The 54,165-nt window shown below is 43.5% G+C and overlaps 1 protein-coding gene across 9 annotated transcripts; it reads right to left on the reverse strand.

Moving 5' to 3' along the window:
* Positions 1-24,530: 24,530 nt before the first annotated feature.
* MYB (MYB proto-oncogene, transcription factor) lies at positions 24,531-53,867 on the reverse strand. 9 transcript variants are annotated; one of them, XM_051616014.1, is made up of 16 exons: positions 53,712-53,734; positions 50,029-50,146; positions 48,342-48,413; positions 47,598-47,690; positions 46,972-47,192; positions 45,031-45,265; positions 44,018-44,098; positions 43,522-43,617; positions 41,928-42,188; positions 40,506-40,871; positions 38,765-38,907; positions 38,264-38,378; positions 38,052-38,177; positions 37,274-37,384; positions 36,541-36,648; positions 25,852-25,983 (listed from the first exon to the last, which is right to left on the reverse strand). In XM_051616014.1, the coding sequence occupies exons 1-16, from the start codon at positions 53,732-53,734 to the stop codon at positions 25,867-25,869; spliced, it is 2,286 nt and encodes a 761-aa protein (XP_051471974.1). In that variant the 3' UTR covers positions 25,852-25,866. The 9 variants fall into 9 exon arrangements, with proteins under 9 accessions (XP_051471977.1, XP_051471979.1, XP_051471981.1 ...); XM_051616016.1 differs by having other exon boundaries at positions 41,976-42,188; positions 43,513-43,617; XM_051616013.1 differs by having other exon boundaries at positions 43,513-43,617.
* Between the last annotated feature and the right edge of the window lie 298 nt (positions 53,868-54,165).

The following is a 54,165-nucleotide window of genomic DNA, read 5'->3' on the forward strand; positions in this document are numbered from 1 at the left end:
TGTCAGGATCATTTAGGGTTAACAATGGCCTGTTACAAGCAAAAGCAGACAGCTAGGAAAAATAGCCGGCATGGCAGCCATTCTGCAGAGCCCGTGGATACAAACTTGATAATGAGGCACTTCATTCACTGCATCCTTCTGCTCTAGTTACTAAGGTGAATAGGAAATACTTCATTTAAGGCAGGAACAGACTAAAGCAAAAACACTTGTTTGGTAAACACAAAGAGTGGTGGGGTTTTTTAATGATCCTTTTCTAGCACATATGAAAGTAGTATGTGTGCAGTGCAACCTATTTTATGGATGTGGAAATGGGGTGGGGATAGAAGCCTCACCTGAAAAAGTGGAGGGAGGCTAGAAAGATTCATGGACAAGTTTGTACTCTGGGATTTTCCCCTTAGCGTTCTGTCCAATGGCTGTCCAGAATGTTTTGGATAAATGGATTTATGAATGTACACCTGCACTTGTAAAAACATACTGTGTTAGTTCAAGGAGTTTTATTGTTTTGAGTTTAAAATGTGTGCATTAGGAACAAAACTGCTGCTCGTAAGGAATAGAAACGAGAGGAGGTCTGATAGAGGGAAATAAGCAACTGCAGAAGAACACTGGTATCTGGGGGAGACTTGCAAGAATGTGGCAATTAGAAATTGGAACTGAAGAAGAAGGAACAGAAGATGGTGAGAGGGTGTGTTACAGCAGAGCTTTGGTGACTTCAGTCATGTTTTTCAGAATTTGGAAATTAAGATATTTAGCCACTTCACTTTTTAAATACATTTTTGTGCCATTTCCAGGATCTTTTTGGGTAAATTCTTCGAATCCATGAGGAATATTTTCCAGTCTCTCCAGTAACTCATAACTGGGTACTGTCCTAACTCTGAGCTGCAGCCTGGAAAGGTCCATATCATCTGTGGCTTGCAGGGCTCTTGGGACAGCTGAAGCTTTGGTTCCCTGATTTCCAGCACAGGTCTTCAAAGGCCACCATTATAGTTGTCTGTTGCAATACACACCTCTGCATTAATTCAGCTCCAGCCTCTTTATCGAGCACAAAACAGCTAGAGCAGAGATGAGAATTTCACACCAAGCATCTAGCTGCTGTTTTGAGCATTAAGTATCATATGATCCTTTTCTTACATGTAGATGTGCTGTACTCACAGTGGATTTGGCCAGAGTTTTGTCCTTTGCTCAGTGTATTGTATGCTGATTGCTTGCTGCCCTCCCCTTTGGATGAGTCTGTTTTCCAGCCGTGACATGTATGTGTGGAGCTCTGGTCCTGCAAGCTGCTCAGAGTAAACAGACCTCTATACTCAAAGCTCCAGCAAAGTCAGTAAGGTTTAGGCTTTCAGCAGCAACATCATGGCTGTAATTTATGCATTACTGCTCACCAGCTTCAAAGACGAAAGATACTTTCTAGCTTGCACTCAGAAATGAAAAGAATAGCCCTGAGTTTCATTTAAAAATCTAGCCACCTGATTTTTTGTGAGGACTGTTGAGCCAAATGAATTTGCACAACATTTGGCTGTAGCAAGCAAGTTTACAAGTCCTGTCTAATGCTCAAACGCAAATACTCGGAAGAAACTGCAGATGCCACTTTTAGCGGAAAAATGTTTCCACACCGGTAAAGCAATATCACTAAAATCTATGCTCTGAGCAGGCATCAAATTTTTGTTGCACTTATATCGCCCGCACAGGCAGGGAGTATAATAAACTAGTGTGTAGCAGCTGTAAATTTTCTGAGGATTTATCTAACCACAAATACATCGAAATGGGGAAATAGGGCTATATTAAACTGTGCAAGATGCTGCTGGAACTCAGCCATTTCTGCAACATCCTGTAATTAATTTATTATGACAGGTCTGGCAAACTGAAACACCCAATACACTTGCGACAGACTTGTTATGATATAGCTGTTTGAAAACCCCGTAGTCACATAAAATGCAGGTATAGCTGGAGCGGGGAATAAAAAAAAAAAAAAAGAAAAAGAAAAAAAAGGAAAAAGAAAAAAGACAGAGTCCAGTATTAACACTGTTTCTCTAAATCTAGACATTTTTCCTGGACTCACATTCACCAACATCATGGCGTGTCTTTGGCAAAGTCCATGCAGTCAGAGGTACTAGATGGAAAGGAAATTGTTGCAGAATATATTGGCTTAGATCCTGCTCTTCTGGGAGTCAGAAGGAGAGTTAATGAAGTTCTGTGGCCATGTTCAACTGAGGAGCCTCTTTTCACACATTTTGTGAGTCATTGCAGGACTTAGCCGTGTGTTTTGATGATGAAATTAGTAAGTGGAGCTGAGACATTCAGTGCCAGTTTAACCTTTTTCTACATCAGTCGGTAGTTTTGTTCCTCTTGTCATGTTAAAGACAGTAGGTTTTGTTTAATAACAGCAAGAGAGTTCCAAAGAAGTTATCTGTGAGTTGAAAAAAGAATTAGTACAATATTCTCACAAACCAATATTATATATACTGCTTAGTTCTTATAAACATGACTAGAGTAGGTCTTCCCTGCATTCAACAGCTTATCCTAAATTCATTGCCTCAGCTCCCAGTTAAAATGAAGAAATACCAAATTTCATTATTTTTCTAGCAAAATCTCCTGTCTCAAATACCCTGCTATTAATCCACAGCTAAAAATAAACAATTCAGCACTGTATGACCGTATAAGCTGCAGAAAATTCCTCTTTTTCCCCTCCCAAATTTTGGTAAGTAGAAGAGGTTGTTTTGCTTCCTTGCTTGAGCTGCTTGTTTTAAAGTGCACAAGTTAAGCCTTTGCATATCCATTGCTGCAGGTGAGCAGTGCAGTGTAAATGCATTCAGTTACCATCACCAAGTGTTACTCAGCAGTGTTGGTTTTTTTATGGACTGTAATTATTCCCATAGTTCCACTTTGACATTTTTATTTTACCATTGCATCATCAGCCATTTCTTTTCTGTGTGTGTCATCGGGATTTTGACACCTTTGTGTAGACACTGTACAAAGCAACTTAATTTTATGTTCTCCATTAATTTTAGCTCTTAATGGGGATATACATTCATGGGTGTAGTGGTGACATCACCCCGAGGCTCATTAAAAATGCTATCTAAAGCCAAGCTCTAGCAGCCTACATAAGCCTATAATAAGCTTATAGGGGGGTGGTTAATCCCCATTGTGATTTGGTATAATGTCATAATGAGAAAGTGACATCAGGGAAAGGGCAGAAGGGGCAGTAAATGCGCTCTGCAGCGTGGCCCAGGGCTCCTGCAGTCCCTCCTGCTTGACCGACAGCATGACTGGAGCTGGTCAGGCCCGAGTTACAACAGAGGGTCAATAAAGATGGTTCTTCTGTTAGCTGAGGCAGAACGCTCCAGCACAGTAACTGTTCTGGGGTGGCTTTCCTCAGTGGTGCAGCAGGGGTATACACAGGCGGAGAGGAGGTGTGGAGCAACACACAGTCCTCCAGTGGCTTGTTGCCCAACCAAGGCTACCGGCCTTGCAGTTCCTGCTCACCAGAGGAAACATCCCGGAATCAGGACTTCTCACATAGACCCTAAAACTCCTCATTTGTTGCCTGCATCCCAAGGTTTGGATGGTAGCCAGGCAGGCTGCCATGGGGGCACATCAGTGAGCAGCCAGGGCACACTCCCGCCTCAGGAAGGGGCACCCAGGGCCCTCACTCCTGTGTGTCTGCAGGTCGGTGCTGCTTCCCACTCCCCACTCCACGGGGCCACGCTCCAGTCACCACGTAGGCACAGGGAAGGAGGGCGGAAGCTCTAGAAGGGGCTTTTTTGGGTGAAGTGGCTGGCACAGCTGCTTTTTTCCTGCTATTCTTTCAGTCAGGGTCAGGTTTTCTCTCCAAAGGGAAAAAAACCTCGGTGGCAGCTTTTTGAGTTCAGTGACTCTGGCCTTTTTCCCTTAAGTACTCTCTGGCAACAAAACAGTGTGGGTTTTCAGGTCATGTTTGGAAACCTGGTTACCTGACTCTAGCTGAGAATCACTTGAGGCCCTGTTTTTGACATCACGTTCGTAGGCCAAGGCTTACAGATTTGGCTGCCCCCAGTTAGGTCGCTGAGTAGCCTGAATTCATACTGAGAAAAGATATCTGATAATTCCCAGGTTCTGGTTGTTGGTCAGGTTTTCTGTGGAAAGACAGAGGCCTGTGCAAACATGGTCTAAAGTACAGTTTCCTGATTGGTTTGTGCTATCATCTAGCAACAGCTTGATTCAGTCTGGCTCAGTAGGAGAGGTAATTTTTTTTATACTACTTAGCATTCACTGGTATTTTTTCACGCCAGTGAAAGCAGGAGGCAATACAGGACTGGTAATGCTGCTGGTAAGGCTGTACAACTACCAATAAAGACTGCTCCAAGGCCATGAAATACTGGGAGGTTTAGAGGAGAAAGCTCTAAGATTCAAATCCATTTCAGTTTAGATGCACTTGGACTGAGCCAGCCACCAAAGGTGATAAACCTAATGTTTAGCTCAGGTTGCTTATTCTAGGAGCAAGTTCTTTATGGAGGGAAAAGTGACTGGTTCAGCACATTGGGGTTGGCACCCTGGTCAAACACTGTCAAGGTTCACTCTTTTTGTAAGCTGAGGTTACTCCACTGAGTCATTTGAACTCCTCCAGTTTCCCACGCGAAGAGCAGCTCTGTAACATCTGTGAATGTTTTGGGGTATCTTTTTTTTTTTCTTGTTTTGTTCCTTTTTTGAATGTGTGGTAATATATATTGTAAACTTATCTCTGTATCGTTGAAGAAACCTGTTCCTAATTCGTTTGAACTGTTGGTATCTTTTTCTGGAACACAGACATCTTTTCCTAGAGCTAGAAGCAGCAAAATTTAGATACCTGCTTTCTTAGGGCCTGACAATGGTCCAACACAACTTCCAAGTTTTAAGAGGTATGTATTTGTGCCTGAAACTGCAGGTGAACAGTGGTTAACCTCACTTGTGGAGTTCCTTTGTGACTTGGAGTTTCTTGGCATGAGTACATCCTGCAGGGTCATGTTAAATCCTGCCAGGTGAGCAAGAGTTTAGTGACAAAGTAAAAGAGACAAAGAGAATTTGCTTGGCATTTGAACCTCTGCAAAGCCAGTGGAGAAGTGCTTGAGTGACACACTGGCAGTCTCCACTGCCTGGTGCAGCAGGGTGGAAAACAGGCCTTGCTATAGGCGGATTTATAAGCAGTGGCAAATGTCACACAAGATTAAGGGCTCCTTGAAGGACACGCAATTTGTGGTGCTGCTTTCATTCTCCCCCACAGCCACCCTCAGTTCCCTGCTGGCCTCCTGCCTCCTCTGTAAAACTCCAGCTGAAATGGAGCAATGGGATGGGTGGCAGCATGCCAGATGCCCGGGCATCAAACGCCGCTTCTCTCTCTGGCAGACACCCTGCTGCCCGTCCCCAGGGGACTCACTTTGTCAGGCACTCAGGCCTCGTGTAACTCAAAGAACTTACTCACTCCTGGGCAAATTTGTGCAAATATTGATATAGCTGCCTTGTTTTTTTATCGGCCCTTTTGAAGGTTGGCTTTTTTGTTTAGGTTGGTTGGCTGGTTGTTTGCCACTGTCATGATAACTCTCTTTGACTAAAAAGGTGTGAGCAGAGTTGATTTTTCCTGCTTCTGTCCTAAGGTGCCAAAGTATCTCCTCTAAGACTGAAAAACATTTTGGCCATGTCAGATTTCAAGCTGTGATCTGGAGTCTTATTGCTGCCTGAAATACAAGAAAATTCTTTTTCAAAAGATGTTGAAATGTTTGTTTTCATTTTGTTTGGTTTAATTCACATCTTGTTTTGTGACTTTTAACTGAAATCAGATTAATTAACTTTAATCTGAAACTCCTGTCTAAATACTCAGTGACCTTATTCATTACCCTAATTTGTGTTTTATCAGTATTTAATTAAAAATGCCAGCAGTGATTTTACAATTATTTTTGAAAAAATAGCAATTGCCTCGTCACAGGAAATGTTGACAATGTTCGAAGTTCATCACAGAGAACTGCTGTGCTTGTTTAATGAGAATTTTTTTAAGAAAAAGCTTTGTTTGAAAAACACTGATGTTGAATACTCAAATGAATTTCATACTTCAGCAGCGTAACTGCTCTAAGTGAGTAAGTGCATATTAAGTGTGACAAATTTTGATAAGATTTTTTGATACTGTCTCATATGATATTTTTTCATAAACAAAGGGGGAGAATATGGTCTAGATGAAACTATCAAGAGGAATTGATGCATAACTAATTAAAAAAGAAAAGCTGCGTTCAAAAAAGAGTTGCCCAAGTTTAGTTATCATACTAGGGAGATATTGCAAGTGAGGTCCCTGAGGTCAGTTGTCTGTCACTTCTATTCACTATTTCCATTAATGAGCTGGACGATGTAGTAGTATTTATGAAACCTGTGCGTGACACCAGGAGTTTGTAGGCTCTCTGCAGGACGTGATCAGAATTTAAAATGATTTTGGAAAATGGAAGTAATGGTGCAAATCAGTAAAACAGCAGCCAGTAAGATTTGTGCAAAGAAGAAGAAAGAACCAAAGACAAAAATACAAAATGTTTTTTTCAGTTTTATTGCAGAAAAGTGTTAAAGGTGAAAACTAAATGAATCAGCAACACACAATGTCAGTTGGAAAAAAGTGTCATCTGAGTGTTGATATTGGCAAGGATGAAATGTGTAAAATCAGAATATGATTATTTCTTCCCAGGTGATGCTGGTGAAGCTTCAGTGGGAATACTTTGCTTTAGTTTTGGGCACAGCATACTGAAACCTGTAGACAAACTGAGGAGGGTCCAGGGAACAGCAGTGGGGGTGACGAGGTTTAGAACCCAATGAGGGATGTGCAAGGAATTTGCTAGAGAAAGGAGATAAGGAGTGGGAGACACGATAGCAGTGCGTAAGAGCATGCAGATTTCTACAGACAGAATGAAGTTAGGCAGCTCTGTTTGGTATGATCCATGTCCATGTGATTTTGTTACAGGGCATGTCTATCATTTTTTCTCTCCTGCTTGTAGACAAGCTCTGCTTTATCTGACGGCAGTGGGACAGAGCAAAAATAAGTATTTCTGGGACCATTTAAATTAGATGGCCATATATTTCCTTTCTTTGTGTTTTCTCTGCAAACTATTATTAGTTGCCTTTTTCTTCCTCTAAAATAGCATCTGTAAGACCCATTAGATCAGTGCTGGTGTTTAACAACCACTCTTTGAGAAAAAAATGACAGTGAAAGTGTTTTATTCATTATCTCTTTGGCCATAAATTTCTTAACAGGAGCAAAAATCCTGACCCTGCATCTTTCTCCAGAACTCATGAGCCTGCGGCTATTCAGTTTTAATCGTGCTGTTCGAATGATTTATGGCATGGCCTTGGGTAAATTGAACCTCCACCTCAATTTCCCTGTCTTTAGCTGGAGATACCAGTATTTCTCCTGTGGACAGCCTGAGAGCTACTCTGCTTTTGACAATGTACAGCCCTCAAGTCCTTGTCTGACAGAATCTTAAGAGTTTAGCTGTCACGTACCTATATGACTCGGTGAGAAGCTGGCAGATGGTCCATATTTATGGTGGAACTAAGTTTGGAGTGTTTTTTAACAGACTTCTGTTTACTCGTTTTTTTCAGTCTTATGGCTTGGATAGGCAGTTTCAATTGTCTTATTTTTGGGGCTGGCAATATCAGACATGAGATGAAAAAGCTCTGAAAAAGGCCTTTGTAAGGGTGGATAGTTCAGCTGTAGTTGGAGATTATAACGTATTACAATACACTGTCCCCTGGCAGCTATAATAGGCTGTAGAGTAAGCCCCACTGGAGCTCCAAAAATCTGGGATGGGAGTCTGGCCCCACTGGAGCTCCAAAAATCTGGAATGGGAGTCTGGCCAGAAAAACTCAAAGCCTTGAAGTATGGTCCATGGCAAGGAAAGAGAGGTTACTTTTCCCCTCAGGTTTCTTGCATTCATAAATGATAATTACCATCAAAACAGAGAGAGAAGATAAATGCTGGATAAGCTGGCAAGGAAAGGACCCAAGCTGCTGTCCCCCACAAGCAGGAATGCCTGCCTAGTATATCGGGTGGTGTGCTGGTTTGATAACAGAAATGTGTTAAGAAGTAGTTGAGGAGACTTATTTTACAGCACATCAGATAATAATGCTGTATCAAAAGACCCAGAGGGTCATGCTGCAATTCCAGCGTTTATCTCAATTGTAAGCACACCGTCATTAAGGAGTGGATGTATCTTCAGATAGAAACACGACTAATAAAGGCTGTAACCACCTAGGCTTTTGAAAAATATGCCTGTGATAGGAGAGGAGAGTATTCCTGTTGAGTCCTGACCTGTGCACCTTCAGTTCACTCATTCACTGAGCGATGTGTTTAAAATAAATACTGCAGCCCAATTGGAAATGTCCTGTTGTTGGGGAACTGGGCCTTTCTTCATGTCCATTTTTCTTCTTTTGTGATCTTGGTCAGTGAATGATTTGCAATGATCTCACATTTTTTTGCTTAATATGGGTATCTTTCTCCAGATTCTCTCAGAATTAACACTATTTCTGTTCAGGAAATCATGTAGTCAGCAAATGCAACCATTTGGCAGATAGGAGGGAACTAACAGTCAGGAAACTACACTGTGTTTTTGTTGGGTTATTTTCCCCACCTTTTCCCATTCCCACATTATCCTGAAAGCACCAAACCTACTCCAAGTATTGGTCTGAGAAATCATTTTCTGCTTGCAAGTAACATGTGTTCACTCCAGCTCTATTTTAGCTTTATGCTACACAGAGTACCTATGGGTTTTATGGCATCTATGTTGAACAATCCCGTCATTTGTTAAAATAATTTGGCTTTGGGTGGCAAACAGAAGATGGACATTTCTTCATAAAGGGCTGCTGATGTACAGCTGAATGCATTCTTTCAACGTATTTTATTGTCCATAGTGTGCTGCACACTTAGCCCTGAGAAAGCTCTTCTACTGTCTGCTCCAAAGTGCTGGAGCTGCTGTAGAGAGAACTTCCACCCCACACTCCTTACCGAGGCCCATCCCCTGTCCTCTTTAAAATGTGGCAGTTCTGCAAGCACAGCTATTTACAGGTTTCATTGCTGGGCAAGTCCCACTGAAATCAGTGGTAGCTGCTGGGCTTAAGTGCTCTGGGATATCCTAACAAGGGTTCTGGTTCACTGCTTGGAGAGTTTTAGCAGCGGCTTCACTAGGATTTTAGAGGATCTAAATAGGAAAAGAGGGCACGAATAGGCTGGGCCTGAGTGGCACCAGCTCCTTGCCCAGCTTTCTGCACGCCCAGCACTTCCTCGGTGCCCCTGAGCTGCTACCCTTCCGTGCTGCCCATGGTGGCAGAGGGAAACTGTAACTTCAGACTCTGGCTTCTCAGTTGTTGGTACCCCGTGTAGGTCATGTTGACAGCGCATATTGTTCTGAAGCATTTGAAGGGCATCCAAGTTTTGGCATCATTAGATTATTGCCATGGTGCTTGGGCTGCAGATCCTGTACAATAAAGGAATTTTATGTTCAATCACTATGAGCTGTTATCTGCAACTTTCATCTAGTCTCCATTAATGAAAGAACAAATCATTCCAGGGACTAAATAGATGTTTGACCATTCAAATATATGCAAAGTGATATGATTTATGAATGGGAGGAGGTTGTTTTGCCAGCCTAGAATTCCATTTGCTGTGGAATTTCAATTTAACAGTGTGAATACAGTTAAATAATGAAATATTAGACTTAAAAGCCCTTTAAAGCCAAAGAACAGGTTTTGTCATACTACATTACCAAGCTGCACTGCCTTGCAGCTAAAGGCTCTTAATGACTGATATTTCTAAATCTTATTCCATTTCATTAGAGGGTGATTGTTTATATTAATACTAACTATTAATATTCCCAAAACACAAAAATAACAAACTATTCTCCATGTGTTTTGCCACTCAAAAAAAGAAGGATTTGGCTTCAACTGCAGCAAGGAAGACAGGTAAGACTTTGAGAAAGCACTGCATTAAGAACAGAGAGGCCTGAAGAAACTGGGCACCTCCACTGGGCATGAAGACATTTAAGGAGAGGTTAAAGAAATCTATTGTGGGAATTCTTCTAAGGCTTGATGCTGCTTAAAAGCATCAGGATGAACATACTGACCCCTTGAGATGCCTTACAGCTGTATTTTCTATTTTTATAGCCAACAAATGTCCAAGACTTGCTGTTGAAGTGTCTTGGCAAGGGAAATGTTTTTCCTTTCACTGATTCTGTGCACAGCATCCTTCAAAGTGAGGGCTATGGAAGGCACAGCTGGCACAGCTGTACAAGCCTAACTGCAGCACAGCCATCAACTGCCAAAGCATTGCATCACATCCCAGCTTTCCAGCAGTTCCAGCCCCGTGGCAGGCTTCCACCTCTTGGGTCTGGAGGCATTGCTTTCCTTGACGCTGCTTCCGAGAAGCAGAGTGGGCGGTTTTCCTGAGGGCCAGGAATGCAACTGCAGCTCAGGAATCCCCAGCTCCAGGCTGACTAGGAGCTTTGAGCTGGCATGTTTGAAACGAATCAAGTAGGGCTCAGCAGCTGTGACACCAGCGCCAAACTCCCGCTGCACCAGCACAACTGAGCATATCTCCCTCCTGCAGCCTGCCTTGTCCTTTTCATCCCAGACCTATGCATTACTCTGTTGACCAAAACTTCCTTTTTCACAGCTACAGAGGCTCTGGCAGATCTAAGTTTGGGTTTTGTTACAGCTGGAGAGCAGTGTCAGAGCATCCTTCCAAACTCTCCACCCTGGAAACTGAGGCACTGTAATCATGAAAGCAGAAAGCTTGGCAGAAAAGCACAGCAAGGTAGCCAGCATCTCCCTTATTTTTCATTCATACTGCTGTCTCTCTTCCTAACATAGTCACACCAAAGAATGAGGGTAAAAACAAGCCCAGATTATTGCCTACGTGATTGACCTTTCTCTCCTGCCATCAGTTGGCTTATGTTGGTGAATAAGAAGCTGTCAGTGTATTATTTTTAACGACAAATGAAAGATGTGGTTAGGTCTAATTCAAGTTGCTATGGAAAAAGTGATGTTGGGAGAAAAAGTCACCTGGACTAAATACACCTTCTCAAGGGAAGGCATTTTCTCTGCTAGTTAGACATGTACTCATCATGTGATTGGGGAACGGAAAAAAGACCAGTGCATTTTGCAAGGACCTTGTTGAGGTATCAGGTGACCACAGCAAGTGGCAAGGACCTTTCCCCCTCTGCCGTGGCTGTCAGCCAGGTCCTGAGGGGCTGGAGGGATTTGGAACAGCTCTGCCATCACCAGTGGGTGGCTTCCACAGGGGCTTGTCAGATAACTAAATATCCCTTTGTTAATGACAAACATGTAGCTAGAGAGGATGTGAAAATGAGGTTAATACTTGAAATGTTAATAATAACAATAGACATTCCTTTTTTTTTTAATGAAGGAGGTTAAAATAGCAGGAATGAGATGAAAATGAGAAGCAAAATTTAGGCTACATGTAAATGGAAAATCCTAACATTGGGACTGTGGGATCCTCTCCCCAGGCGACTAAAGGAAACCTGTAGTTTAGGACTTGAACAACCAGACAGATAAGGAGCACGAGGCAGTGCATCACAGGGAATAGTCTTGCCTTTTGCATGGATAATTTGGATTTCCCTTGGCTTCTTTGAGGAAGAAAGTTTAAAGTCATAAGCTCCTTGGCCACTGCTTCTCCTTGACGATCTGAAGGAATGTTTAATGTTGATGGCTGAGCCAAACTGCAGCTTTGGGAATTCTTATCTATCCTCAAATTCTTATCTTTAGTTCAGTTGTTTATATTTCCTGACTTCCTGTCTACAGTGCTTATCCGAGTTTATTGTTCAGTTTTACTATTCCTTGTTTAACAACTGCTCCTTTACACTCAGGAGTTGGCGGTGCTTCAGCAGTGGGTGATTTCTCTGTTTATCTTTACCACCTTATTCAGGTGTTAGAAGTAACACACTAACCTTGGAGCAGCCTCAACGATCCCAAGATGTAGTTTCCTCATACTTTTGCCTTTTTTTTTTAATAATTTTTTAGGAACTTTTTAATTTGTGGTGGAGTTCTGGGCTAGGCACGATTATTGCAGTTTTCTACTCATGTAATTTTAAGCTTGGGTGGCAGGTTGGTTGGTTTTTTTGGTGTTTGTTGGGGTGTTTTTTGCTGATACATCCTAGGCAAAAAAGGGTTAATTAGCCTCAGTAAAACATTGACAGTCACTAGGGACTGCTGCAGCTGAGATGAAAAACAAGACTGCACCTGTACGCTGGCAATTTCAGATAGATTCTGGTCAACTATTTTTCTCTAGCACTTTGTTCTGCCAGCTGCCTCAGTGCTTTGGATGCAGGTGGAAGGATGGACTTTGCTATCTATAAAAAAATTTAATGGTGAAGACCAACTTCTGCCTCACCTCCCTGGGGATCAAAGCTATTGCAGTGCCACATAACATGGCAGAGCACAAAACGGGCAACAGGCTGCGCGTGCCCAGACATCGTGCGGAGGTTGCAACTTGAAATAAATAGCTTGAGATTTTTCACTCCCTCCTTTCTTTCGTTCTTTTTTTTTTTTTTTTTTTTCTCTTTTGAAAGAAACAATGAATGCATGGAAAGAATCCCAAACTGAGCGACCATGCACAGAAGGGACAACCTGCCACTGTGTAACACATACCATGCAGTATCATTAGTGTAGTTCCTTGACAGAGAAGCTGTTGTAACTCTTCCAATAAGCCAAGGCAAGAATGCAAAGGATTTCTCAGGAGCTCTAACTGTATGGCTTGATGTATGCTCACAAAAGAAGTTCTCACAGAGACTGTATAGATTTATGCCATAATGTGCTAGTGTATAATGAAAATAAACAGTTCCACCTGCCCGTGGAGGTACCTTCACTGCCTGTCGTGGAGCAGCAGATAATGCTCGGGCTCTTTGAAGTGAAGAGATCTATTCTCACAACAATACAATACTATTAAATAAATCTCATAACAGCAAATTCTGCTTGGCACAATGGGAATTTTCTGGGGTTGTGCTACACTGTGTCTTACAATAAGACTCTCCTTGACATTTCTGACTGCTGGTGCGATAGAAATAAACAATAGTTTAATAGCAATATTAAGAGCTGAGATATTTAAATGTGAATAGAACGTAAGACTTGTGGAATAACAGCCTCCATGGAAGGACTTTTAGCAGGGGGAAAGACACAAAAAACCCAGTGGAAAAGTTCAAGAACTGTGCACTGTTTATGTGGGCTTTAAGAATACTATCAGAAGCAAAAGACATCTGATTTTTTTTCTCTGCTTTTTTTCAATAATATGAACAGATGCTTAATTTAGGCTGTTTTCTAAGGTTGCTGTTTTACATCACTGCTCTACAAACCCACGCCTTCGAAGTGCCATAAAAAGAGGAAAAAAATACAGAAGTTGCTAAATGGAGATCAGCGAGTTCCAGCAGCTGAAAATAACCCATGTGCATATTGCAGTGAAGTATGTGGGAGCTTTGGAGGAGGTAGCTGGGTTTTTTTCCATTTTTTATTTTGAGCTGCCTGTGACCTTTTAATGCTAATCTGTCTTTAAGTGATGTATATTTATGTGCATAACATGGGTAGCTGGCTACAAAGTAACATTTGGTATTAAGACATATTAACAAAATCTCACAGGTCAAGACATGCAGTATCCCAAAAAGAACAGCTTTCCCTCTTCTCCACCACTGCAGAAAATACTTAGCTGGTTTGCAGATGGATCTCACCTGTATCTAAAGCAACAGGTACCACCATCTGCTGTGTAGGCCAAAACAGGATAATAGTTGGACTGAGGATCTTTACTGGTTTTGGTTGGTATATATGCAGTGTGCTCCTACACATCTGTGCTATCTCTATTTTCTACCGCGTAGTGTTAATGCCACATTTAACTTTGTGTAGGAGGGTCTTGCCAATACTCACTTTGCTCCGCTAGTTTAATATGCAGTCATGGGACATTGCATTGTCCTGTGTGTGTCATGCAATTAATGAATGCTCTTGTAGCTGTGATTGCCTAAGGGTGCAAGTGAGCTTCTGTTATCTGCTACGGAGAAAATCAAAGCCTGTATATCTTTGCATTAGTTCAACCATTGGTCTGAGAAGATGTATCAGGTAGTCTAATAAAAATACTGCTCTCTCTATAAACCTTGTCTTCCTTTGTTGTTAATGATTCACTTTTGGTGATAGCTGATGAGAACTTACATGTTGTCTGGTGCTTGAATGGGTTTCTGAACTTTCTGTCCACACTGCAGTTTTATCTTATGTTTGCTAAAATATTGGTGTCCTTAAGATGAATGACTCATTATTTCTCTTTGGCTTGGAGAGTTCTATGAAGCAGTTACAATGCTATTTGTATGGCTCATTTTACATCCAAATGTATTAGCAATAGCTAATAATAGTCTTACAGACAGATTGAATTTGATATAACATTTACAGTCTGTACTTTTTACAATAGATGTTATTTGCAAATAGGCAATTTTATATTGCCGTGTTTGTTTCAGATTGTTCTCACAGGCAGGTATGTACTTAGTGTAAGTGGTTTAGTCTGTGTAAAACAGTGGAGCTAGAACCTGAAATACTCTAATCTGTCACCTTCCCAGTCTGTTACCACATATCTCCAGTGATAACTGGGGAAGGTGAATGCTGGTTGCTTATACAGCTGAGCAAGTTTTTACCTCAAATGGAGTGAGCCTGAAAGGCAAGTGTGATTTTCTGAAGAGAGCTGCCTTTTGAAACATAACAAACTTGGGATGGGCCAAGCTAGTGGAGAAGGCCCGAGTTAAATGCTACACCGTTTTTGCTCTTAGCCTTTCACCTGTTACAGCTTTGGTTTTAGCCTGTATTGCAAGAGCTTTTATGTGAGGGTGTGCTGGGAATGGCATCTGATCATTTGTGTTTTGTAGTGTGAATGTAGAAATATTCTTAGTAGACAGGCGGTACCAAACAGACATGTTTGAAGATGAGGAGGGGTTGGGTATTCCACTTACTGAGTACCTTAATGGATTCCCTAGATGATCCCTTTGTGCTCTAAACATTTTGGTCTTTCCTATGAAATATTAAGGTTTTTTCTAGAGAGAAATTCCAGGGCTACTAACGTCATCCTTGCCATACTGAAAAATGTCCAGTCTTGGATCCATGCACAAACCTATGAGAGACTTCTTGTATACTTAAATATCTATTTGGTGATTGCAATAGAACTGTGTTCAGTAATAACCAAATCCATGGGAATGTATAAGTAGCACAATGCTAAAAGTAAAAGTTACATAAAGAATTCTCACATTGACTTAAGATAAAGGGACTACATGGTACTTGGGATGCCTAAATTAAGATCAAATGAAGTTGTTACATCATTTTCCCTGCAGAAGGTTGATTTTTGACTGTCAGGAGACAGTCCTGCCCAAGCATTGAATTTTTTTTCTTTCGACAGTGCCCACCTCTGAGACGTGCTGAGGGAAATGTATGTGATTCTGTGTAACATGAAGCTGTATTTTATTTCAGTCCAAAAGTACAGGGGTTTCTGAAGTATTGAAACAGTACAGAAGTGCTGAAACAGCACAGGTGTTTCTGAAGAAGTTTCACAGATCTCATCCCTACCTTTGCTATACCAGCAGTTCTCGTGTAGTGCTATTGAAATATTCCTGTAGCCTTAATATGTTCAGATATGAGAATGAGGAAAGAATGCTGATCCTCATGATGAACTAAGTGCCTAAAATATAAATAACAGTGTGGTTAGTGAAGCTTTGCCTGTATTAATATGCTTGTTCACTTTACCTGTTCTTAACTCAGAAGGGCATTCTGCATATCTGTTCATTAAAGGCATTTGCATCTTTTCAATTACTTTGCTTGAATGTAAACTGTTGGTGTAGAATGTTGCCCATCTTTTGAATAATCAAAAGGTAGATTATCATTTAAAGTATAAATTAAAAGATCATTAAGGCTTGGGAGTGCAGTACTTCAAAGTTAGGGGAGTCAAAATTGAGGTTCTCCAGGCAATTAATTCACCCTCCCCTTACTCCCCACTTTTCTGTATATGCATTATAATACTAATCTTAATTATACATATTTATGTGTGTGCACAGAGTCACACACATTTACATCTGGGCCCTAGCCAGTTGTTCCCACTGCTTCCAAATTGTCTTTGCTCCCACCTTGCTCAGCATCCCTCTGCATTTGTGGCTGGTAACCTCCTCCTTCCCCTGTGGGCTCAGCAAGGGGCAGCAGGAGGTCCCTTTCCCAGGCAGCTGAGATGATCCACTCTGTGACACTGCACGAACCCAATGATGAGGAGCAGGGCCACAGATGGCCAGCTGTAGCCCCCAAACCTGCAATGGGTAGTGTGTGCTACCCAGGGGAGCTGCAAGGAGTGGAACTGCCAAACCAGAGTGAGCCAAATGAAATGCTCAGAGGGCATGACTTGGTCAACTTTATATAGAATTTTGTAGGAATAAGAATCACAAACAACACTCCCATGCAAAATTTCAAGTCCCTGATCCACAGTGTGGAGGCAGGAGAGTTTCTTAATTGAAAGCTATGTAAAAATATTTCAACTGGGTATCATGGTTTAAGATGAAGTGACAGTGTGGAGACTAAATGGATTTTTAATTACAGGTATATGCAATGCAAAACAAAAAGTCAGTTGAAGTTCACGGACTTATGCTAGCAGCTATGCTAACTAGGCTAGCAAGGCAAGGAGAAGCTGGTTTTCCTCAACCTCATTCTCAGAAAGGGCTGAACCGTTTTTGCTACAACTTTTTTTTTTTTTCTTTTTCTTCGACATTTGTCTTTGTTTGTTTTCCAGTCTGGAGTTTGTGCTGTAGTCATTCTCCTACCTGTGGTTAGTGTTATTCAAAGAAGACACACTCTAACTGAAACTTTGAGTTCCCTGCAGCTTAATCCAGTATCACCTTGTTTGTCTGTGAATCGCAGAATCACAGAATTGCTGGAGTTGGAAGGGACCTCTAGAGATCATCTACTCTAACTCTCCCACTGAAGTAGGATAACCTAGAGCACTTTACACAGGAGTGTATCCAGGCACATATTTCAGTATCCTGAAAATACTTAAAATAAACACGTTTTTCAAGGTGGACAAGGCTGCCTAAAACAAACTTGTACAAGAAAAAGAGATCTTAGCTAAGAAGAGTCTAGTTTTTCATTGGAACTTTGCCTATGGCCAACTACCCTGAAATGAGATGATAATTTCATTAAATATTTTTTTGAGCAAAGAGCACTTGCCAGGTACATTTTTGGCTGCATATCAGCAATTTTTGTGGTGGGGGATGATGTTGCAAGGCACATATGACAATGAAAATGGTTCACTCTTCTCTGTGTGCAGAAGGAACACATGGCTGAAGTGTCACATCTGACTACAAGCAGCAACTCATGGCAGCCTAAGATAAGCAGGGGTTAGACTACCCATGTTCTGTAATATTCTTATAGGTTAAGAAGCAATCTGTGTGTGCTTTTTCACACAATCTTGCTGAACAATTCTGAAAAATAAAGCTGTGTGATAAATTACATCAGTCCCCATGAAAATGCAACTGTTTTGTGGCTCTGAAAGCTGTGGATTCCCAGGTACCCAAACCACAACAGGAGGCCAAACATTCACAGGATGTCCTGCAGCCCACAATTTTTTCAGTCAAACTTTCTAAATCCTCCTGAAGAAGATGGCTGCAACGCAAGTTGACCAAGCATGTTGTCCGATCAGCATGGACAGCTGTGGCTTTAAACAATGACAGCCATTGTTAGGTCAATTTTAAAGTAGGTCCTTAAAGTTAATGTGATTATGCAAATGTTGCCCTAACTACCGTGGCTGTCTTACATCCTTCACAAATGACTGCATTGTCACTTTTCATTATGTGCATACAGTCCTGGTGGTTTGGTGGTATCATTATATGTCTCGGAAATGGACCATGTAAAGGCCATTCACTGTTGGCACTGCATTGTGATCTTCCCCAAGTAGACCAACCTTGACCCACAAATGAGGGTGGCAGGGATTTTCAGGCCAAAACCTGCATGTTATTCACATGATTACTCCCATTGACTTCTCTGGAAACTCTTGCATCAGGCATGCAAGATTTATGTTAAAACATGGTTATGAAATTAAGGCCAGTCCACTCTAAACTGCAGTATATTTGGAGAAACCCCATAAACCTAACTTCTAACATAAAGGCCTTTGTGTGAAAACAACTGCAACATACATTTAAAAAAAATTATTCCATTATGCACTGAGGAGAAGAAAACAACTCAGACAACTTCAGTGTATGTTTTTCACCATTGTGTTTTTGTTATTACTATTATTAATTTGATTTCAATAATGAAATACCTTTTTACAGAAATCTGTGATCACAAATGAGGAAGCTGAGAGATCTCAGGATCTGTGTGCTCTGGAAGATGGCAGATTTCAGACGACTCATCAGTTGGGGGACATGACTGATTTCAGACTCTTGATTGCATTGCTTTCAATGAAAACCAGTGACTTGCAGTTTCAGTTCTCATCACAGAAGATGTTCTCACAGCAACCTCTTGTTTGGATCATTTTCTCTTTTTTCTGAGCGTTGAGTCTGTTTGTCTGAATTCTGTCCTTTACCATTTTTGTTCTGGTGGCCAAGAGTTACCATGAGCTAAGCAAATGAAGGAGTCAGACTGCTGACTGGGATTTGGGCCTCCTCAGTGAAAACATCCTTCCCTTACTTTTAATAGGGTAAGTAAGTGTATATAAAGAGAGATAATCTGGGTATATTTGCATGCACTTACTTACATAAGTAAACATAAAGGAAAATCCTCACCTCCCAGGGAAGTCAATGCTTCTCCTTTGCTGGCTTGCAACAGGTCTCTGACAAACACAAACTTCTTGAGGAGATTGAGGGACTTTGGAAACTGCAAGGGCAATACATTGTGTTGCTCTGTTGTGTTATTCTACATGTAACATCTTGTAACATCCTCATCACTAGCACCTGAATGTTTTTGCAGAACCAGGGTGACCTGCCCTTTGCCAGCCTGTGTGCACAGCTAATAGAAAACCATTAAGTCCAAATCTACCTGTGTAGCACTTAGGCTTGTCTTCTTCCCCAAAGCTTGGTTCTACCGGGAAGTTTGGATTAGAATGTGAAAACCTGCTTTGCCATAACAAGGCTGAAGCTGCAGCACCCTCAGCATCAGCTTCAAGAGAGTGCAGGAGCATGTTCAGGACATCAATCCTTCCAGACAACTTCCTGTGCTCAAAACAAAAGCTGATTGCTCTTATTGGAAATCCTTTGAAAAAAGTCAGTTATGGGGGTCAGAGAGAAAGGAAGAGCTTGTATCACGATGACAGCTAGGAAGGCAAACCAATGTATCATTTAAAATGTCACATTCAATCCAGTCAAGCTGTCACATAAAAACCTAGTTGCTCCACTGATCAGTTGCCAGAGAGAATGGTAGCAGGCATTTTTTTGGATGCCAGACAGACAGCCTAGCAAACCTCAGAAGCGATAATTTAACAGTGAGGGGGGTGGAAAAAATTCAGCAACTTATTTTAATCACCATGTAAGTGACTTTGCTGCTTTGCCTGTGGCAAAATTGCAGGGTAAGTGTGTGTCAGGTTGTCTCCTCTCTCATGGCAGTGGGGCTTGTCTTGAGGTCCCAATGGTAGCTACGCCAACGGGATGCAATGACAGGCTGTGCTAGGAAGCAATGGTTCATAGAGCAGTGATGGAAGGGTGACTATCAAATCAGTTCTGCACCTTATCACCGTACAAACTGCATTTGTATTTGTTATGGGTTTTCTGTTAGAGGATGTGGCCACAAATCAGAAGCTGCCGAGGAAAGGATTTCTCTAACTTGTTTGATTAGAGAAAGTTAAGCATGTGCCTGAGTCGGCGCCAGCTCGAGAGGCCTCCTGATGAGTCAGTGCTTCTGGGGTGCCACTGCTGGACCTTCCTGGGGCAGCAGGAGAGCTTGTCTCTGTCCTGGGCGGGTGGGAAGCTGCTGAGAGGGCACCAAAGCTAAGTGTAACGTGGCAGGGCAGGCAGGCCCTTTCCTGCTGAGCCTCCTAGCATGGGGGTGTCACCTCCAGTGAAAGGCTTTTGAGCATGGATGGGCCCTGAGCTGAGGAAGGTACTCAAGACCCACGCTCACCTTTCAGTGAAGGTGATCCTGAACCTGGGGGTGACAGGAGCACGTACAGGAGTGTGTGAAGGCCTCTCCTGCGTGGGGGTGGCAGAAACCTGTCAGCCATGGACAGGGAAATGATCCATGTCCTCAGTCCTTGAAAAGTCTGGGCTTGGGCTTGCTGAGGCCTCAGAGACCAGCAGTATTTTTCAAACAACTTTCAGCAGGGCTTGGGCCAGACCCCATCCGGGCTGTGTGCCTTGGTGAAGCAGAGCTGAGCCCACAGAAAGCAGCTATAGGGGCAGAAGGGACGGCCAGGAAGATGAGCAGAGCTGGAAAGAAAAGCAAAGTATCATCTCTTTGTTTTATTATCTCACTGAAAGATATTTCAGGCCTTTGACTGCAGCTGACCGTGGCCATTCCTCTGCGTTACGCTTCAGTGCAGCAAGAGGTGGCTGGGCAGGCAGGAGCTGTAACCTGGTGCAGATTTCCATTTCCCTGCCGGCAGCCCAGGCTCGAAGCGCCTTTATCTGCACAGGAAGGCTGGGCTGGCACCTCGGAGGCCTCCGCCTTCAGCTCGTAGGAACACAGACACCAAAAGCCCACCGCTTCAGCAGGCACGGCCTCCCCTCGCCCTCAGATGCCTCCTGTGCTGAGGTACACTGATGAGAGAGTTGATGGCACATGAGAGGTGGTGGTGGGGAGAGATAGGGGAGGCAGGAAAGCACACCTGCGGGTGCCCTTTCAACACTCTCTTGGGGCTGACTTTATCGGGAGGGCCACGGCAGGCTCGCAGCTGGGCGAGCAGGAACCGGGAGACGCAGGGGTGGTCTCTCTGGTTAGTGTAGAAACCAGTTTGGGGGGAGCTTCCTGAAACTTTCTTCTTTGCCGTTTGCGAGGGCTTCTCTGACAGATGTGTGAGAGAGTGTGTCTTGGAGATGTAGCCATGAGTAGTGATTTACTCAAGTGGTAAAAGTTGTTTCCCCATGAAGTGAAATTGGCTCGGGTGTCAAGTCAAGCCAGTCTGTGAATGCAGATCCATGCAGCTTGAGAAGTGAAGGCTCTTTTAGAAGAAAAAGTTTAAAATCATCAATTGTTCTGATACTCAGATGGATTGGGAAACTGCCTTGTAGAAATGTCACGCATCAAGAGGGACTGTAAAAAAACCAACAAGCAAGTAATCGATCGCAAATAATTTATGGAAAAATTATAGCAGAGTGAATACACTTTACAGCCATGAGCAATGAGCTATATAACTACTGCCAGCTTGCAAACATGACTGAAGGCAGAATTTGGGCCTCTATGGTGTTTCTTCATTATCTTACCCGCATCATTCACTGGGAGCATAAAAGTGACGAACAAGTTTATGCTGGTAGCAGGGTCCTCGGTGAAACTGCTGAGACATCGAAGTCAAGTTCAAAGAAAAGAGGTAAACAGAGGAAACAAGTGCATTTGGTTGGGAAATACGATGACTTTTTGAATTAAGATATTAGCCTTGTGATTGAAAGATGTGACCAGTGTCTTTCTTTGGCCACCCAGGCAAAACGCTAACATTGCTCCTGAGAAACATCTGAGCTATCAACTGACTCCAGCTGTGCTAGGCAACAAGGAAGCAAGCAGTGCCTCAAAATCATTCTTTCCTGAACTGAACTATTTTCAACACGATCTTTAAGAAAAATAAAACAAGACCAAACCCAAACCAAACAAACATTTTAAATAGACTTTTTGGAGCAAGGTTTTTTTCTGGCCTTTGCCATCACTCGTCTCACATCAGGGCTTAGGCAGTAATATATATATTATATTAAATATGGCAGGAGTAAGAGGAGATGATGATTATGATGCTCCAGTCACAACCCTACAGAAACACGCTTTGCTTACGTGCCTGACTGTGTGGACTTGCAGAGGGTTGGAAGCCCTTGACTCTTCTGGCCTGGATATGGATCAAGATTGCAAATACTGATAAAAAGCTTTTTTCTTCTGGCTTTTTGAAGCATCACTCTGTGCTACAGAATATTAAATGCTGTCCTCTATGCTTTACCCTCAGCAGACTTATTACTTTGGCTCCTAACTATGACGTCTGTCTCTTTCATTCAATCTGTATTTTTTTTTTCCCAAATCACTCCAAGCTCTGGCACTTTGTCAGTTTAAGCTGATAGCTGTCACAGAGGTCAGGCCAGTGGGATTTGAACCCTGTGAGACTCTGCATAAAATGTGCTTTACTAGGAAGAGCTAGAGAATTACAGGGTCTAGCTGGGAAACACCTCATGCTCTGCTGTTTTCCTTTATTTTTGCCCTGGCTCCTTTGCCTCTTCATTTTTAATTAGTGGCACATGCTGAAATGATAATTTAAATTCTTTTCAGAAATCAAAAGAATTCCCACTGACAACATTATTAAGTTATAATTACAGTGAAGAAAAAGGTTAATAGGAATTTGAGCCAAATACCTACTCTCCATTAAATGAGAACTTGACTGGACTTGTTTTCCCTTCATTTTGGTAGGTTGCTCCAGGTTTAAAAGGTGCAGGATTACTATACACCTGTGCAAAGAGCCACTGCATGGCCAAATAGTCATCACCAAGACCATCTACATGGACCTGTCTCAGGACAGGTCTCACCTGACTGATGCTCTAGATGGAATTTAACAGACTGATAGGACTGCTTTTGGATCTCTGAAAGAAAGACGTGTATTTCAGATGGTAAGCACAACATGGAAACATGGGGATATCTGTGTGAGAAAGCCATGTAGGAGGTGGCACTTCGTGGCAAAGGAAACTTAGCAAGTACTATTGGTGGGGGAAAAAATAATCAGGTACCTGGGCATTCACACAAAGCCTCTTCCTTCACTCATGTTGAGCACCACCTGCATGCAGAAACATATGCAAATAGGCCTTAATCTATTGAGTGTTTTGCATTTTCAATGAAATGAGAGAGGGGAAAAGAAACATTTTCCTCTGTATTAGCTGTAAGTGTGCCAGTCAACAAGACGTATTGCAATGGTTTTGCATGTTTTAAATGGGTTTTAAAGCAACTAAAGGTGCAGTGGAAAAAAAAAACCCAGTCCTTATGCTGGGCACCTGCAGGGTGAGCCTCCATGTATCCTGGTACTGCCCTGCACTAGGCACTAGATAATGATCTGTTTAAACTCAGCCACACTTGGTGCAGTTACAGCTGGAGCCCTACAAGGCAAGACTGTTGCCTCGAAGACCTGTTGTAAGCTTGGTGTTCTTTTCCTTTTTTTTTTTTTTCTTCTAAGCTGTAATGTGTTGCTTAAGCTGTGTCATGCCTCACAGGCAGCCCTTTCCATCTTCCCAGGTTGCACACCATCCAGTCCTGTAGTCTTTCCTCACGTCTTGCACAAGCATTTTTACAGCCCAAGCCGCAGCCTTTGCACAGGCAAGTGCTCCTGTAGCCTTTCCCTCCTCTGTATTCCATTCCCAGTGCTGGGGTCCTGGCTGTGGCAACCACTGCAGAAACACCTTGGGGCTGGCTCTCCCTCTGTTCCCCAGCATTTCATGAGAGCCCAAACCACAAGTGGGAGCAGATGGGAAACACAGGCAACACATGGAAGGGGCTGCTGCAGGCACCAGTCCCTTCTCACATTGGAAGCCATAAGCACACCAGAAGTGATCTTGCAGGGGGTGGAAAAGGCCTTTTTGTTCTTCTTCTATGTGCACAGTGTAGCTGGGAGGACTGGGCGGGCTGGTGGGAACGGAGCAAAACTTCCTGGAAGGCACTCCTGGGGCTCTCAGCCCACAAGGGGTGGCTACAGAAACTTGGAAATTTTTACTATTTTCTCCACAGATTTGAAGTCTGCTCTCAAGAATATCACTGTGACTTTGAAGTGCTTGCATCGACTTAAATGTCAGCAAAACTGTTTTCAAACTACGAAACAAAATGGTGGTTTTTTTCCTGGCAGGTTGCATCTTTGTGTGTGTGTTTTTGTTTTGGTTCTTTTTTTGGCAACTGCTTTTAGTCTCCAGTGTTCTGGGGCTGAATGCCCTCAGTGCTTATACTGCATGAGGCTCTGCAGGTCTGCCCAATTATCTGCAGTGCAGATTTAACACGCCAGGTTTCAAAGTATATCCTAACCTCCAGTTTCTTAAGACAAGCCTAAAAAAAAAATATCTGTTCTACAGTCTGGGGACTCCAGAATATTTTGCATCTTATTTTAGGAAAGAAATTATCCAGTATCCGAGGAGAACAGCAGTTTTACACAAAACTTTGGTGCCACTAGAGATGTGCCTCAAGTCCACAAGATGCTAAATGCTTGCTGGTTTGTGCTGTGCTCCTTCCACCTCCTTAATAATCACTGAGAACTGAGGGTGTTGAGACTACCTATGGTGTGCTAAACTCTATTCCTTACTTATTTAAAAGTGTGCTGGAAAAAACCCTCTTGGCTTGATTGCTGCCTGTAACACCACTGCCAAAACACTAAAGACAAAAAAGATTAGGAGACCATGCTTGTGTAAGTAAAAAAGAACACACTTTATTTATCTACAAGGCAGTACAATGTCGTATAAAAAAATTAAGTGCAGGTGAAGCTGCACCAAATGCTATTAAGGCAGCAAAGAGGCTGTTGTATATATAAAAAAAAGACATCAAAAAAATAAAATCAATGTTTTGCCATATCAGTAAAGATTCGGTATGGCAGTACAAAGAACCATATATTTCTAAGAACCTGATTCAGTACACAAGACCCAAGTTAGGGAACAATTAGCTAGACATGAAACAAAACAGACAACATGAACGAGACAGTGTTCTCCCAAACATATGAAGGTGCAATGCATGCTATTATAAACCAATGAAGAACAAACAACACATCCAGACAAAAAAAAATAAATCTCCCAGGAACAGTGTTCAAAAATATTGCTCATAAAAAAAAGGGGAAAAATATAAATGATGTAAAAAAAAATTAAAATACAAAGGTCTGAAATGCTAGTGCATAGTCAATTAGCTAACATCAACATTTGTTTTCTTTCCATATTAAAGCTCTACTGCTCCTTTTACACTAGCAGCATGTCTACACGCTAAGGTCTGTAGCAGCAAAACACAGTATTCATTTGGCATTTACAAAATTAAATTACTGAATAAAAATATAATTTTTCTCATAAATCTATGTTTCATACAGTAATATTTTTTAAAGCAAGCTAATGATGCCCTCCCCCCCAAACAGAAACACACAATGTATAATGGCCTAGAACCACAATAGAATGAAAAAGTATTTCAAGAGGCATGGATGTTTTGAGCATTCACAATCTTGATCAGTTTTCCCCTTTGCACAGACTAGGGTTTGTAGTAATGCTTTTCACTTCGGTATTTTACACCAACGCATTTTGTTCAGTGATTTAAAATATATCTGTTTGAGTACCTGCTCTTTTTATTATTAAAAAAATATTAAAAAAAAAAAAAAGAAACAAACAAAACCCCACCCCTGGCTCACACATCACTGAAATAACAATACTGGTGTATTAGGTCTGCTTGATTTTAAAAAGTACAAAAAAATTATCTTTAGTATAAGTCTGCACTTAAGATCATTAATTACTGATTCAAACTTAATACCTAATAATTTAGGCAAGTATCATTTATTAAAAAAAAAAAATCCTCTTAAGTTGGGTGAAATCCAACAAGTATATATATGCTGAGTGACTAAATGCACTTTGTGCTGCTCCCAACTGTTGTACCACAACAAAGATAGGCTCTTCTCCCATTCATGAAAAGTCTTCATGCAGAGGAACAGGAATTTCCCAGCAGAGGTGAAGTGTTCTCAAAACCATAATGCTTCTCTGTCCGCCAACCCTGTCACATCACCAGAGTCCGGGTGGGGAAGGCGGCCATGTACTTGCGCGCCTGATCCGGCAGGGCCATCTGATCCTCGACCTTCCCGCAGGACGCCGACTCCCAGGCATTGTTCAGGTGCTAAACGAGAAACGAGAGAGGTTTGGGGTGACCATCACGTCATTTGTTTGGAGCCTGTCAGCCCCCCAACACTCCAGCCAAAGCCAGGCCCGCTAGCCAGTGAAGTGTTGCATGAATGTGCAACAGGATGTTGTCCCATCTGCAGAGAAATTGAAATCTCACAGAATCACAGAATGGTCAGGGTTGGAAGGGGCCTTTGGAGATCATCTAGTCCAAACCCCCTGCTAGAGCAGGATCCCCTAGAGCAGATTACACAGGAACATGTCCAGGTGGGTTTTGAACGTCTCCAGGGATGGAGACTCCACAGCCTCCCTGGGCTGTTTGTTCCAGTGCTCTGTTACCTTCAGAGTAAAGAAGTATTTTCTTATATTTAAGTTAAACCTCCTGTTTGTCAGTTTGGGACCATTGCCCCTTGTTCTCTCACTGGACACCACTGAGATGAGTCTGGCCCCATCCTCCTGACCACCTGCCCTTTAGATATTTATAAGCATTAATGAGATCCCCCCTCAGCCCCCTTTTCTCTAAGCTGGACAGTCCCAGCTCTCTCAGCCTTTCCTCACAGGGCAGATGCTGCAGTCCCTTAAATCATCTTAGTGGCCTTGTGCTGGACTCTCTCCTGTAGTTGTTTCTCAACACAACAGGCAAAAAAAAAAAAAAAAAAAATCACCCCTGCTTTTCATTCAGCCATCAGAGAGGTGGGCAGACCAGATGCCCTGCAGAAGGGCACACCACAAGAGCCAGGATCCAAACCTCCCCACTTCTTTCACATACAGTATCTTTTCTATGAGGCTGTATCTATGGCCTTTAGTCCTCACTTTCTGTGAAGGGTCTGAAAGGACTTACTGGCAGGCGGACTTTGCAGTCACCAGGGCACAGACAGGCTAGAGGCCACAGTTTGGAATGCTCAGTGCTATGACCATGCACAAACTGCTACCAAACCTCCACTCTAGGAATCCAGCCGCTCTGCCCCTGCATTCCCTTAATGAACCTGACAATCCTGTCAGCCTGAGCACAGCCAACAGCAAAACCCTGTGCTCAAAGCTGCTGTCACCTGTGTGCAGCCATCAGCACGTGCCCATGTGCAGAGCTCCTCCAGCAAAGGAGAAAAGGCTTGGGACAGACACACACACATGACTCTCAGCAGAAACAGCACTTTAATTATCGTGCAAGCCATTTCACTTCTTGTGGTATTTATGGAGGTTACAGACACCATGTAGTATAATGTTGAAGTGAGATAAACATATCTGCGGAGGGCTGAGTGCACTGCATTTATTTACTCACTACACGGAGGAGATCTTTCTCATTGCCTTGAGCTATAAACAGTAATGAAATTTCAAAGCTCCTGGAAATTACCAGTACACACACACACATTTACACACACTTTTTTTTTTTCCTATTGGACTGTTTCACTTAGTGTGTCTGCTTTTCCACATTGAGATATTCCCTAAGCCCTGAGTAAGAACTCTATTATACAGAGGTAGTTGCATGAACACCCTGCATTCCAAGAACCCACACGTCTGTGCTCAATGGAAAGCTGCCTGCCAGCAAGGGGAACTCAATACTGTTGAAGATTGAGAAGATCTGTGCCCAAGATCACAGAACCACAAAATGGTTTGGGTTGGAAGGGACCTTAAAGATCATCTAGTTCCAACCCCCCTGTATGGGCAGGGACACCTCCCACTAGACCAGGTTGCTCAGAGCCCCATTCAACCTGCCCTTGAATATTTCCAAGGATGGAGCTTCCACAACTTCCTTGAGCAACCTGTGCCAGGGTCTCACCACCCTCATAGTGAAGAATCTCCTCCTAATGTCTAATCTAAATCTCCCCTCTTCCAGTTTTCATCTGTTACCCCCTGTCCACCAACAAAGACAAGACAGGATAAACCCTTCTCTATTTCCTATACTTTCAGCAGGGATCATCTTTGTAGTTCAAGTTCTATGTTGCTCAATGAGACAGTCAAAGCCCTCTCAACATCTAGGACACTGGGTAAAGCATAATCAGTAGACTTGCAAACCATGTGCTAAGAGCAGAACTATCCTCATGTGCCCATGGCTCTTTATGCTGCTCCTTCTAGTTGCTAACTATGCAAGGGGATCCTGAAATTATGCTCTGGACTAAATGTTTAGGGAGTGCTCTTCTGACTGTAAACAGAGTTATCTGACACATATGGGTAATAAAAGGCTGGGCAACATGAGAATTACAGGTAATTTCTTATAACGTGCCCTCATTAGGGCACTGGAACAAACAGGGACTGAGGTTCCCTGCTTACAGAGAAAATGGGGCAAAACCAAAGAAGAAGCAAGCAGCGTGGGCAAGATGAGGGCAAGAACCTTAGTCCTCTTTAAAATTCTGCTGGGCTTCCCTAGACAGTACTTTCTCTTCTCTGTAGGCAAGATCCAAACATTGCCCCTGCTCCTGACGCCTTATGAAACCAAAACTACTAAACTTCAGGAGGCGTTCCCTGTGTGAAGAAGAACCAGGTCAGTCCTCAAATCATTATGTTTCTGCAGTTTTTCGTGAGAAAGCCGCATCTGTGAGCTAAGCAAACGTGTCACACACCTCTTCTACAGTGGTCCAACCTGGGCTGGCTGTACACCTTGTGCTGTGGCTCAGCCTAGGGCACACACCACAACCAGAAAGCAGGTGTGACACACTTTTTGTATGCCACAGACATGCATATGACACACCACAGCTTCTTTTATGTTTTGGTAAAACAGCTTCCAGGGTAAGTTTTTCAAAGGCACCTACATCACCTGGGTACCTACAGAGTCCTATTGATCCTCAGTGGGACTCAGGCACCTGTGAATATTTTACCCTATTGTTTTAGAGGTACTTGTACCAGGGACCAAATTAATGCTTGGTGCAATGGCGTTGGTTTTACTTACAAGTCACATTTGGTTTGTACACCTGAAAAGCAGTTGGTAGTTCCAGAATATCCATCATTTCAAAGGACAAAAATTTGTCTCAAACTGGTATTTCCTTATGATCTCCCAAAGCTTCAGTGCACTGGTCTAGAAAAGTGAAGTCAGCAGTCCCCTAAATAACCAAAAACATGTACAGAAAAGTCCCTCTGTGACAGTATGTCAATTTCTAAAAAACAGAAGTAACTTCAGGCAAGGAGTGTCCCGATTTCATAAATTAGGCTTAATCTTCAGTATCTACACTGAACTCTTTGTATTAACAGCCATGTGCTTTGAAAAGAAAAAAATAATGAATCTGTATCCTGGTATCTCCAACATCTCAGCAGGCTGCTACATGTCACTCATTGCACTGAAAGCCTGGTCTTTGTTTAACCTGATGTCAGGGCTCAGGCAGGCAGCAACCCTCTGCCCTCCCTTGGGCTCGGCCACCCCAGCACCCCGGGAAGCAGCAGACACCAACAGGATGGGCTGGACCTCTGACTTAAGCCTGCTTGGAACAACTTACTCAACTTTTTCTGTAAACACAGTGTGGGAGAATCTCCCCAGCGTTTTGAGCCTTGTATTATTTCCCCAGAAATACATGGCTACTTTTCCTCTTAGAGCAAATTTATTCAGAAGAGACTAACTTTGCAGCCTGAGGGTGATGAGAGCTTTGCTGTAGTAAAGAAAGCAGAATTCGACCTGAAGTCGTACATTTACTGAAGTAGTATATTTACTAAAGTAGTATATTTACTAAGACAACTTTCAATTCTATCCTGGGGAACTCAGCTAATGTTTAAGGTGGGCATTTTCAATGAACATTTTCTGCCTGAAGCCTTGGCTCTCAGCAGCCCGCAGCAAACGCAGCACAACGCTGCTGCCTCGCCAGCCCTGCAGCGCAGTGCCCGGGGCACAGCTCAGAGTCATCCTGGAGAGGGAAGTTGTACTTCCCTCCCTGGCAGGGAGTGCTGGCTCCCACAGCCCAGGCTGTGGCACACGCAGCTACAGCATCCCTTAGTAAAAAGGGGAAAAGCACAACATCGAACATCTCCTGCCACTGCAGTGAGCGTTGACAGGGCTGGGTTACAGGACAGCAGCAGTGCCCCACAGAAAGCCGCGCTTAGCAAACGTGTCAAGAGGGAAGAGAGCCAAGCAGAAGGCTAGAGGCATGCAGGGAAATGGCACAGGAACACAAGTCAGACCACTCCTTTTGCAGAATGCTCCTTGCATCTCCCCTACCACATCTAAAGGTCCAAGTCTGCAAATCGATGAATGGAAACACAAAAGCTTTGTCACCAGAAAGCCAAAAGGCCTGACCCAAAACTTGCCAAAATTGATGGGCTTGTTTTCGTTGATTCAGTGGATTCATCCTACTTAAATTCAGCCATCTAAGAGTGAGGTGTTTGTTTTGGTACCTAATTTTTTAATAGGAGTTAGTTAGTTTTGCTGTCAATTAAAAGAATTTAAGAATTTAACTTTTCTGCCAGTACTTCCAGCTGTATTTTTCTCTTCCACACACAGCATTTTCATCTAAGTTAAAATAGTGAGTGGTGGGGAGAAGAGAAGAAGGTATATTACTATGAGTTCCCATAGAATAAAATTACAGACCCATGGTACAATTCCAGCTATGTAATTCTCCCTGGCTCATTTTTTTTTTTTTTAACCTCAGTAATCCTACTAGCACATCCCTCTCCTGGCAGCAAAACTACCTCACTTACCCTGTAACATGCCTTCAACTGCCCTCAGGCAGATGTGAACTGTAAACAAACTGTCAAATCTGTAACTGGGATATCCAGTTAAAGCATTTCAAATAAAAACTTGGACCTTCTAAAGAAAACAAACTGGAGTAAGGAAATAAGACTGTGGAAGGGTGCTTTTCTAACAGAACTAGTCCTTCTGCACTTGGAGCCTGGACTGCCTTCTCATGTGCTGTCTGCATAGTTTAAAACAGCTCCCGTGTTACAACACCTTCCTTGTTTGGAGTGGATGCCAAAACCAAATGCTGCTGCAGTCCTGCAGTACTGAGCTCCTAAACTGATGGAAGTGCACTAAAAATCCTTGGGCCAAAAACTGTGTGAGATGACATACTCTAAATCTCCGCTACGCTGCCAGATGTCTTCAGCAACTTCAGCAAAGTCACTGGTGTTACATATATACACTCCTATTAATTTAGACAAATTGTGCTGGCATTTAAAAACAAAAAGAGCCAAATTAAAAAAAAATATTCAGAAGGCTCAGACTATTTGAAGGCATTTTATCCTTTCTCTCCACTGCAAAAAGCTGGATTTCTTGCCAGTTTTCCCTTAGATTGCACGGCACAGATAATTTGCAAAACCTGCTGCTGAAAAGAAGTCTTGCAACAGAAATGCAGTACTCCTTCTGAAAGAGCCAAAACAAGTGCCCTAAAGAAAGCAATTTCCTAACACGATACAATGCCTAGCATGTAAAATAGTATGGCTTTTTATTCTGTAAAGATGCAGAACCAGGAGGAGTGCTCTTGCAGTAAAGATTAATTAAAAACTCAAGTGACCAAAAATGAAGCTGTCACTTTTCTTCTTCCTGAGAGACCATTGCCTTCCTGGGGCAGCTGCAACTCCTAACCTGTCTGCAACCTAAATTCTGCTGTCCTGGGAGAAAAACATACAGTGACTGACCTGTAACTTCCAACCTCCTTCTGCTCCCTCAGCTGTGCCCAGCACAGCTCCTGTACACATCAGCCACTGGTGAGAGAAGGGGCAAGTGAGGGAAATCCACAGGGCTATCTTCCCTTGCTGTGCTAATCTTACACCTCCCTGGACTGGAGCCCTGTGTCCTTCCCCCTCTCCCTTAATCAGTCAGAGTACAAGATTTTGGGATCTTCTTGCCCCTCAAAAAAGCCATGGAGGAAAACCAGAGAGAGTCTGCTGCTGCAGGGGAGCATGCTGCCTTGCCTATACATTTTTTCTGACAGCCAGCTGCAAATCAAATTCCACACTGCACTTTTTTTAAATGAAGAAAAAGTTAATGACAGCTCATGCTCTTGGAAAAAAGGTTTACCAATTAGCTGCTTTAAAATCCTTTAAACTTACAATTTAGAGAAAATGGTTACATAAACCACTGAAAGTCAGGAAATTCGAGCTGAAACGTGTCAGTCTGTGGTTAAAAAATGGAAAGTGACAGGAGCTAGAGGTTGAAGAACATTCTCTTTAGCTTGCAGGGCTTCTACCTTGTGTTGTTTCCTTTGTCACTGGGGGAAGAAGATATCAAAGCAGCGCTATTTTCTTAAAAGGTTCCATTTCATGGTATCTTTTGATAGCCTGCAGGGTTAGGTGGATGGTCTATGATTTAGCCTACTTTTCTGTCTGTTAAAATGTCTATGTTAGGATAGTTTGTATTATGTACTGCTACAGAACATAATGTGAAATAAAACCTAACTTTTATACAGGAAAGGCCAGAAACAGGTTTTTTTTAGATAATTTCTTATGAGACACTATTCAAGCAAATGCTCAGTACAGATCATCAGTTTGCCTCAATAAGAGCTTCACAGAATCATAGAATGGTTTGAGTTGAAAGGGACTTTAAAGATCATCTAGTTCCAAACCCCCTGCATGGGCAGGGACACCTCCCACTACACTGGGTTGCTCCAACCCCGATCCAACCTGCCCCTGAACACTTTCAGCAATGGGGCTTCTTAAGGTACCCCAAAATCTTAACCCTTGGAAAAGTTCCTAGTGAGTCTAAAATCTCCCTGTCTTGCAACTGAATATTGCTTGAGTGACAAAAATACACGTTGTAACTTATTTCACCAATACAAAGCAGAAGCATTTGGGATCCATGCACTGGAATGTAAGAGTAATTCCACCCCAAAGCAATACGTGGCTTTGGTGAGACGTCTCCTATTCCTGAACAGGAAGGTAAGAGAATACCCAATGCACAACCACAAGATTTGCCATGCAGGACAAAAAAGCTGCTGAACCTTCACAGCTTACCAGAAAGATCCTACACGCAGCTGCCTTTACACCCAATGTTCTACAGAGACTTAACCAGGGGATCAAATGAGGATGAAGTCTAAACTCTTCTTGGGTCTACAGGGGCTTTTATTCCCATTGCTCTAGTGCAACACTGATACCACCACACTCCCAGTGCAGTTCTGTGCAGCTACCTGACCTCACATGCCAAATGATGCAACATGCTGTTCCTCCTAAGTGATGGTGAATCATATCACACTATCTGATATGGTCATCAACTGTTACTTACTAAGTTGTATATGATCAGTCACATATCCAAAATGAAGCAAAAGATATCCCTAGGGATTGCTTTAAACATTTGTTACTCTTGCCTTCTTTGGAATTTAACAGGAAAACAAGAAGTAATCTGGCATTTTAGTGAATTTATTACTAGCCAAATAGAATTTTATTTATGTAAATGTAGTGCAAATTATTAAGGCAATGAACATTACTGCATGCTGGTAAACATACTACCTCTCTCTTATACAAGTTCAAATTTAAAAAACAATGGAATTTTAAGAATCAAGCATATTAAAAAAAAAAAAAAAAGTTTAGTGTTGTCTTTCTTTCTCTCTTCCCTCTTCATGCACACATCCCAAGGTACAGAGAGTGCCATGATTCTTACTTGGACTGAAGTCAATGAGTAAGAACAGCTGGATCAGGCCCAAAATATTAACAGCAGTAATGTAAACATATGCAGACACAATTAAATTTCACCTAGATGCATTGCCTGGTCTTTCATGTCTAGCTGCATGCAACCCATGGATTGTCCAGTGTTGGTGTCTATGTGTCTGTGTGTACCTGTAGGTAGGCAATACACGAAATTATAAACTAGAAAGCACAGCCAGTCAACAGCAAGTGCAAAGGCTGACATTTTCAATAGCTTTGCACCCTTTAGACACTCTCTGTCCTAATCACAGCTGCCTGACTCCACTGGGATAGAGGGACAGAAGCATTAGGGAAGGGCAGCAGCAGTTTCTGGCATGGAAGAGCCAGATCTCATGTCCCTTCTGAGCCGCACAGGGACAAACTCCTGGCTGACATGAGGCCAAGCAAGTCCCCCCAGGGATGAAGCAGGTTGTCCCTTTTAACCATGACACTAAGTACAATTCAGAGAGCACAGTGATCAGCAGACGAGACTGCATCGTTATAAAAAGCCTGTATTTCATTGTGAAAAAGCTGTCTGTGCAACCATCTCAGAAACCTCTAGTCTCTTAAGTTAGGATTACATTTCAGCCGAAACACTCAAGTGTTTCCTCATCAGCAGGGAGAATAGTTTTACCTTCATACCGTTACTCCAAAAACCTGCAAATTAAGTGTTCGTTTTGGGGCTTTTTACAACTGCTTTTTCCTTCAGTTCAGCATGTGTTAAACACTGAGATGAATTGGGAAGACATTTTTAACTTAGTTCCTATTTAAGCAAAAGTCCTCTTTACCCAAACAATGAGAATACCTGACTTTCAACATGCAAAATTAAAGGCTTTTCCTGCACAAAGGCTGAAGAATGGGCTCCAGAATGGCCTACAAATTGACTTGAGTAAACTTCCTGAACAAAATCAGCATGCGTGAGGAGGTTAAACAAGATCTTTCATTTACAGCAGCTTATAAAGAAATTATTTTTAGATAGCAGGAAATATAACACTGTTACTCCAAAGATCAAAAGATCCTATTTTACAGGCACCTCAGATGCTTTGTTTTTATTACAGGAACAGTGAAGGCAACTACCACTAACAGGACAACCCACAACATGCTGTTTAACTACCTGAAAATGTTGCCCTAAATCTACAGCAGAGCCCCAGCCAGGGAGCACCAGTGACCCCCTGCAAGGCTGGAGCCCTGTGGTCCTTTGCCATGAGATGGTCTGAATTCATAGAATCATAGGAGTCTTTTGGTTGGAAGGGACCTTAAAGATCATCTAGTTCCACTCCCCCCTGTACGGGCAGAAACTCCTCCCACTAGACCAGGCTGCACAAAGCCTCATCCAAACTAGCCTTGAACACTTCCAGGAATGGGGCATCCACAACTTCCCTGGGCAACCACTTCCAATGTCTCACCACCCTCACACTAGAGAATTTCTTCCTAATGTTTAACCTACATCTCCCCTCTTCCAGTTTTAATCCATTACCCCTTGTCCTCTTGCTACAAGCCCTTGTAAAAACGTCCCTCCCCAGCTTTCCTGTAGCCCCTTCAGGTACCAGAAGGCCACTATGAGGTCTCCCCGGAGCTTTCTCTTCTCCGTGCCAAAAAAACTCAACTCTCTAAGCCTTCCTTCATAGTGGAGGTGCTCCAGCCCTCAGATCATCTTCGTGGCCCTCCTCTGAACTCTCTCCAGAGGAGTCCCTAAATAACTGCCCTAACCCAGGGGAAGAAGATCTTCAAACCTTCTGCTTAACTGTCTACCTCGCTGCAGCTAAGAAAAACTGTTCATGAGAGGAGAGTGAATGAGCAATAGGGAATGTGAGCCTTTGGACCCTATGGACACCCCCATGCAGAGAGGAGACAAAGTCCCCATTTTCCAAGGCTGCTTTTCATCAAATGATTCTGCAGGGCAACATACAGACCTAGACCATGGCAAACTGCGAAATGGGAACATGTGTGAATTGTTAACATCTTGCTTTATAATGCCCAGCTAGAGATGCTTAATCAATACGAGGTTTTGTTCATTCCTTCTACTGTAAATAACCTCTGGTGTAAATTCTAGAAAGAGGGAGGAAAGAAAGGGTTAGCCACGTGGATTATCTGTCTCAAAGTCATGAACGATGGAGTTGTAATCTCCTTTATGCCAGTGACTCACCCTGGGGAATGAAACACTTTCCCTCAGTTTGCCTGTGTGGAGAAGAGATTTAAAATCCCTTATTCTTCTACCTCAAGAACACGGCCTGCGGTGGAAGGGTAATTAATCACTCTACACTGTGTTTTGCTTTCTGAATGACTTACTCAGGGCCCTCCCTGTCTAAAGTCCACACAAGTTGAAAAAGAGGCTGCTAATGCCTTTGGTGGGCTTTGGATCAGGCCCTTTGCAACAGCTGTATTTTAATGTATAGCAAATGTGTATGTTTGTTAACATTTGGAAAAAGCATAAATAATTAAAAACCCAGCCTCACACCAGGCTTAAATTGGACCAACCACACAATGAATCCAGTTTAGAAATCCCAAGACATACAGCCAGCCATAAAGGTTACAAGGACCCTTCAGACCACCATTTATAACCACATTTTTGGAGTAACCCCACCATCACTCAGGGAAAGACCATTGGGGTGCATAGCTTGACAGGCAACAGTAGCTGCATCTGTGCCAGCCAGCCAGGCAGTGACAGAGTCTCTGCTCCTGTTCCAAGGCCAGTGACAAATTCTGGCCACCACCACATCACTCAGTTCTCCCGCTCTCCAAAACAGCAAGAGCCACCTACAAGGAGGCTACAGGAAAAAGCCTCTGGCCCCTGTCCTTAGTCCTACCAGTTTAAGACTGGAGGCAGCTGAGTTACAATGCTGCACACATGGGCTTTGCCTTGTTCAGCCTGGCATAGCTCAGCTCCACAGTGAGATCCTCAGCTATGTTAATCTGAAAGTTTTATTCTTCCATAATCAAAACTTAAATCAGTCTGTGAGAAAGAAATATCTATCTATGCATTTTTTAAATACAAAGAGCATTTTGACCATAGAATAGTTACCTGCAGAGGACTAGCTAGTGGCCTGTTCCTTGGTACTGCAAATGTCTTGTGAAAATTACCATCCTCTTCAGACACAGGCATTTTTAAAATGGAACTGGTAAGAAGGTTCTGAACAGGAAAAGAAAAAAACAAAAACCAAACAGTTTTCAGTAACTCAAGAGAACCACCTGAATTTGAACATATTAAAAGCAAGCTCAGCCTGATGGAAGGGCATGGTGACAGATGGAGCACCCAGCCTGGGAGCAGATCTCAACCTCAGGTCCCTGGGATTTGGCCTTGCAAGAGCATTATGGGTTGCAAATGTTTTACACCCAGTGAAGCTCCCAAGTGCGAGTAACAGTAACATTGAACAGTCCCAGCAAAGCAAAGGGTACTGTGCTCGTGCAAGGCTTCCTTTGCACAAACCAAACCAGACTCTCTTTTGCCAGTTTTAACTCTGTGATCTAGTAATTTCTAGTAATACACAGGTGCAGGTGTGCTCCAAGTGCAGACTCACTGCAAAGTTTGTGGGCTGCACGATGACTGCAGCTTTTGCTTCCTTCTATAGGCATTTCAGTGATCTCACTGAGAGTGGGATTTCACTTCTTATGCTTAAGACAGGAAAATAGTACAGAAATACTGAATAATGCCAACTTGTGAGGAAGGTCAGACAAATTATTTTCTCTCTTGCATTTAAGAACTGAACAGACGTAAAATAGAAAAAGAATTTGGTGGTGTGAAAACTGGCACTTACTGGCACATCTTCCGTAGCAGACGCATGTGTAAAGAGTTGAGTGTTCAGGTTTTCTCCTTCCCAGTGATTTGAGCAAAAAAAATGTCCAGCTTTATCTGTTGGAGACTCCACCTAAAAACAGGCAAGGTATAGTGATAAGAACTAGTACCTAACTGACCAGAAGGAGATTTATTTGTCAGTTGCTTAATAAATTGAATAAATATTTTTCAAAGCATGTTTACAGTACTGTCTTTTACAGCACCCTTTCTCTTTGCAGAAGAAAAAAGTTCAAGGTTCTCAAAAAAAATCTCCACCTACTAAAACTTTGAATACTTGCACTCAGCACTCAGAGTTGAATCCCCTAGAAAGGACTGAGAATATAAGTATTTTTAGAACTCTAGTGACAAAGTAATATAATGTGATGTCCTCAAATGTTCAGGTTTCTAAGTCACTCCATGAAGCTTGGTCCCCGTGGGGTTCTTCTATAGTTTTCATCAACATTAGAAAGATTCAATCCTAATTCCCATGTATTTTTTTTATTTTTTCCTTTTTAAGTTTCAAACAAAAACTGCATTAGAATGGCCCAAGCAAACCCCTGCTGAAAACAGCAGAAAGACTTCTATGGAAATCAATGGGAGATGAATTAGGCATGCCTAGTACACTATATAGAACCGACACTAAGATCTTGGGGCTCACATGAAAGAGAAACAGACACAGCTATTTAACAGAAAAGGTATTGCTGTAAGTTTCTCAACAAAGAGTGCCAAATTAAATTGGCTCAGGTAAGTTTGAGATTTACCTCTTGTTTGATTTTCTTCAGCAAAGGGGGTCCACTTTCATGTAGCCCAGCCACTATTGCAGATTCCTCCGACTCCTGCTTGATAACGTCCTGCAGATCTTCTACAAGATGAGTTGGAGTTTGAGGCTGAAAGGAAGAAACGTTATATCCAAGTGCCAGAACATCCCTCCATACTAATATCAAAGCAACTTTTATCATTGTTTCTTTCTTACCAGCATCTTCAAAGGACCATATTTGATTTCCTGAGCTGCAAGTGCGTTTTTGAATGGAGTGGGTGTTCTTGGAGCGCTCTCTAATATTGACCTCTTGATTGCTGGAGTTCTGAAACTTTAAAAGGAGAGAGCAAAACTTTAAAGGAACAGGCTCAGAAATACTACCTCTTTACAGAAACAGGTGCATACAGACAGTGGCTGCTGTAAGATCGGACAAATATTTTCCCACAATCCTATAACCACTTTGCTTTTCTGTTTGACTGTGATGAAGCAGAATGGCTTTATTTAAAAAACTGGTGTGCCTGTATGCACAATTCATCTGTATTAATAACCTACCCCACAGTTATAAAGTGGAAGCTTTACTCCAAACTAAGAAAAATCTGAACCTGTTGGCAAACAACTCTGCAGGAAGCAAGCAGTGACCCAGCACTCTGGTTGCATGAAAACGTGAAGGACCGAACCCTCCTGAATCCAACAAGACAATGTGATTAACAGACTTACACATGATTTTCCTTCTGAGCTTTGAAAGCCTGGTCCCTGTGGAATGGTGTGGTAACAGCCATCTTATGGCCACACACTGGCGTGGAAGTTAGCGAAGGGTTGTCTAGGTTCAGGTTTTCATGACTGGATGAGGTGTTGAGGAACTGCAGGCAGGGAAAGAAAAAATCAACAGGAGCATCCAGACTACAACCTTGACTTCTTAAGTTGATGTTATTGACCAAAGAAAAATAAATTCTTTCTATCTGATCAATACAACTGATTCTCCTGATCCTACAATGTGGGTAGGTGTATATGGGGTATCTGACTGTGTGGCAAAGCAATACTCAACAGTTTGTCTGGAGCACTCAGGAAGCCAAAACACACATTTCTGGAGTGGGAAGTTATAAAGGAAATGACGGTTCCAATGAGAAACACTCTCCACCATTTTAAGAGCCACATCGTTAAAGCCTGATTTGGACTTTCTGCAAATAAAAGTGAATTCATATTAAGAGCAGTGTGCTCAAATAAGAACTGCATGAAAATGAGTACTAGATGTTTCAGGAATAAACCCACAGGAAATGGGGCTAAATTCCACAAAGATTTATATAGGAAATCTAGGCACTTTTAAGTCAGTAAATAAAGTGTTTATGGCAGGAAATAAATTTCCTATCGTCTCTTTCAAAACAAAGTGCTGCGTTTTCACAGCATAAAATGAAACCTGCCACCTGTGATGGGTGCATGGAGTGCTTTGGAATGGAAATAACTGACCAAAAAAGGAGGCAGCAATATCAGTTTGGAGAAAATTGCTTTTGCTTGAGCTCTATCTAGCAACCTAAAATATTGTCTTCATTTCTAGTGTCTACAAATCTGTGAGCACAGTGGTTACCTTTATTCTGGCAATGATTCACTATATTACATTCTAGACTCAATTTGCATGGGATTAAAATACACTTTATAAAAAATATGGCATGTAAGAAAATACGGATTTCACTGGATAGATGATATATGGTTAAAATGTCCCTTAGGTAATGGGAGATACAGTGGGAAATCATTACATGCAATCTTTTACTATCCTTCATGGAATAGTGTTTCTCTGCCTTCAAAGGCCAAAGCAAAAGGCAAAACCAACACAAACAGACAAACAAATAAACCAAAACACTTTTAAATAGCGCTACAGCTGTGAAACAAAGCAACCATGGACAAGAATTTGCCAGTGCACGCCAGTCCATGTTCACTGGCCATTTTCCTCCTCATTCCTATTCCTCTCCACCCCACATGGCCTGAGTTGAGGATGGTGAGCCGTGATTTGAATTTTCTGGTTGTTGTCAGTTTGTTTCACAATCTGAATGCTATTTAAATGCAGTTTGGGGTTGTCTAGGTCAATGAATCATACTGTAAGTGGACAGATATGGAAAGTATTACAAATTATCAGAAATGTGAAACTCTAGTAGTTGAAGGATTTAACAGCAAGAGCAAAGCAAGCAATTGCATCCCCCTACAAAAATGATCCAAATGGAAAAAAAAACACAACAAACTAATCAAGCTCCACAGATGAATTTAAAATAAAGAGAATCAACAGTTAGCTTGAGGATGATCTGAACTCAGCAGTGAAGACTAAGAGGAGTGAGAAGATTCAAACACGGAGCGAAATCAACAAGCGCAACAGTAATTAGTCATTTGTTCCAAAGGATTAGTTTCTAAATTGTTAAGGCTGGGGTGACTTTTGAGAATTAGTAACATCTGTGCAGAAGTCTTCATCTACCTGCGAGGGAGAGAAGGGCAGGCTTTTGACAGGGGAGCGCTTAGGAGGAGTTGAGCTGCTGCCATCAGCTAGGAGCAAGGTGCTCCCGTGGCCACTGGCTAAGGAGCCGGAGGGCCCTCTCCTTTGGCGAAGAAGGACCCAAGGAGCCACGCTGCCCTGTGAGGCAGATAAGGATTGAGGTGAGCCAGTAGAGCCCTGACTCAACCTAAGTTTGCTCAAGTTTGTGATGGGGTGTCCTTGAGGTCTACAAGCACTGGTCCCTCTTTGCTGAAGCTGCACGACTTTCCCTGAGGGAGCTTTGCTAGCCGAAGTGTCTGTGTCTTCAAAGAATTCAAAGCTGCTGAGATCACCCCATGATGAAGGATCCTGAAACAACGTGGGAGGCACGGAGCTATAAGACAGTGTATAGTGCCACCTCATGAAAATACAGTGCTAGGATATGCCCACAACCAACAACAACAACGAGTTTCCCCAGTTCAGTTCAGCTTCACCCTCTTTATTTGAGTGCTAACATTGTGAACCCGTATTTGTGTTTTCAGTATATACCTTGATCACCTCAAACTGTCCAACATGCTAGCAGTGTTGCTGGCAACTGAGTCCCTAAAGAAACAGTGAGTCAAACTATGTCCTTACTATTTACTTGCCCGGGGTTTTCTGCTTTGTATGAAAACAGTGCTTTTTCCTACTAAAAAAATGTGTGCCTTGGGCTCTAAGTTAAGACTGGTCTCCTCCCTAACCTGCACACCTGCTCTGGACGTGCTGAATGTGACTTGACCCTGCATGAAACAGACACCCCTGCTGCTGAAGGAGGGTGCCACCAACAAATGTATTTCAACGTGCCGCTTCTGTTACACATCGTATCCCAGAGCCCACAGTGAGAAAAGGCCCATGTCAATGTCAGTCAGCTAACTTGGCATTTAAAATGCATATTTCCAGTTCCTCACAAATGCCAGGGCAAGCTCTCTAAACTTTAAGAAGCAGCTCTTGAAGCTACAACAAAAACTTTTAGAAAATGATGCAGAAACATGAGCAGCCACACATAAACCTCCAGCATGTGTCACTTTAAATATAATTTCACTGTCTAAATCTTTCATGGTGTCTCTGATTTTTTTTTACTGCAGAGTTAATACCCAGTGATTGTTTCAAGCTCCCATTGTGCAGTTTGCTAAAAATCACACTCCCATACCAAGATGTAGCAGGAAAAGGAGACACCCACAAAAGCATACTTATCCACACTTGAGGGCTTCAGCTATGAGCAGCTGCCTTTTGTTAGGTCAGTAGCTAAGATTCAGATCTTGTCACAATTAGAAGTTACTCACAAAAAAAAAACAACGCAACAACACGCATTTAGGACTGTCCTACTTCCTCTCCCCTTACTCCTTGATCACACATGAATCCACCTGAGGTGGCAAGTCTACTTACGGAGTCTATTAACTGGAGTGTTTCTGCAAATTCTAAGAGATTCTTAACATTATCCAGGATGTTGCTGCTCTGGTGAACAATCATGCACCGTGCAGGAGAGGCACTTTCCTCAGGTAAGCAACCGTGATCCACTGGTGGAGATGGAGTACAGTGGTGATGTTCCCCCAAACAGGAAACAGGTGCATTGTCACCACTGGTCCTGCTACTGTCAGCAATTGTGGTGCTGTGCCAGCCGGGGTAGTTTGATGTGTGGTTCTGTGTCTAAAGGAAGAAGGAAAAAAAAAAGAGAAAAGGGTGTAGGGGGGAAAAAGGCAGAAGGAACTTAGCAATGAAATTGCACAAGGTGTCAGATGCCACTGGAGGAAAGATAAAAGTAGTTGCATCATCATCTAAAGGCTTATGCCTATGAAACAATTGTCAAGATGTTTCCTTTCATCAGTGCAAGATCTTGTTTTAAGTAACATCAGCATTGTATTTGTTATTCCAAAGTTACCTCATAATTTACTTCCAGGATTAAAAGCATATATCATTACTAAGGCATAATCAGTTCACACTGGGTTACTCCAAAAGCTCAAAAAGTGCCTGCAAGTCATTTTCTGTGAGAAGCAAGAAATGGCAGGATCTCCCTACTGAGCGCTCAGCACTGTAGAAGGCTAAAGGCTTTAAGAGTTAGAGTTGCTTTTGTTTGCTTATCTCCTTTTCTTCTTCTATCCCTGTCTAATGCTACAGCTTACACCAATGCAATGAAGAGGCTGTCAAATCAACGTGGTTAGGAAAGCAGAAGAACAAATTAACAGAAGTTTCTTTCCAGTGTGATCATGCAACAGGAGAAATTGCAAAACATTAACTAAAGTTAAAAAGTGGCCAAACTAACGTATCATGCATGCAGTTGTTTTACTATTAATTTAAATATTACCCAAAAAAAGAAATCTGCTGGCTATCACCTATCTTCAAATGCAATTTGGGGATTCTTGGTTTTGCTGATGGTGTTAAATAATTACATAAGGATTTTCACATACTAACATCCAATGGCATATACAACAAAGTGTGAGAATTCAGTAATAGCCAGCATTTGCTCCATACATGCAGTTATAAAGAATCTAACATTATTCAGAGAAGTAAAACAAACTGTCAAACATGCACCAAGTCTGAAGCTTACAAAGTATACATAACACAGCTGAAGGAAAGAATACAACAGAGAAGAAAAATCTAATATGCAGGCACTACATTTTCATCACATGAACCATTGCACACTTCCAGAAATGCAGATCCCATTCATTGAAGATCTGTGGGATTTTTCATTTTCGTATTATCATTATGTTTCAAATATCACATCACGCTGCAGAGCCCAGCCCTGCTCCCACTTTGCGAAGGAAAATACCTGCAAAGTGTTTGCTGTTTTTTTTCCCAATTAAAGAATTTATAAAGCAAATACAGATTGTACATGTGCTATGTTTCATTCTTTTAAAACGGAAATATAGAGCCTTGATTAGTATTGAAGGCAGAGGGGGAGTAAAAAGTTAAAAAGACAAGCACTGGGGTAATGCTGCTATCCCTCCATCCAAGCACACGGTGACAATCTTACTGGTAATGCCTGCTGCCCTTTCAGTTCATTCTCAGTCGACATTAGTAGCAACTCTAATTCCTTTATTCGTTTTTCTTTCTCAGGGTCTTCATCATTATAGTGTCTCTGAAATTAAGAGTTAAGGGAAAAGAAAAGATAAAGGTCTGATAGGATGTAGCAACTAAAATGCTTATGGCTTGCTGTCCTGTGGTTATAACAGCCAAATTAGACTCAAAGATGAAACAAACGTCAGTTGTGTTTTCCACAACCAAAGTCCCTGCTGAATTTCAGTATAGACATTTGAAATGGAGAAAGTGAAAGCTATCACATCAGATGTCAACTACTGTGTTTTAAATCCACTTCAGAAGAAGCAAATATTAGCCATGTTAGAACTCCCCCACCTTCCCCATTTTCTCTCTTCATCACACTTATTACATTAAAACGTTTCCTTAATGTACCATGTCTGCATTTTGACTTATCAAATGTTTAATAAATTGACTCTTGAAATTAGGTTCGAGTTATCTACCTGAATAGCTGCAGCAGCTGGCTGAGGAACATTGACAATATTTACATGCAGTGCTACTGGATATGGGATCTGACCAGGGACCTAGGCCAAAAAGCAAAAGACACTAGAAGTTATTATTTCTATCATATTGTCTGCCTGCACTGTTAATTTGTGATAATCATACCATGGTATTGGGTACTTAATATTTATAATCTATGCAGATTAAATAGAAAAAACAATGCTATTTACAAGAAATGTAATCAGTTTTTAGGAATACGACAGCGTTATAAAGGAAGAAAATTCATACATAAAATATCTACACTTCCTGAATGAGAAAAGAGGAATAATTTATATATACACCTGTAAGAAGTTAAAATGCAAAAGATACAATTCGTTATAATCTGAAACTCTAAAGTGTAACTGTCTAAAGTAGCAGCCTGTTTCACTACTAATCGTTAATGGAAAAGGAATCAGATTAAAAACAATACTTGTTTGCTTGGTTCCGAAAAGCAACCCACAGAGTGTTATTGTAGGGAGCATGGGAGATTTTGACATAGAACACAGAATTAACCAGATTCAACTGATTTTCAACAAATGTAATATTCACCACTATAAGAAACAGTACCGGTAATAAGTTGACTCCTTAGAAGTTTAAATCACTTTATCTGATTCCACCACTGGAATGCCCACAATCAATTTCAAATATATTTGCATCACTAAATGTAAATGAAGTCAAAGAAGTCCTTGCCTGACATCAAACCAAGTCCACCAAGCCTGGGAGAAAACCGTTCATGCTTCCTGAAATCAGGCATGACTAAATGGCATGCACCTTTTCAGCAAAACAAAACAACACATTCCCCCCCTGCTATTTGTGGATGCCCCCTCCCTGGAAGTGTTCAAGGGCAAGTTGGCTCTGAGCAAACTGGCCTAGTGGGAGGTGTCCCTGCCCATGCAGGAGGGTTGCAACTAGATGATTGTTAAGGTCCCTTCCAATCCCAAACCATTCTGTGATTCCATGATTTTCAGGGGCTTACGTTCTGTGGCTCAGAGATGTGGTAGTAGGGGTAGTCACTGCTCAGCGGGGGCTGACTGGCTACTGGCAGCTGTGCAGAAGGTGGGTTGTGAGCAAAGGCCATCAAGTGGTTGTTCTTCTGAAAGCCAGTGGCTGCTGAGGAGTGACAGGCTTTGGAGGACTCCTGCAGGTAGCCCTCCTGCTCAACCTTTCGGCGCATGGTGGAATTCCAGTGGTTCTTGATAGCGTTATCAGTTCTGCAAGAGAAATGCAAATGTTTCAGGAGTTTTAAAAATGAGCCTTTCCAATTCAGACAGATCAATAGTCAGGAAACTGCTGTTGGCATTTCTGTTTAAACCTTGATCTCTGACCTTCCTCCTGCCCCCATCTTTACAAATGCTACTCTGGAATAGGCTGCCCAGGGAGGTGGTTGAGTCACCATCCCTGGATGTGTTTCAGGGTTGTTTGGATGTGGTGTTGGTGGATATGATTTAGGGGAGACCTTTGTAGAGTAGGGATGATGGTTGGACTTGGTGGTCCCAAGGGTCTTTTCCAATCTGAATAGTTCTATGATTCTATGATACTCTGAACTTCTTAGGAAAGGTGCTGAGAATAAAAAGCAGAGGAAAAGACAAGCGGGTTAAGGTTGTCTATGTCCTTTTTTAAAGCAATCTCTAAGCCTTACGTCCTCAAACTGTAAGAAATCAGTAACTTTAGCTTCACCACCATCCCATGAGATGAGGCGACATCAAACGCTAACCCCCTTTGAAGGTGTTCATCCTAATGGACTGCACCCATCACCTTCCTACCTCTTAATATTAGTGGAGTTTTATTGTATCTCATTGCTGGAAAGACTGTGGAGAACAATGGTGAAAAGACTAACTTCCAAGCAACTTTCCAACCAGCCACCTAGACAGTGACAACATCATGCTTTACACACAAACTCAGTAAAAAAAGCTGCTGAGTTTTTTCTTAGCTGCATAAAAAACTGAGATTCAAATTCTCACATACAGGAGTCAGAAAAAGCAAATGTCTGTGGTATTTTAAGAGCACGCTTAGAAACAGCTCCCTATCTGAAAAATATCACCTCCACACAGCGTCATTGAAAGGGGCATCTGTGATGTGTGGAAGCTACAAAAAAAAAAACCTTTCCAAGGGGTAATTCCTTTCTCATTTTATTCTAGAAGGTGAAAGCAGCCCAGGGAATGCCTGCTTAAAAGGCTGTCATGATCTTAGGCCATTATGAAGCTGTTTCACCAAACAGGAGGAATAAAAATGGGGAGGGAAACCTCTCCCTTGCTTGCATTATTTGTTTGACTACAATTTATGTTGAGTCACTTTTTCTACAGAGCAAATAAAGACACTGAATCTCTGAAATTTATATGCCAGCTGTGCATAAGCTTTCAATGAGACAACTATTTCCAGACCAGAATTTTGAGGAAGTCAGTTTCTCCTGTTTAATATATGGATTTTTAACAGGTCAAAATAATCTGGATGATTCAGGATCAATTACAAATGCTGAGGCAGCCTTCTCTTAAATCATTTTGAATAAACAGTCTGGATTTCATGTTGAAGGTATACCTTTAGCTGAGTGTAAATTATGTTCCACTTGTAAAGCCTGATCCATCCCTGTTAAATCAATTTAAATCTTGACAGTCATTGCAAGCTCAACTAAGATTGCACAGACATTTAAGAAACTGTTACAGTCTTGCTCTAGTTACTGGGGTTTTGTACTTATGGCAAACATGAAAAGCATGTAAAAATAGCATACTGTTCCATGTGCTGGCCAAACAGCACAGTTCCCCATTGAGAAAAACGCACATTGATGTCACTGGCTTTCCAGGTTTTGATTCCAAAATGTTTTGATTTATAAAGTGCAGCCTGAGGCAACTGAAAAGGACTGTTCAGACCTGCAGCTTCTTCCTTTTTTCCTACTTAAGAGCTAAAGGTATAATGTCATTACCGTCCAGGCAGCAACTTTGCAATTTCTGCCCATCTGTTTCCCAGCCTCTTGTGTGCCTGGTAAATAATTCTATCTTCCTCTTCTGTCCAGGAGGTTTTCTTCACTTCTGGATTCAAATGGTTGTGCCACCTCTCCCTGCACTGTTTTCCAATCCTTCCCTTCAAATGCTTAGCAATGACAGACCAGCGCTTTGGACCGTATTTCTGCACGAGTTCTATTACCTTCAAAGAAGGACATAAAAACTGCCTGTATTTAACGATGCATAATGAAACAATGAAATTCTTCAGTGGTGGAGCAGTATTTTCAACAATATTTCTCAAAATTGCCATGGTAAAACTAACACACAATTCATGTTCCCCATCTATACTTTCACCCAAAAGGAAACATACGGTAATAGATAGGGCATTTCTAGACTGAAATTCTACTTGACTGTGCTGTAAAGCAACATTAATTAATGAATTAGCATTCTAAGAAAACTTAGAAAGCATTACACAACTACTAAGCATTGATACTGACAGGACTGGTCTGCCTCTGGCTATATTAGCCCTGAGACCTCCGAAGTCTCTAGGAGTTTTGCCCCAACATGTGAAACCCGCTTGTAAGGCATTAAAAGAAAAACTGCTTACCCTTTGATCCTCCTCTTTAGTCCATGGACCTTTAATAAGTTCTGGGTTTAGTACCTTCTGCCATCGGTGCTGGCACTGAACATCTGTCCGATTCTAGTGAAATGCAAAATAGGCAAAGTAGGTTAAAGTAGGCAAGATGAACGTAGAGTGATAATGCTCTTATCTAGGTGCACTTGTTCCCGACGGATTTAACTGCCAACTATGGCTACTAAACAACATGGATCAATACAGCAGGTCTGAGAAGAAGGTGCTCAGCTATGAATTTGCTCACTGAACTAGAGAAGATTTCCATCATTCCTGCAGTGAGGACTCCACCACCAAAACTGTGCGCACTGAATCTTCACCATCCGCACAATAGCTGTCATGCTTTCACATGCACTATTTCTACAGCAGCCTCAGTGTTGACAAAGCAATTCTCTTCTAAACTATCCTTACAATTCATCAAAACTAATTTTTCTGTCCTGAGACATTTTGTTTCAGTGTTGTACTGACCATTTACTGGGCAACACCCTGCCACCCCTCATTTTTGTTTGTTTGTTTTTTCCAACCCTTTCTGAGAAGTGAAAGGAAAATTAAAAGTAAGGGCTTGCACAATATTCTAAATTTCTGAGGTCCCCATTTGTGGAGGTTTTATATCTCCCGCCAAAATGTAACTATAAAGCAACCACTCCCCTTTCCCTTACTTGGAAACCTCTGATAAAGAGTTGTCACTAGAACTGGAAACAGAAACCAATATCCACCTACAGGAAGGAAATTGGCAATGACTTTCCAGTCTTCTGTGCCATTCTGCTCCACGAGCTTCTTCAGCTTCTCATCCTGAATCATAAAGAAAACCAGACATAATTAATACTGCAATCTTTTAGTATGCAAATGACAGATATTATATATTAAAAAAAAAAAAACCTAAGCCTCCTTCTAGCTGTTTATACATCTATTTCTGTGCCTTGAGAGTAACGGGAGGTGGTCTGTAATCTTCTCACAGTTTTAACTGCCTAAATCTTGAGATTTTTTTTCTACTCCTATGAATTTTGGTAGGTTCTTTACTGTGCTGCAGGAGAAAGGCAGATGTTTTCTGTACCGTTCTTTGACTTGAATGATACATTCCCATTTTGCTGCTCAGAGGAATGGAACAGTTATTCTTGTACTGGATTTAGAGGAAAGTACGGATGCTTAGATGCCAGGCATCAGAGTAACACTGAAATTCCGTAATTCTCAGATACCTGTCTGTTTGGGAACCTCCAAAATTTAAAGCCTTAGACTTTATATGTCTTGCAAGTAAATGGAGGTCCAGTAATTTGCTCATTACCTGTCCGTGTACGACGAATGCACAGTGAAACTAAGGGCTCCTTTTTGCTCCTGATCACTGTGAGGGAGTTTTGCGTGCTCACAACAGCAAGAAATTTGGCCTAGTATTTTTAATGATAAGGCCAGAAATATTGGCCCTAAAGACAAAATAAACCAATCTCATGCACTGGGCAAGACTGAGATAGCATAGGACAAGAGAGGACTGCCCTTAGAGATAAGAGGAGGGCAGCTTCCTCCATCAATGCCTCCCAGCACACTCCCAGTCCATATGACAAGTGAGTGGCCATTGGGCTCCACGGCCATCCCTTCCTCCCGGGCCACATCACAGCCACATCCACCACTGTAAAAGCAGACTCTGATTTTTAAAAAATAAAAAAATCCTTGCAAGAGGTGACCTGCCACTGTTTATGTATCAATATATGTTGTCAGAGAGGAGAAAGTCAAAACATAACTTAAGAATGGTATTAATGTATTTCACAATAAACTCAAACCAGTTAAATGGTCACAGGATATCAACCTGGCAAGGGAGTTTGATACCACAATTTACCCAGAAAGTCAGCACAAGGGTATTGTGACTAAAACACATTCTGACCTTCAAAAACAAAATGCATCTTTGAACACTCAATTTTGGCACTGCTGGATTTCTTTCTTCCAGCTTTTAATTGATTTCCACTCAGAATCATAATGCTGCAATTAAAGTGAGGATTTCGAATGGCACAAAAGGACTGCAGCAGTTTCTGCCACAGTTGTTTGCTGCTGTGGGACACTGAACACACGTCAGTCCTCTCATAGCAACCACTTTCAAACAAAAAGAGGCAGCAGTAATAATCAAGCATTGCTGCAGGTGACTTCTAATCTGTTTCTCCAAAGAGGATTACACACAGACTCACATACCTGTAACACAGACCTTGTTGGACATAAAAAAGTGGTGTTTATACACTTTATTTAAAAGAAAAGAACAGTACTCAAATAAAACACTGCATGTAGATAAAGGGTCAAAACCTTTGTCCTCATTCATATACGTGGGACTGTCGCTGAAGTTAGTTTGCAAATAAGCCACTTGGAGAAGGTGATCCATGCTCACTCTGGCTTTTTACATGCAGGAGATGAATGACCTCAGATTTACCTCCTCGCGGGTCCACCTGGTTTTTCCTAAGTGACGTTTTCCAGTCTTAGGAAGCAGACCATCATAATCGTGATCGTACATCTCAACATCTTCTTCGTCATCATCACTGCTATATATACTGCAGAAGGAAACACAGCAAGACAGAGTGGAACATGAGCACTTGAGTTTCTTCATTACAAAGCCCAAAAAAACCCCACTACAATCCTTACAAAGGTTACACAGATAAAAGTTTTAAAACTTGCACAACAAGATTTTGTTCTGCATTCTGTTGTTCTAGTATTCTGAACTGGTTCTGCTGTTTTTGGTATCCACAGATACAAGCAAAGGGCTGGCAACCTCAGTATTACCATGCATGTTTAGACCTGCTCTTACTGTTAGATCAGTGGTGAATTACACATTTGGCAAACTTTCAACCAATGAAGGTTTCAAATTAAAATACAATGTTTGGGACAATAAAGAGAACTGGAGACTGTGGCCATTACACAAGCGCATGTTAAAAATCTTTAACTCATGCCATACATTCTGAAAAATATTAGCATTTTCTCATGTTAAACAGAGCAGATAGTTATATTGTTCCCCAACAGAACAGTCTGCACACAAATACGTAAAGTCAAGCCATAATAACCTTATTTAAGCATACGGACCTATACATGAAGGCAAAAGTTTCTATAATTAAGTAAAGCCATTAACATGCTCTCATATAAGATGTGCCTGTCATTTAGGGGTCTGGACAAACAAGAGCTGAGGACAAGTATATTTAAGATCCTGCAACCAACAAATGAATGACTGAACCCTTTCATACTCTCAGTTTCTCTAACTTAAGTCTTTATTACCTCTACTCCATTTCTAAATACCTCATACTGTTTTTGAAATACTCTGCTCCTCACCTAAGTCATGACTAAGGGACTTCCCCAGAGGCTATCTATGGGTAAAAAGGACTCATTACTCTTTTCACAGACAGCACTTGCTCTACACTTGCTCTACCCAGTTAAGTAAAACTGAAGAGTTTTTTGCAACAGCAGCTGTCTTTCTGGTGGATGGTATTTTATTTCCAACTTGTAAGATATGAGCAGCAGTTCTGACACTTCAGCTAAGAGATGATAACCAGAAGTGCTAGGAAGGAGACCATATCCTGCTACAAGACTAAAAACTGTGATATATCTGTTGCTATGGTATGCTGTGGTGTCTTAGAGGTATGACTAAGACATTAAAATCAAGTTATTTTGTAATAAAATTATCAGGCACTGTTAACCTGTCTTCAGGAGATCACTTTTTAAATTAAGCTGCAGTGAAGCACAGTGACTGTTAGCCAAGAAGCCAACACCTCCCAGATGCAAGCTGTTAAATTCTTTTAAAGCAGACAGGGCTAATCGCATCTTACATCTTCAACCCTGTTTTCTGGCCTGTGACATGTCTCATGAAAGCTGTTCCAGCCAGGACGGTTCCCAGTGCCTGCCGCGATCCCGGTGGCCCCCAGCTCACCCCCCAGGGCACCGTGGTCCTACAGCCCCGTCCCACCCCTCCTCCCGGGGGGAGCACAGCCTGCAGCCCCCACCCCCCGCACCGAGGCTCGATCCCGGGTTGGCAGGTGGAGCCGGGGGGGCTGCGCGGGGCAGAGGCGGGGAGCAGAGCTCCTTCCCCGGCCACGCTCGAAGGAGATTCACTTTTCTAAGTGACACACGCAGACAGCTGCGCCGCTGCCCCTACGCCAAAGGAAGTTTTGTGTCTCGGTTTCCAAGTATCGTTTTGAAAAGGGGTTTGGCAGAGCAGCAGCAGCAGGCACCCCGCGACTCCTGCCGCAGCGCAGGGCGCAGCGGAGAACCGGCCGCGGTAAAAGCAGGGGAGAACAGGTTAAAATGACTGAAGCCATGTCAGGGGCCAGCCATGTAACCGATTTAAATAACCGGGGCCTCGCTGGCATCGCAGAGCTGAGCAAACCCCCACTGTATTACCTGTGGTCTCCAGCAGGAGAAAAGGGCCCTAGGATTTCGGGACGCCCGGTAGCTCCCGCAGCCAACCGGGCCCTCCTCAGTGGTGCTCCTAAAACTTTTTATTTTTTGGCACCTCCGGCCGCAGCCCCCAGTGGTGCTCCCCCAATCCTACCCCACCGCCCCCCGAGGGGCGCTCCGCCCGGCCAGGGCAAGAGGGTCGGAGCCCCCCGCCCGCCCCGGCAGCAGCGCTGCGCTTTTCGCCCGGGCAACCGGCTTGAGCAACGATACGCGGAGAAAGGGGGGGGGGGGAAAGGGAGAGAGAGAAGAAAAAGGAGGGGGTGGAGAGGAAATGACTCGCTGCTGCTACCGTGATTGAAGGAATTCGGGCACCAGCGCCGTGGCGCAGAGCCCACTCCGGCAGCGGAGCCCGCGCCCGCTCCCGCCGGGGCGGCCCCGCTCCCCGCCGCGCCCCGCGGGGCTGGCGGGCACCGCGCCGCCGAGGCGGGACGGCCGAGCCCGCGGCTGCGGAGCGCCGTGTCCCTGCGGGAGGCGCCCGCGAGGCAGGCGGCGGCTGTCCCTCTCTTCTGGGAGAGACGGGCCGGGTGATTCGGCGCCAGCCCCAGCGGCACCCCAGCCCGGACACCGCAAGTACAGCCCAGCGCTCGCCCGGCGGCCCGCTGCCTCCTGCCGCCCCGCAAGATCCTCTTCCTTCAGAAAGAGCCCCCCACAAGCCCCCAGTCCCGCCCGACGGGGCCGGCAGCCGGGCAGGGAAAAGGCAGGGCTGCGGCTCTGTCCTCTGTCACAGCCCAGCCAAAGGGGAGGGGAAGACGGGAGGATGCCGGGCTGCAAAGAGAAAGAGAAAAAAGCCTCCACGTGTCCGACCCGCCGTCCCCGGCTAATTAGACAACAACCCTGCTCTGTGCGCCCGCCCGGCAGCGGCAGCACGGACGCGGCCACGCGGCTCTGCCTCCCCGTCCCGTTCCGCCGGCCCCGGCCCCTGGCGAGGTGCGGCGAGGATCGCCCTCTCCCGGGAGCGCGGCGGGCAGGTGGGCACCGGTGACAGCTCCGGCCGAGCGCCCCGTCGAACCGCAGCCCCCGCAGCTGCCCGCCCGTGCTGCCGCCCTCCAGCATGTGCCGAGAGGCGTGTGCGGGAAAAAGCCAAGCCCCGCAGGGCGCAACTACCCCTGCGGGGGAAAGCCGCGCTCCGGAGGGCAAAGTGGCCGCCACTGCAAGAATAAATAAATTAAAAAAAAAAAAAAAAAAAGAAGGAGCGAGCCCAGCCCCCGCGCCCGCCGCCCACCTGCCGTCTCACCCCGCCGGAATGAATGAATGAGTGAATGAATGAGACGGGACGCGCTACCTGCAGCCACCGAGACAGTCCGACATTGCCCTGCCGTGCAGCTGCTGGGCGCGCAGCCCCGCCGGGCTCCGCGCAGCCCCCGCGGGCAGCGAGACCCGGCCCTCCGGGGTCCCGCCGCGGCGCCCCGCAGGCGTGCGGAGCGGGGCCCGGGCGCCCCGTCAGCGGCGGCTGAGCGCCGCGTCCCGCCGGGCTGCCGCTCCTCCGGAGCTTCGCGCCGTGCTTGGGGGCCGGGGGCGGAGTAGCCCAGGTGCGCGGAAGACGAGGGGCTGCCCGCCTGCCCGCTGCCCCGTCCACCGAGCAAGCGCGCCGCTGCCTTCCCTCTCCGGCGCCCCGTCTGACAGCAGCGGAGTGGAGCGGGGCCGGTCGCCCCCCACCCGCAGACAGCGGGTTACCTGTGCCGGGGTCTCCGAGCCATCCTCGCACCGGCCGCTGGGGGAGGAGGACGGGGGAGCCCGCGCCCGCCGCCGCGCCCTGCTGCCGGGCTGCGCCCAGGCGCTCCGCCGCCGCGCACGGGAGTGCCGAGGAGCCGCGGGAGGAGGAGGAGGAAACAGGTTGAGATTAAAGAGTAAACTCTGTAAACAGAGATGCCATCAAACAAAGAGCCCTTGGACACTCCCCCTCCCGCCAAATCTGGCGCCCCTGCAGTGCGCAGGCGCCTGGCGGGCCCGTGCCGCGGCGGCGGGGCGCGGGGCGGGCGGACCGGGGCCGCGCGCCCGACGGGGCCTTCCCGCTCCTGCCCGCCCCGCCCGCCACGGCGGGACCCCCCCTGCCCCAGCGCCCTAGCGCCCCGACGGCCCGGCCGCAGCCCACCGGCCCCGCGGCGTGAGGCTCTCACTGGTGAAACCG

This window comes from Apus apus, chromosome 3 (assembly GCF_020740795.1).
Source record: "Apus apus isolate bApuApu2 chromosome 3, bApuApu2.pri.cur, whole genome shotgun sequence".
In the NCBI taxonomy this organism is placed as follows: Eukaryota; Metazoa; Chordata; class Aves; order Apodiformes; family Apodidae; genus Apus; species Apus apus.

Bases quoted from the DNA above. Each gene is read 5' to 3' on its own strand.
- MYB (XM_051616013.1), bottom strand. From the start codon at position 53,734: ATGGCTCGGAGACCCCGGCACAG. The intron at 38,908-40,505 runs GTAGATGAAGAC...CCCTGCCTGCAG, and splicing joins TGCCCTTCTCTCCCTCGCAG to TTCCTCAACACCTCATCCAG. The intron at 36,649-37,273 runs GTAAGTGCCAGT...TTTCCTGTTCAG, and splicing joins CTGCTACGGAAGATGTGCCA to AACCTTCTTACCAGTTCCAT.